The sequence below is a fragment of the Diabrotica undecimpunctata genome, chromosome 2 (genome assembly GCF_040954645.1).
Source record: "Diabrotica undecimpunctata isolate CICGRU chromosome 2, icDiaUnde3, whole genome shotgun sequence".
Taxonomy (NCBI): Eukaryota; Metazoa; Arthropoda; class Insecta; order Coleoptera; family Chrysomelidae; genus Diabrotica; species Diabrotica undecimpunctata.
Genome location: NC_092804.1, coordinates 111,597,488 through 111,669,576, shown reverse-complemented (window position 1 = coordinate 111,669,576; position 72,089 = coordinate 111,597,488). Strand labels below are relative to the sequence as shown.

At 33.4% G+C, this 72,089-nt stretch overlaps 1 pseudogene; it reads right to left on the bottom strand.

Annotated features, from left to right (window-relative positions):
* Window positions 1-36,106: 36,106 nt before the first annotated feature.
* On the bottom strand, window positions 36,107-71,640 carry LOC140433864 (uncharacterized; annotated as a pseudogene).
* Between the last annotated feature and the right edge of the window lie 449 nt (window positions 71,641-72,089).

Sequence of the window (72,089 nt, the reverse complement as noted above, 5' to 3'; positions counted from 1 at the left end):
AACTGCTTAGATGGGGAGAGTGCTTTCTCCCCTTCTGTGGTTACTTCTGGTGGATAACAATCTCAGTCCTTGACGCACAAAGGGTAGAGGTGCAGACCTACTTGGATGATCTAGTAATTAAAGCAAGAGGAAAGTATAGTAACGTTCCATCGAGCACACTCCAAAGAACATTAAATATACATTGTAGACAATGCAACAATTATAAATTGTTGTTTATTTTCAATAACATAGTGGATAATGTCAACATTTAAATCAGATTAAAGCCTTTTACTTGATAGCACATGTGAAAAAGGTATCTAGCGGAGAAGAAATAACTAAAAAATACAATTTTAAAAACGGATGATATATCCTTAATATAAAATATTAAGAAAAAAAGGATGATATTTTATATCTCTCTGTGAATGTAAAGTGAGTATGACCGAGTGGAAGCTAATGACCACTGAACTTTGATTATCAGATGATATTCAGGTTTAATTAACGTTTTCGGTATGCAGAACTTTGCTGGGGGTAAATACCTATTCTCTAATTTCTTGGAAATAAATGCAATAAATAAACTCAACAAAACAGCTTGTGTCTTCTAGAAATCATGGAACTGAATTAAGATGAAAAGGAATTTTTTAACGGAGTCATAAAAACAGTAAAATAATAGAGGAAAGACTTTAACGCCTATCAAGTGATGATGACTGATGAGTGACTTATTATTATCGTTACTTCTAATTAATCATGCATCATTAAAGAATAATATTATTAAACATATTTTATTAACACTTTTTCCTCAAAATTATGCCAATCTTTGCCAATGTTTTGTTAAATGAGACCGTAATTTGCAAACTTCCTCTCTGCTATTTAATTTACTTTTCAGGAGCAACAAAGGAAGAACATTGCATGTAAATTTTATTTTCGAATTATTACATTTTTTACCCAATACAATATATTCATTAATAATAAGTAATGCTGATCATAAATTTAAATCTCTTATAGTCTTTGAAAAATAAGTATTTTTCGCAAAGAGAGAGTTTTGCAAATAAATTTGGGACTAAAACTCATTGACGTTTTTTTTTTAAAGTCTAAGTGTCTGAAGGGCTCATAAATGGGGCCTGCCCCGACCCACCATAACAATAACCATGTTAACTAAACAACAAATAACATGTTACAAACATTAAAAAAAAGTTTTCAAATAACAAAATCCAATTTCATGTAAATTTTATTCAAAAAACTAAGAAATAACAGGTAAAAAATTAAATGATTTTAGTGTCGTTTTTATTTTAACACAAATATTAATCACTTTCACTTCTTATTGTACTTACAGCAGTTTGCTTCAGAATATAATTGTAGAAGTCTAGTTCTGGTAGTTTTCTCCAGTCTTCCCATAATGCTTATCCAGCAAACTAATAATTGAAGCTGTATCGCCTTTAGGTGTGTTGCTTAACGGTACTTCACCTGGTTGAATGGATGAAAACGAACATTTTTTTACAAGTTTTACGAATTTTTTTGCTTCACTTTTGCAGTCTTGTATTGTCCAATCAATATCTGTTTTTTTAATGTAGCTTGTATTCTTATTATGGTACCGTAATGACTTCTACGATAATGAGACTTTTTATTTCCTTTTCTATTAATCCATTACTCAAGATGGCGATAGTCAAGTCGCAGTTTTAACAGCGGAACTAAATAAGCTAAAAAAGCAGGAATTAATTGATATGTTAGTGAATTTAAAATTACCACTGTCCGTTTCTAATCCTCAGTTGTCAGATTACGTTAATAAATTAACACAAACAGTGCAAAGAGGTATTAAAGCATTCAATGTCGAACACAACCTAGACATTATTGTGTGTGAACAGTGTATAAAGACTAACAAGGAACTTACTAAAATAAAAAGTGAACTTGCAGCAGTACTTAAACTATCATTCCATCTAGAAAAACATACGGAGAAGCAACAAGATTTAATTTCTTTATTAAAAAATAAATATAATAAAAATTCAACCATGCCCATTCCAACGTCATCTAGCGAAAAAACTGTAAATAAAGCAGGCCCGATCATATCTCAGTTTCTACCAGTCAAGAACCCATTAGAATGTCATTAAACAAAAACACAAGTCTATCTCATTCATACATGAGTGATAAACAAAAAGAAAATAAAAACAATCTAAAAACAGGACACTCATACACGTAAACACCATTCCTAGACAACTCATGTACATGTGTCCCGCATTGGTGTTGATATAAAAGCCGATGATCCTCTCAAATTTTTGGGTGAGACGGTACCCGATATTACTTTTAACTGCGTTGAATGGCATAGAACTGATAAATACTCCACATATAAGGTATCTTTCCCTTTCGATAAAATTGACGAAGTCTACAGTCCTAATATTTGGCCCAAAGGAACTGCCGTTAAGAGATTTAACTTCAACAGAAATGTTCAGCACAAAAAGAAGACGAAGGAAGAAACCTAGAAGCTTCTACAAGCTTTTATCAAAATAAACTAATTCTAAAAGTTACGGTAAGCATGTTTCATGTTAATTTGCAGTGGATTTCAAATAAAGTCGATATGATCAACGGTTTTCTTGCGGATTTTCTCTCCGCATCTCCGTCTTTTCATTAGCTAATTTCTTTTGTAGGGTAAAAAAGAAACAACGCGGAGTTGCAATTTATGTAAAAGAAAATCTTATGTATTCTTCTCTTAATCTAAATAAATATAATGTAGAGCAAAGTTCTGAGTTTTGTGTAATTTATGTACCTTCAATAAAAACCAATATCTTAACTGTATATAAATCGGGTAAGGGTGACTTTCACTTATCTTTGGTGAATTTTGAAAATGTCATAACATCCTTACTTAGTAAAGCAGACAAACTTATAATACTTGGTGATTTTAATGTAAATTTTAAAATTGAATCTGACCCTTTTTTGATATTTAAAACCTATTAACATCTTTTGGTCTAAAAGGAATTATAAACTATTATACTAGAATCACATCCCAGTCGAATAGTTGCATCGACAACATTATGAGAAATTTTCCTGAAAATATCTACAGAATGGGCGTATTTGAACCATGTTTTTCTGACCATCGAGCTCAATTTTTATTTATTAACTCTGAGCATAAATTTGTTGACACTAATCAAACAGTTCAACGGTTTATTACTTCTTCTCGTTTACAGAAGCTTAAACGTGCGCTAGCTAGTACAAATAGGGACTTTTTCTACGATATTAATAATGATCCTGATTTTTTAACAGTTTTTTTTACCGAAACTTATAACAATTTTATATTAAACCATTTTCCACTAAAAAAAAGTACGACAAATGGATGAAAAAACACCTATGCAATGGTTTAATAATGAACTAAGGTCTTACAGATCTAATCTTTCTCTTACTAATCACATTGCGGATGCCACTAAGGATCCTGATTTATTTAAAGTATATAAACAACAAAAAGTTAAATATAATCGGCAATTAAACATTTCTAAAAAGTCAGCTTATTGTAATTTTATTACTAATTCCAATAATAAACCTAGAGAATGCTGGAAAATAGAAAATTTCGAAAGAAACTACACAACATCCAGTTCGGTACAACCTGATCTACCTCCAGACGAAATGAATTAATCAATCTTTTACTACAATTGCAGAGAATATAATTACATCTCTTCCCACTATTAACGTCGATGTCCTATGTTGAGTCAAATAATTACTTTAGCAACTCACAATATGGATTCAGAAGTGCTCGTTCTACTACGAACGCGGTATTTAATGTTGTGAGCGAGGTGATTGAGGGCGCTTGAACGCGGCAATCACATAGCAATTTCTCTTTGCGACTTGTCGAAGGCTTTTGATTGCGTTTCACACGAAATTTTGCTCCACAAATTAAATAACTAAGAAATCAGAGACATCCCTCTTAAGCTTTTAACTTCTTATCTATGTGGCAGACACCAGGCAGTAGTGTCTAAAGGTCATCTCTCCGATTATGTATCCCTAAAACATGGAGTCCCACAAGGTTTGGTCTTAGGACCTCTTTTGTTTATTATTTATGTTAACGATCTGCCTCATATCTCCTTACAAACCCATACAATTCGCAGATGATACGACATATGTTATATTAGGAAAAAATAATGATAATTTAAAAATGTCTCATGAGGAAGTTTCTACTAAATCTAGCTGATGGTTTGCTGCAAACAAACTAAAACTTAACTCTGATAAAACGCAAAATTTGGGTATATCTGCAAGTAATTTACACAATGATCTAGTTAATAAAGAGACTGTTAAACTATTGGGAATAACCGTAGATAATCGACTCAACTGGTCGGCTCATATCTCACAACTTAAGAAAAAGCTATCAAGTTCAATATTTGTTATTCGCCAACTAGAAAGGGTTGTCTCTCACCTAAACTATGGTGTAATTATATGGGACATTTCAACAAATGCACTTAAGTTTTTAGAATGCAAAAGAAAGCTGTCAGGATTTTAGCAGGTGTTAGTTATCTAGAACATTGCCGACCATTCTTTATTAAATTCAAAATTATGCCGCTACCTACTCTGTTGATATTTCAAGTTCTCAGTAAAATTCACAGAAAACGTGCCCATTTAATACAGCAGTCTGATGTTCATGCTCACAATACGCGAAACTGTCACTATCTACGAACAAATCGCTGTAGATTAAGTCTTTCAGAAAAAAATTGTCCTAATTATAACTACCTATTACAATATTTTACCAAAAAGTATAAAACAGCTAAGCTGTAATAGTTTCGATAAAGTTATAAAAAAATATCTTCTAAAACATTGTTTTTACTGTTCATAAAAATATATGACTCATTGCAGAACATCCGCTAAACTGCTTACCGTAACTTTGCCATAAATGTTTTTCTGTTTAATATTTGTTCTTGCTCGTATATATTTAAGTTACGTTTTATAATTCTTTTTTTAATAATATGTATGTTTTTTTTTTTGACTTGCTACAAACAATATTTGTATCTGTTATGTAGTTAAATAAATACTCTACTCTGAAAACCCTATCTGGGGGTGACAGGAGGCTTGTGTTGTTTAGTGCATGCCTAACTGCCGAGACTATTGTGTGCTATTGTGTTCGCATTTTTTTTAGTATCAATTTCCGTTCATAAATACGCGTTTACATTTGTACGTGTTAACTTAGTGTTAGACGTTCCAGAAAATATAGTAAAAAGTTGTCAAAGTTGATGTAACTTATGTGCTGACTGAAATATGCAGCTAGGTCTGGTAATCAAGGCAGGGCCAAGTTTTTTCTGGTAGTCAAAGGAAATTGACACTGTGTTTGGTTTTTTCTTTCTTTTTCTTATTTCTCTTTTTGTGTATTTTATGTGTATATATGTATCGTGTCGTATAGGGTAAACTACATTTTTTTGTTTATATGTATATAAGTATTTACAAGGTATTATATATTTTACGTATAAAGGTATTTGTTATAAAATTAATTTGTGGATTTTTTGTTAATTCTCTTATTTTACTCAGTTAAATTAATGAGTAAAGATTTTTGAAACGAAGCGCCTATGGTCCCGATTTCTCAGTCTATCGCTGCAGCTGCATCGCTGCGCGCCATAAGACCAACACTACATTCTAATTGTGGCTTCTACTAAATAGGTATAAAAATGTTTTAAATAATTTTTACAATTATATTTCACAATCCTGTATATTATGTATTACACATTGTTTTGTAATTTTTTTTCTTAAGTCATATTATGGTTTTAAGACAAGTGACTGATTTTGTTTCAGAAAAGAATTAAAAAAATTATTTTCTTTTGAAATTTGATTGGTCTTTATCAAATGTCAAACAAAGTAACAGCACTAATCAACATTAATTGCATTAGTGGTAGGCCACTTCACAATCTCTTTAAAAATGATCTTTTTCTTCTGGTATGTAGTCCATGAGCTTATGTATATCTTAATTTTTTTTATTAATTGGTACTTTACCATTCGGATAGCCCAGGACTGTTGGTAAAAATGGAATTCTATCACTTGTTTTAAGTTTAATGTTATTAGTGACAAAACCATTTACTGATACAGTACGATACTGTTTCATTCCCTGGTTGGTTTGAAGAATAAAAAAATGGTAGCAGTTTGAAATCTATAAAGTGATTTTTTTTATTCCTTTCTTGTTTTGCCCATTGAGTCGGTAGACCAACATATTTTTTTCTAATTTTTATTCCAGCACTTTTTAAATTCAAAAATATTCAACGCTTCCATCATTTTAACAAGAAATTTTTGTGTTTCGGTATTCGGTATACTGTTATTAAAAACGGTCAGTTTTTAATAACAGTTTTAATTGCAGCAAAGTTTGAGTTGTTCGGCAAAAAGGAATGGCCACGTTGTGGAGAGTACTGGTTTGTGGTCTCAAAACTTTCAGTTTCTACTAACGAAAGTAGAAATCTTACTACTGTATGATTTCGGTTTTGACTGACTGTGTTAGATTTCAAAGACGTGTTAGGTTAGTTGACGTAAATAAAAAGTCTCGTACACAGAAATAAGTGAAAGTTGAAGATTTTGCTTGTAGTCAAACGTCAGGCCACATATACTGGCATATATCTTGCATATCTTCCAAATTTCTACTATTTTACTCTTTTTATATACAAAAAATTTCCCAACAGCCACGCGTTTTGCTGTCTCGTTTAAGGATGGACTTTTAATTTTATTTCTAGTTGTTTACATTCACAGCAGGTGTCTGCCTTCGAAATTCAAAAAGATGGAGAAAATTGTTCCTGGAAAATTTTAAATAAAATTTATACTTCTCTGAATTATTATTATTAGGAAATTTGGCACAAAATAAATTATACATAATTCTCACATTTAATTTTTTCTCTAAGTAATGCTGCTATTTTCCTGTGTATCTTAAATTTTTAGACTTAGCATTCCAAGACATATTTCTTCCACGTTTATCTAGTGGTGCTTCCTCTTGCACAAAAAGCATAGAAAGTCTTTAAATTTGTTTATAAATTACAGTGTGAATTTCCATGAAAACTTTTTTACAAACAATAGTTTTACCACCCGAGCCTGTCACGGAGTGACTAATGATATATCCTCTATTCTTTAAATTTTCATTTCGAGGTCGTCTCTGTTTTACTTCATACTTTTGCATCATCAATCAGCCCTGAGTTGTCCATTGTTGAACATAGGCCTCCTCTAGACTTTTCCATCTGCTTCTGTTCTGCGCCTCTGCTATCCAATTGGTCACGATTCTTTTGAGGTCGTCGGTCCATTGCGTTGGGGGTCTTCCTCGGCTTCGCTTGTCAGCCCGTGGTCTCCACTCAAGCAATTTTTTTGTCCAACTGTCGTCTTTCATTCTTGCAACATGTCCTGCCCATCTCCATTTTTGCCTTGTAATATGTTTGATAATGTCTTCCACTCCGGTTCGTCTACGAACTTCCTCGTTTCTTATTCTATTTCTTAAGTTTATTCCAAGCATTGATCTCTCCATCTTTCGTTGTGTCCTTCTCAATTTTTCGGCTGATGGTTTTGTGAGAGTTAAGGTTTCTGCTCCGTATGTGAGGACTGGTAGAACTCACTGGTTAAAAGCTTTTTTTTTAAATATATATGTATATTTGTTTTAAATACGTTTCTCATTTTTCCGAATGCAGCTCAACCCAGACCAGAACTTTTTCATAAGCTCTTGTAAATATGAATCTTGTGCATTCTTGGTAAGCATGTCTCTGAATTTGCCAAGTATTTGAGCCCTTACATCCGCATTTAATTTTTTAAACCACTTAGGGCGACGACTAATAATTTTAATTTTTAAAACGAACGTAATCCTAAAACTTACCGACAGTTTCCTGTTGGTTTTTTTGAAAGTACATTATCTTTATAATTTTCATATTTTTCCCCGCACGCACCCGCTTTCTTAATAATTTCTTACTTATAATTGAGTTTGTACCCTTTCATTTTTTTACTTTTTTCCGTATTCTGATCACTGTTCATGACATTAATTGCAGTCATCCTGAACGTTTTGTTTACAAATGACAATTCCGCACAGAAACAACATAAGCTGCAGTTTATTACAGCAAGTCGAGACTTATGTTATTTCTGCTTGGAAGGGTGCGTTGACATAAAATAAACGAAATTATAAAGAAATTTCAATATTGCCAAAAATTAACTCATTTTGTTTCTAAAATGACCGATTCATTTATGTATTTAGTTCATGGTCGGCTGTCGAACGTAAAGATCATGTATCGTGCCCAGGTATACTAAAAATCCGAATTATACATTTTATCAGCGAAATGCGGTAAAGTAATTAGTATAAATAATGTTATTATGGACTTAGTTTCGTATTAGTTTTAGAAAACGGAGAAATATAAGTGAGCTAATTAAACAAGGCTAATAAACTGAAGTGATAACTGGATAAACTGATAAGGAAATACACAACTCGTTACTTAACCATCAAGAAATATTTAAAAGACGGGAGGAGGCTAAAAAATTATAAAAATATTACAGAAAAGACTTAAATGTGAGAATAAAGGCAGGAGAAAAAAGATTTAAAAGGGAATTAGGCTTTTATTAGAAACAAAAGCAGTAAAAACTTTTAAAAAAGATGAAAGTAATGAATTATTGGTCCTTGATGTAAAAAAATATAAAAAAAGAGTACATGTAAAAGAGCTACAATAATTAAGCAAACACCAGAAAGAAGAAAATGAAAATATTAAAAACTTCCTATTATTGCCTTATAAATCTCTTACTTTAAGCTATTTTATTATTAACTTCTTCAACAGAGGCTCCTTTGTTAGAGAATATGACCTAGATATTTAAAATTCTCACAATTTTGATGATCGCCTGTGATCACTGATCACCTTATACTCTGTTTACGCTAGATTAATTTTCTGGCCATATTAAACCACCTGTTGTAATTTACAAGTCATAAAGCATGTGTCGTCCAGATCGTCTGCTATAATAACCTGATTGTCAGCAAATAGAAGAGTATACAGTGCCATCTTTCTTATTAGTACTCAGATTTCAACGCATTTTTTTCCAGTCTGTGAAGGGTTCATTTATATATATTTTGAACACAGTAGGAGCAATACAACACCCTTGTCTTAGTGCTTTTGAGACTGAAAAAGATGAAGTTAATTCTGTAAATGCAATGTTTTTGCAATTCTAGCCACATTCGCTTGAGTGGTACACTATTATATGCCTTTTGAAGGTGTAGGAAAGTTAGGTGAACGAGTCTGCTCTTTGTTTGTTGGATGAACTTTTTGTTATATTTTCTTCTATTCGAGTTATAGTAATTCTTTCATATATATGTCTAATCTAGTACAAAACACTAATATCTCGGTAATTTATATACTCCGACCTGCAGCCTTTTTAATTATCGACGAAATAAATGCTTGCTTCCGTTCATTTAGGACATTTTTTTCTTTTAGACATCGCACAAATCTAGTTGCTAGTGTTTTAAATACTTTTTCGGGAGCAGCCTTAATTATCTCTATCATTTATCTGCTTCAGTTAATACTTCAATGTTCCTTATTGTCTGTTCTAAGGGCCTTTAATAGTTTCCTTGCTTTACTTTCTTCCCTTATCTTCTTCTTCTTAAAGTGCCTATCCGTTCCGGATGTTGGCGATCATCACGGCTATCTTTACTTTGTTTATTGCAGCGCGGAACAATTCAGTGGTAGTCGTGTTATACCACTTTCCTCCTCTCTTACCATTTACCTTCCCTTGGAGAATCAGCTGGAGAAGGCGGTAACGTTCTTGATTTCTCATTACATGTCCTAGATATTCCAACTTTTTAGTTTTGACGGTCATGAGAATTTCACATTCTTTCCCCATTCTACGCAGGACCTCCACATTATTAACTCTGTCAACCCAGGATATACGTAAGATGCGCTTATAACAGCACATTTCGAAAACTTCGAGCCGATTCCCTTATAGTTATTGATATCAAAGCATTTCTTATCACATATAATTTTTTGCTGTTTGTAGCTTTTCGCATAAAAAGACCGACAATGAACTAACAGGCTGAGTAACTAATAAAAAAAAGCAAAAAGGATATTTGAATGTCCTAATTGAAAAAAATTTAACACGTTATGGGATAGAACAATTAACAACTATAATAAAAAGGGAATATATGATACCAGAGTAAAGACCGAGATAATGTACGGCTAAAAGTATCGCCATATATAAAACGAATAAAACAAATACTAACAGAAGGAGAGATGGATTAAGAACAGTGGAAAAATTAAGACGAGTAACCAAAGATACCCTTGTACCGACAAGAGATACTCTTGTCTCCAGATCAATACGCCTTTGAGATGATACAAGTAGACTTTAAAACGACAACCACATGCAATGATGATACTGAGCTCAAGCTTCAGCCTGTACTTCAGCCTAGTCGAACTTACGTCAAAGTCATGCTTAAGTTTCTATTCTGGTTTATACGATACTTCAGCTATTCTCGTATAAGTTTGATATCAAGCACGAAAACTTAGTGATTTTCAGTAAATCTGATGGATAACATCAAATAAAAAAAAAGATTTTGTCAATTAAAAAATTTTGAATAAAATCCTTTATAAAAAGGTATATAAAAAACCCAGTTGGGCTATGTTGCATTGACAAAACGTTTTCGGAATAAATATTCCATCATCAGTGTCTAGTTAATACATGGATGTAGCCACTAAATATGTGGGTAAAAACCCTTTAAAAATTATTATAATTGGTTTCAAATGAGTGTAGAGTAATAAATCATGAAGTGTCATAAAATTTGCCTGAATTTCGGTGTCGTCATGGGCGTAGGCAAATGGACGGATGTCAACTTCGTCGTCAAAAATTGATGTACCTCAAAATATCATATTTTGGATATTTTGTGATAACCAATTTTATTTAATTTTTCGATTAACTTATTCTTCAAACTCGTATTCCATTATATGGTCATTAAAGCTAATTACATTTTTATTTATAAAAACAAATTCACTTCCTTACTGAACGAATAAAAGCATTAGAAGAAACTGATAAGGGTATGACGCACCTCCTAATATTACTAAGAACTAAAATAAATCAACATGAAGACTAATAACGCGTAATGAGGTTTTACTTACACTTTCATTATAATCCCTCTTTTATTTTATTATTATCATTCGACATTCGACATTCGAGTTAGTAATTGTTACTACACCAATTAAACGTACAGTAATATTGTGATATAGAAATAGTGAAAAAGTTATAAAATGGCGACATTTACTCCAAAGAAAAGAGGTGTAAAAAATTCTCCGCTATCTGTTAGTGAAAAAGTTATAATTTTAAATGTATATGATTGCATAAAACACGATCACCCTAGTTTGTCTGTGCAAGAAAGTGTTGAGCGATGTGCCCGAATGACTGGAATTGGACAGTCCACGATTTTTACATTATTGCGAGAAAGAAAGATATCAGGCCAGTTAAGTCCATGCAAGAGAAAATCAGGAAGACCAATAAAAATCTTAGGTGAAGACACCAAACGTGACATTCGAAGAAAAGTTCATTCGTTTTATTTTAAAAAAGAAATACCCACCCTTGACAAAATACTAATGGAGATAAGCCAAGATAACGATATTCCTTTGATATCCAGAAAACTTTTATGGAAAACTTTAAAAAGTATGAATTTTTCCTGGGAAAAGCACAATCGAAAGGCACTATTACTGGAAAGTGATGAAATCATTTGCTGGAGACGAAAATATTTGAGAACTATAAAACAGTACCGCAGAGAGCACAAGAAAATTTTTTATCTTGATGAGACGTGGATAAACGAAGGTTATATAGTCCAAAAAATGTGGCAAGATAAAAATGTAACAAGTGCTCGCCAAGCTTTCATAGAAGGCCTTTCGACGGGTATTAAAGTGCCTTCGGGAAAAGGGAAGAGGCTTATAATTGCTCACATTGGAAGCGAAGAAGGATTTTTAAAAGAAGGTTTGTTAAGCTTTGAGTCATGTCGGACGGGAGATTATCATGAGGACATGAATTCGGATGTCTTCGAAGACTACTTCGGGGAAATGTTAAAATTTCTTCCAGCTGATTCGGTCGTGGTAATGGATAATGCAAGCTACCATTCAAGGCGCATAGAGAAGGTACCAACTTCAGCTTGGAGAAAGCAAGAAATTATTAACTGGCTGTCAAATAAAGGTATTCAGTTTGAGACGAATTCAATAAAGAAGGAACTACTAGCCGTAGTAAAACAACATAAATCTCGCTTCATAAAATATGCCGTAGAAGATGTAGCAGAAAAGTATAAAGTAACTGTGCTACGCCTACCGCCATATCATTGCGAATTAAATCCCATAGAACTTATATGGGCACAAGTTAAAGGATATGTTGCAAGGCACAATACCACATTTAAAATGAAAGATGTCAAGGTATTGTTTGATCAAGCCATTATGGAAATCACATCAGAAAACTGGCAAAAAGCAATCCAGCATGTTTTAAAAGAGGAAGATAAAATGTGGGAACTGGACAACTTGGTCGATCAGGTGGTTGACCCTATAATTATAACACCAGGGGATGATGACAGTTCTTCGGATGAAGACTATAGTGATGTAGAATTGTAATAACCTATCCAGTAAAGTTTTTGTAGTTTTTGTGAATAAATTGATTTAAACTCCCCACAAGTGTTTCAATATGTAAAGTTCATTCGTGTGTGTTTGTGAGTATTTCCCGATTTCGGTTCGTATATATTTTATTGTTACATTTTATATTTTTTTATAAATAAGATTTGATTTACATTATGTCTAATTTACAGTTAAGATGTTAAAGTTACCGTTGGATTGGTAACATGGCGACATATGACTCTACATTAGTTGCGAGTCCTGAGACGGTATGTCTACGAGGACTTTGTCAAAGCAACTGATGTTACTTTGACAAAGTTGATGTAACTTTGACGAGTTGCTTTGACAAAGTCCTCGTAGACATACCGTCTCAGGACTCGCAACTAATGTAGAGTCATATGTCGCCATGTTACCAATCCAACGGTAACTTTAACATCTTAACTGTAAATTAGACATAATGTAAATCAAATCTTATTTAATAATTTTTAAAGGGTTTTTACCCACATATTTAGTGGCTACATCCATGTATTAACTAGACACTGATGATGGAATATTTATTCCGAAAACGTTTTGTCAATGCAACATAGCCCAACTGGGTTTTTTATATACCTTTTTATAAAGGATTTTATTCAAAATTTTTTAATATATGGTATACAGCCAAATACAGGAACTTTGTTTCCTTGTGGATTTTGTCAATTATTATAATTGTCATTATACTTTAAACGCTAAATTTAAGTTTTTACGCATTTGGATATTAGAAAAATAATTATTTATTTTTAATTATTTTAAGGTATGTAATATAAATACTCGTAAAAAGTATTTATTTTAGAGAATAAATGTCCAGTATGTGCATTTTTAGATGAACGGAAATTGTAATAAATATGCAGTATATTTTACAAAGAAAAGAGTGCTTTAAATTTAGTTCGTAAAGGAAAATAATATTATTAATAGAAGAGAACTATAGGACAAACGGTACTTCTTTAATGGAAAAGAAAAACGCTTGGAAGTATAGTGCAAGCATACATAACTTCCAGCCTGAAGTAATAAGGACATCAGAATAAGAACGGCTACGAAAAATGTGGAAGAATTTAAAACAAAGGTAGAATACTTTTATTTGTTTAGGCAAATGATTAAAACTATAATTTTTTATTGCAGAAACAACAGCACTGCGTGGCAGCATGCTAGATATAGATGGTAGACCTTTGAACAAGCCAAAGCCTGATGTAGTTCTAGAGTTTGTCGAAGATGCAATTCCCCACATGAATGTAAATATCGACTGTTCTCATAACAGACCGGAAGTATTTGAAAAAGGTAAATCCACTATGTTATTCATGAAAGAATTAATTTAAATTTATAGTATAATTGTAGGAGAAAAAGAGGCCCACCAGCTAAGAGCAACTTCAAATTTAATTTCTTTAACATCAGAGTATTTGATCCGCCCATTTTATTTCCAGTGCAACATTAGATAATAAGGAGTTGTTATGGAAGTACAACTTGAGGAATTTTACTTACATTTACATACATTTAATAATAGTTTAGGGTAATCTTAACTCAATTGATCCCACGATTTTTTTTATAATACATTTTTTTGGCCGTCTTTTTTAAACCTGCATTTAATAGCAAAAAATAAAAAACTTGAATTTTTAGCAAAACGTATATGTATTCATACGAGTACAATGGGCTGATAGGGAGTTAAAAATATAAAACATTGTACAACATAGGTACATACTTGGATATATCCTGCTTTATAATCTAACGAGTATAAAATTGTACAAAACAATCACGTTTCAAACATAGAGTAACTTCACACTATATACAACGTTCTTTTTGATGGTATAAGCGTCATCGAAATTGTTTGTCTATTTTCTTTGGAAAATGACCTCTTTTATCCATTTTTAGACTAATTGGTATTGATCCTTCTAGTCGTTTTCTACAATAAGTAGAATTCCCGATAGTTCTTAAATATTAACGTACTGCATCTCGATAAAAGCTGAAAGATCCATTTTCTTATTTTCATTTAATATTTGTAAGCCTCACGAGTTAACAAGAGCCGAGTTGAGCATGTGGGTAAAAATGGGCCATCACCATTGCTTACCTTGTATACTGACTCGGTAATTATTAACTCATTGGTTAAAGAGATTAACACCGCCCATTGAAGAATTGTATGCTGAAAAAAGTTTTGGTTAGGGTACATCAATTTTTTCTTTGGCAGCAGCACACCAGCGTTTCATTTTTGAAAATCGTTCAATACCGTAATTTGATGCCTTTGTGACCACATCGGTGTCCTTCCATTTTACAATAATTATTAAACTTGTTTTGTCAAAGCGATATTAGAAATATCCACAATTCTTCTTTTTCATTACAGTGGAAGGTGGCAAAGGGCATATTTTATACGATTTTCTCTTGCTGTGCCTATTGCTCTTAAGCCCTTCTCTTTTAAAGTTTTCATCAAATTGTAACTCGTAAAATAATTGTCAGAAAATACTTCATGGTCAGTAGGCATGTCAACATCAACCTTTTTTAAAACAACTTGTGATCCTAAAGGCAACGCCAACACTTTGACACTAACGCTTCACAATATGTGTCAAAATTGTAGCAATAACCAGTTAAACTACAAAGTATTCAGTCCTTATATGCAAATCTTACTGGGTTTTCCCTTATAAACTGTTTAGAGGAGAAATGTAAACAAAACTTTATCATCGCTTCATCAATTTATAAGTCTCTGTGGAATATGCCTTGTATCGATTTGCGAATTATCTGCCACATGTAGGTATTTTTGAATTTCTTGGAAATGTTTCCCTGAAATTGTATTAGTCACAAGGGGAAATATATATATATATATATATATATATATATATATATATATTAAACCTAGAGCTAAGAATAATACTATTACATAGCTGATTGCCATCGCGCCGAGCTATATATATATATATATATATATATATATATATATATATATATATATATATATATATATATATATATAGATATATATATATATATATATATTTATGTATATATTAAACCTAGAGCTAAGAATAATACTATTACATCGTCAATTATCATTGCGCCGAGCTTTCGACATCCTCTTCGATGTCTTCTACAGAGCTTTCGCGGTCTCAGTCTCCCGAGTCCCCAGACGCTACTACACTGATCACTTATCAAAGCATTACTGGTGCTGGGAGTAGAGGACGGGTCATTTATACCGTCGATGGTGACGTGACTTGGGTGGAGGTTGGCGTGGGGCTAGCGTAGGGATTGGCGCGAGGATTAGCGCGGGAGTTGCGCGAACATTTCTGACAGTCGGATTTTGGTTGACACACACAATAGGAGCATCCACAGACATTAATCTCCTACTCCATCCCAACCCAAAGACTCAGACTCTCATCATACGAAAGCGTAGTTCATGAAATTCCTTGTGCAGACTGCCCCCGACCCTATATAGGCCAAACAAATCGTAGAATCTAAAATAGGATTTATGAGCATTCCAATTCTGTTCGCAATTCCGACTCAATTTCAGATATAGGTTAACACCATCTTCATACAGGTCACAAAATTGATTTTGAAAACTCAAGAACAATAGCCCCCATCCGCTTCAATAAACCGAGAAGCCATATAAATTGAAAAAAGGCCAAATTGTCTCAATAATAGAGATGACGGCATACGGTTACCTTCGACTTAAAAACCTCTCATAAAAAGTATCATCCGCTCCACCCCACAACCCAAATCCGACTGTCAGAAATATTCGCGCCAACACCCGCGCTAATCCCTGTGCTAATCCCCACGCCAATCCCCACGTGGGGGCCAGCCTGGGGATGTTCAGCCAGCAACCAACTGTTCAGTTGGTCTGTGTTGTTTTAACTGACAAGAACCAAGTCTTCAAGTCGAGTAAGGAAGCATGTTGCTCTTTAAGGATTAACATTTATAACCATTGTCATCGACCTAGGGTCGCATTATAATTTAAATTTAAATATGTAAACCATATATTGGTGAAATATTGGTGAACACTGAAATTTTAGTGTTAACTACAAGTACCAAAAGAAGGCACTGAGGATGATCTGAGCTAGATCGAAAACGTTATGCATCTATAATTTTTGGACGACACTTTTAAGAAGTTTTAATTAAATGTTTTTTTACCAATATACAAATTTTGAAGTTTTTTGCTTCTGTATTTATTATATTTTTAAAATTTTGACCAGCTTTCGTTACGGCATTATTCTCACATTGTAAGAATAAACATAATAAATAATTTTAATTGCTCATGTAACTAAATTCTCTGATGATGTTGGTGACTACCAACGAAATATTGGAATTAAGAATAAAGACTACATAGTCTATATTCTTTCAGCTGTTTTTCCAAAAAAGTCCGATTTTATATTACAGTTATATTATATTACATATTATATACATTACAATATTAAACTCTTTAGGTATAAAAACTCACTCAATATTTTTATTTTCATGTGACTCCTTGTTAGGCCTTTAGAAACTCCCAGAGAATGCCCAATAAGTTGTTAAATTGATCAGTTCTCTCATTACATTCCGCAACAAAGGTGTGAGCACCCCTCTTTGTGAACATTCTCCGACAACTCGTGCTGACATAATGTTACTAAGTAGAATTCAATGTATCACGAGACTGTTAAACTTATATTTTACCGAAATTAGTTTTTAGTATTTTTACACCTCTTATATTTTTTCATTGGATTTAAGAATTTTCCATTTTCTCATAGTTAATACGAATGAAATATATTGAGATTTGTTACGAAATCTACTGCGCCTATTACGATAATAATAAAGAGTATATTTATTAGAAATTTATATAATGTACTTCAAAACCTATTTTTTTAAACATGGGTGTCATAGACACATTACTTGTGTGTTATAAACTCGTGACTCGTGACTCTATTTATTAGGTAAATGTTAAATATCAAAATCAGCCCTAAATAAGAAATTTACAGGTCTCAGTATATTTTGTAAAGCTTTCTCAGTTCTGAGAAAGTGTTCCACCATTATTTTAGTTTAAATTAACTGGATATCGGTCTATATACTAATAGCGTTTTATTAACAGTAAGAATAAATTGTTGAATTGATAGATGTAGTTTAAACAGTACATAGAACCGTGCTAAGATACATATTTCTAAGTGAGTGCTTTTTACATAATCGTTTACAGTATAGTATGTATATTGCAAACAGTTCTTCCTTATGTACTGTGTAAAATTTTGAAATTTTAAAAGACGCAATAGAGTCATTGTTCAACAAACCAGAGCTTACACCATCTGCTGATTTGGGGGACAGTATACAGTGGTAGTAATTTTAAACGTCAAAATACAAAACGTCATTTTACAGTAAAATAGCTAAATCCTAAAAGAGTCGTTAAATAATGTAGTTTTTTATTAGTTTGGACTGGGTTGACTATTCTAACTAAAACTCCTCGATTAAACTTATTTTATATTAATTTAAATGTAAACAATTCACATAACAAGGCATGTAAATACACATAGATATGATTTTTGAACCCTACTTCCCCGAAGATTACTAGTCTTGGTTTCAAAAGGTCCTGCATAATCCACACCACAGTTAAGAAATGGACTTCTAGGTGTTACCCTATGGTTCGGGAGTTGACCCATGATATATTTTTGTGCTGTAGGTTTAACCTTAAAACAAATAACGCAATTATGTAAAAATTTTCGTACCGTGCGTCTTCCGGCTATGGGCCAGTAAGTTAATCGAAGAGTAGCCAACAATAGTAGGGGGCTAGCATGTTGATTCCTTATATGCTCTTGCATAATGATCAATTTAGTCAGATTGTGATTTCTAAGAAGTATAATAGGATGTTTTTGATTAAAACTTAAGTCTGAATGTTTCAGCCTACCTGAAAGTCTCAATAATCCATTGTCATTAATAAAAGGTGCTAAACTTAAAAGCTCACTACGCTTTGGCAAATCTTGACGTAACTTCAATGCCTCAATGTCAGATGGAAAAGACTGCGCTTACATTTCCTTTATCAGCCAAACAAGTGCCACTTCTCTTTCTGCTATACTTAAACAACCAGCCACCCTATTTTCCTTAGATATCCTTCAGTTTGAAACAAATCTCGTACAATATGCTACTACCCGTTGCAATTTATGTAAGTTAGAATACCTGTCAAAGATGTCCACATCTTTGTAAGCCACAAATATTTGACGCTTGACCTTTCTTTCTGGTAAGCCAACATCGTCAAGTTTGAAAGCTTTGGGCCAAGTTTCCTCTTCCATTTTTAGCTTCAATGGTCCGATCCACCAAGGCTCATAAGAAATGAGTTGATCCGCATTTACGCCTCTTGAGATAATATCCGCAAGATTGCTCTTAGTTTCAACATGCCGCTATGTCCAGGTTTTAGAAGCCTCTTGCATTTCTGATATACGATTTGATACAAAAGTTTTATTAAAGGAGTCCTGAGCTATCCACGATAAGACTATAGTTAAATCAGTCCACATGTATATCCTATCAAATTCAATACCCAATGCTGAAATAACTTCACCTACGAATCTGGTACCTAACAAAGTTAGGCCACAAAGTTAACCACACAGTTCAAGTCGTGGCAATGAAAGTACCTCAAGAGGAGCCACTCTTGACTTGACACGCTCACAATAAGCCTACGTTTGTACTGGGTTGACTATTCTAACTAAAACTCCTCGATTAAACTCAGTTTATATTAATTTAAATGTAAAAAATTCACCCCGATATGCCGTTCGTTATATGGCTGACAGTGATCTCTTTTTTTCAAATGCGTCGAGAGCAGCGCAATCGACGACGGCCGAAGGCACAGTGCCGTAACATATGTATTAAGACTTTTGTAGATGTTATCTTGTAACGTATTAGATATATTTTGTTATTATCTTCTAACGATATATGGCTTAGAAACGAGTAGTATGATTTCTAACTGGATTTTGCTAGTAACTAAAAAGATCTGAACTGTTGTTAATGCTTTTTCAGCATTGTATTTAGCGTATACCAACCACCAAACCAGTGTTCTCATTACACTACTAGATGATAAACCAACAGTTATTACTGATGACTTTAATAGCCGCAGCACATCCTGGCCATGCAATCCTGTCCTAATCTTTGCTAGTAATGATAATAGTATTTTGTGCGTCAAAAGTATCCATAACCCAATCCCAAATTCTCAACACAGACCCATCGTGATCCAAATTAAAGCAGCTGTTTAACCTAAAATAATTCTATTTAGAAAAGGTTTCAATTGGAAGAAAGCCAACTATCAGAAATTTTCAGGGAAACTAGATAAATACCTAGTGTTCATGGGGTCAGACCCTACAAACTAAGATGCATTTTTGAAAGCAATCAAACTGGCGTCAAGGAAGGGGATTCCGAGGAAATCACTGGAAATAAAACCAACTATAACACTGGAATGATCCATAATGTGAAAAGAGCAGCAAACAAGAAATATCACAAATACTTTAGAAGTACTCCCAACAGATACACAAACATTAAACCAAATACTTTAGTAGTAACAGGGCTTAGAATAGAGACAAGCGCTGAGACAAATTTCTAAAGTAAGCAATGAGTAACTTAATTTATTAAGAACCAAATAGAGGGGAAATGTAAAAATTATGAAATCTGTAAAAATTGGTGATAAAAATTGCTTACTAAAGATGGCGAATTCATATTAAGGTTGTACGAAAGAAGAGTGATTTTTTACTTTCCAGACACGTAAAATATTCATAAATCATAATTTAATTTAACCGAAAGATCTCTACAAAATATTCAAAGAATTTAGGGAGAATTGTTAAAATGTGAAAAGATGATTTAGTGGTCTTACACTGGAAGGGGAAAGTTGGGAAACGATACATATCATAAAGGTACTTGGAATCTAAGAAATTTACTTTACTCCATACTTCCTTAATACGAGTGTTTTGATTTAGACTTTCACAATGCTCCTTCCAGTTTTTAAAGTTTTTTTTTTATTTCCACTAAGTAAATAAATGTATGGTTTTACCTATATTTCATTATATAATTAAACTTTGCCCATAAGTTAATTTTCTGTGTCGAGTTTTTTCCTGACAAGTTTGTAGCATTTGTAAATTCCTTGGTATATATTGAAATCCCCTCGTATATGTATTAAAACACCGAAGAATAATTTCAGTGTATTTCTGTTTCCTTTTGTAGAAATTAAAAAACCGAAAAAGTATTTCATTTCTTTTTGCGTCGCCGAGGTCGATAATAAACCATTTTAAAGTTTGTTTAGATTTCACAGATAGGTATTTCCTTGGTATTCTTTGATTAGAGCCGCTTTGGGATATTCTGCGTTTCAAATAAATATTCCCGTTTATATGTTGTGTTTATACAGTTGGGCGAATGAATTTCAAAGAGAATTACATCACTCTCGGTAAGGCCGGTCGCTGTTAAAGGTGTATTTAGTTTTATTAAAGTACGAATTTCTTTTCAAATTCGTAATCTTTTCGTTTTCCTTTTTTTGTCATGGAAATGTAGTATAAAGTGACAGTGGTAGTTGAATGTGTAGTATTGAGAAGTTAATGGTTACAGTTTAAGTGAGGTTTGCATGGTTGGTCATTGAGAACAGACGTCGGTGTATAGTTTGAAGAAGCCGGAAAAATTTGTTAGAAAAAGTGATTTATACTTAAAGCAATGTGTCAGTTTCGATAAGAGTAATCACTGTTTTTTATTTGTAAGTCGTCTCTCATCTAAGATATTTGTAAAACGGCGTTTACAACAATTTTGAAAGATAACCACATGTTGCCATTGTGTTCAGTTGTACCTGTTCCAGTTTTTTCAGAAGCCGAGTCCAAAGTTTGCGTTCCAGTGCCCCAACTTTCAACCTCATTTTGTTTTGTCCTATCGCAGTTTGGAGATAAATTTGTTCCTGTTGCAGAGAGTTTAATTTCAGTTCCTAACTCCAGAAAATTTAAAGTAACAGTAAGTGAAACCCAGGTAACTTTTTTTTTGTTTGAACTTTTAAAGTAAAAAATAAACATTTTTTTATTATTGTATTTGTCCTTTTTATCCTTTGTCTTTTATATGAATTACTGTTTATTTCATTGATGCTATTTTTATGTAACAAATATGTATTAATTGTAGCTAGAGTAGAAAAGTAGCACCTGCGTGTCAAGTCGTGAGGGATGGATGGGCACTGGTCCAACTGGAGATGTTGACATTGCGATGTCTCGTCCCGATCTGTGTTTGTGTTCCCTGTTCCCTTGGTATTGGCATAAAAACCACTCCTCTTGTGTAGTGCGTCGGTTAGTGAGGCAAGTGCATCCCTATAAATCAAGTTATTGTATTGCTCTTTTGAAAGGCGATAATTTAAATAAATGGTTCAAAGAAATTTGATATTTTGGGGTATTTAATGTGCTTTCGAGGCAAGTAACAAGTGTATTTCTTTGAACATGAAAGCAGATTACCATGTGTTAGTTTGAAAATGAAAATTTACTGATTAGAAGAAGAAGAATATATTGTAATATTTTAAAGTAAATAAATAATTAGAATATATAATTAAATAGGATCATATTACAATACAGTAGTAAAAATATTAAACGTAAAATATGTAAATAAATACTTTCCCAAACAATTGATATATATCGAGGCAATACCTGGGATTCAAATTAATATAAACGATTTAGTGGCGATCTAATTTTTTAATCATTTTTAATTATTTCCTCTTTACGTTTAATTCGCTGAAGATTTACAACTTCAAAGTTACAATGTCTATATATTGTTTAATTTTTGATTTTATATAATCTTCAGAAAATTATCAAGAGTGGTGATCAAAAGTGGTGTAAGTCAAAAAATCAAGTTCTGAGAAAACTAGTGCTTTACTAGAAACTCTGTACAGACTGAATGTACAATATAATGATCATGCTCATAGTATGTATTTTTACCTAATAATCTTCGTAATGGAGATTTTATTAGCCTCTCAAATGACTGACACCACTTTTGCAGTAAACTTACCTAATGGTAATGACTTACGGCACTTTTATAACAAACGTGTTTAATTATTATTTGCCGTTTATGATTTGCATTGAAGTGATGTCAGACTAAATTTAGGTGAAAAAAATTATACATAAAACTTGAAATTCTTTATTAGAAGATGTGAAGTAATACAATATAATTTTTACTGCTAGAAGAATAAAAAATATATAAGAGAAACCATTATAAAGGAAAAACAATATTAAAGTTCAGAACTGGTGCCTCCGTTCTCATCATCGAATGCATGTTCTAATGGTCCCAGGTCATCCAAGTTCTCTGTTGACGTTTTTAAGGTGTTATAAAATGCATGGTAAATCGGAGGAATATAGGGTAATAAATCTTTCATACCATTTTTCTTTGCTTGTGCAACAGGCCTAGGGCAATTAAATAAATGGCATTGTTGAATTTCATAAAAAGGTTGTGATGAGCCTTTCGTTTTTGACAACTGCTATTCAGAAAAGTTTTCTATGTCACTTAATATTTTCTTATAAAACATTGCATGAAGACAGTTTTTTGTAAAGCGTATCCATTGAGTTTATAGCCAGTTAATTGACTTTTCGTTCGTATTTAGTTTGTTTCTTCGTACCGATTTTTCCAATTGTAATGTACCTTTAAAATCTTCTTGTTTCATTACGTAAACGTTAAACTTATTTTTTCTCCTAGCATTACGGATGGTTTTATACCAGTCATGTGGAGTATAATGTTATTAATTTTTTCGCGGCAGATTCGATGTTTTCAAAATCAGAATCGTTTATCATAAATGAGTGACCACATACTAGAAATTTGTGATCTATCACTTCAAAAGTGTTATTAGGATCCATTACCGTTTTAAGCAAAGTTAATGCAACTTTACAATTACGGTTTTGTCGCTATTACGTGTTTTTTGGCGTCTGCCTCACATCTCAAATGTTTTGTTAAGCAGCATGCAATTTCCTGGGATCCTTTGGAGGCCGTAGTTTCGTCCAATATGCACGCTTTATGGGTATGCAAGTCATGCACACCTAAATTGTTGCAATATAAATCTCGTTTGTAGTAGCCAATTGATGTTGTCAATCTGGGAAAAGGCAATGCTTTCTGTAAGTCAAACGAAATTATATGATATATATTATCTAAACTATATTATTATATATGTAGTTAATGATTGGCCCTAAGGTTTTTTTTTGTTATTTAATTAATGGCTTTGGATAACTTGATCCATTCAGCCACGATAATGTATTTGACTACTTGAATTTGTTAATGATGTATTGACCTATTGCATTTGCTAACAAAGTAGTACTTCGCATAGAGGTAAATTAAAAATATATTGTAAACATCAGTATCACAAAGAATTAGTAGATTGATAAAAAACCATACATTCATTCGTTCCATTCAATGCCCTAACCAACTTAAAGTGAATATTTAGAAACAACAAGGGATTACATAATATAGGTATACTTTTCACGCTAAGGTGTCTTTCATAGCGACTTTATTACATCACAAGACAGGCAACGACAAGGAGGTAACTATATAACATAAGGATAGACAGAGGGAACAAAGCTAGATTTATACATTCACATTACACATTCCATCCTAAATTTTTCTTTTAGTCATTTTTAAATATTCCCAAAAAATTTGGTTAAACCTAATATTATGACGAGAAATATATAAAATGGAAGATTGACACAGGATAATAGCAGCATCATTATATATGCACCCGAACATCCAATGATTGATATTGTTACGATAATAAATATCATGGCCTGTAAATATATTATGACTAATTCTGTTTTTGTTGTAGTCATTTCGGCGTTTGTTTACCAGAAGCCTCTAGACCCGAATTATAATGAGTCATCCATCTCGAGGGTTCCAAGCAGTTGAAAAACTAGTTTTAGCCGTTGACTGTCTAGTTTATTCGATGGCGTTCCCGTTATTCTTGTCAACACCACCAACAATGTTCGAATAAATTTATGTCTGCTATAGTGAACTCCGAAACTAACGGAGTTTTATATAAAAAGAGAAATTTTGTTGAGAAGAGAACAGTTAATTTTGAAGAAGCTCGCTCCCGCGATTTAATTGTTACGTTCGTCTAGATAAATTATGTATTATTAGTCAAATAAATTGTTGAACAGTGGTTTAAATAAATTTATATAAATTACCGTGTGTTTTAATAAATTAAAATATGAACAATAAATTAGAATTAAATAAAAACATTACAATATCGTCAGTGTAACCATTACAATCGCAAAGTTCGGTTTCACTTAAATTAAATCTATGAAGATAGGCTTTCACAGTAGCATGATTAACAAGGCATCTAACAAACATTGAATATACTCTTCTATTGGGATGACTTCTTGCAGCAAAAGGCGCAATAGGTAAAACAGGGTGAATTTTTGTATAAAGGTTGTTACTTCTGTTACAAAAAGCATTTCATTCAATTTTCCAGTTTTCTTTTAATTCTTGTTTACGCAGCGAGACTAAATCACTTCTATTGAGCCAGCTAATTTCTAATCCTTTTTAAGCCGCTTCTTGAGCAAAATAATCTGCTTTGGTGTTACCCAAGATACCAGCATATCCTTTTACCCAAATAAAAGATTCTGAATTATTTCTTTCAACTAGCTTTAGTTGGTTTTCTAAAATTTTGACGATAATACTGTTTTTGTATAAATGCTTATGCGAATTATCTAAAGTAGACAACGCAGATTTTTAATACGACATGATTACTATTTGTTGATCAGACATTTTTTTCTCAATAGTCCATTGAGAGCCTGATGGTTTGCAAACAGTTCTGCGGAATATATGGAACATTGTTGGTTTAATTTAAACATAATGTGTTCTTGATTGTTTTGGATATATACCGCACAACCAACTCCTAAAATGGATTTTGACCCATCTGTGAAAATCCTATATATGGCTTATCAAATTTGGCAAGTTGTTTCTGAAGTTGAATGGCGTTGTTATCATCAAAAGTAGGGAAATAAACTTTGGTTTTGGGAATAAAGAATATTGAAATTAGATTAAAAGAAATTAGTTTTAGCTGAGATTTCTAAATAGGAAGAAACATTAGGAAATGCTATAGCTAAAGTTGGAGAATTGTTGTTATGCCACCATTTGTCAACTAAGTTAGACACAGATATGTCGGATATTTTTTGCAATAGGTAGGATTGGTTATTACTTTGACATTTAAGGATAAACTTTTCATATAAAAAAAGACATCTTAAATGTAATGGAGGTACCATACATTCGGCTAATAGATTTTCAGTAGGTGTAGATTTAAGTGCACCTAAAACTAACGTAGAGCTTTGTACTGTATTCGGTATAGTTTTTAAGTCTAGTATTTGTAGCAGACCCATATAAAAAGCAACCATAGTCAAGAACTGACCTGGTATATGCCCTATAAAACATTAGATTTACCTTAAGATCAGCGCCCCATTGGTGACGGTTAACTACTTTTAAAACATTTAGGCTTTTTTCGCATTTAATTAAACAGTTATTAATATGTTCTTCCCATGTTAATTTAGTATTAAGTCAAGCCAAGATAAGTATAGTGTTTTTGGACAGGTATACTTAGATTATCAATTCTAATGCTGGATATATTCGGTAAGCGATGACGAGTAAACAACACCACAGCGGATTTATTCGAAATAAGTTCCAACCCTTGGTTAAGAAAGTATTCTCTTGCACTGTACATAATTCGTTTTATTGAATCAATACATTCCTGATAATAATTTTTAGAATTGTAAATACAGAAATCATCGGCTTATTGTAAGATATTACAATTAATTCCCATACCATGTAGATCCATAGTATATAGATTAAACAAGAGAGGACTAAGCACAGATCCTTGCGGCAAACCTTGATAAACTAACCTTGGACCAATCCATTTATTACTGCACCGACTGAATACTTCTCTATTAACAAATACATTAACCAATACCTGTGCACATCTAGTTGGGACTCCTATATGTCTTAGTTTCTCGAAAAGTAAGTTTAAAATAACATTATCATATGCTCCCGAAATATCTAGAAAAAGTGCTGCTAAATAATTATTATTTGAGTAAGACAATTGGATATCAGTAGTTAATTGTAACAGGCAGTCAATGGTTTCTTTATTTCTCCGAAAGCCTAACTGAGCTACCGGAAATATGCCTTCTTTTTCACACCACCATTCCAATCTAGTTTTAAGGATCCGTTCAAGTGTTTTTAATAGACATGACATCAGAGAAATGGGTCTTAAAGAAGTACGATCATTTATTTTAATTATAGGAATGACCAGACATTGCTTAAGAGAATCACAATTATATCCTTTTAGTAAAATGTTGTTAAATATCTTGCATAGATAATCTATATCAATTTCGGGAAGATTTATTAACATGAGGTAGTTTATACCGTCCATACCTGGAGATGTAATTTTTGAAATTTTAATATTTGCTGTAAGTTCCCTCGGAGTGATAGGAGTGATTAAAAAGTGGGCATCGATATGGTTCTCTGGTATATTTATTGGAAGATGAACAGAGTCGGCAGCAATTTTAGATAAAAGTTGTTTAACTGCTGATTCATCGTTAATGATAATTTTTTTCTGATACTGAATTTTATTTACTCTTTTCCAAATGTCTGATGAAGGAGTTTGCCTATTAAGAGAAGAGCAATACTGTATCCAGCTAGATTTAGCTTTTAAGCGAAAAGTACGTTTACACATAGCCTCGTTTCTTTTATATTCATTAAAATTTAAAAGAGTTAGATTAGATTTAAACTTTTTAAAAGAATTTTTCCTTAAAATTGAAGCAGCTAGACACTCCTCATTCCACCACGGAGGAACTTTTACAGGTTTAGTTGAATGTTGAATGTTTGTTCGCTACAATTGTAATAGAATTTAATAAGAATAAAATCATCTCTTTAGTATTAATAATAACTGGCTTCACTATGAGTGCTTCCTCTATGGTAAGCCTGAATTGCTCCCAGTTAGCATTAGTCATCGACCACTTAACTGTAGATATAAACCTCGTATTTTCTATTTTAATATTATTGATAGATATTCGAATAGGAAAGTGATCGGATCCATATGTATCTTGTATAACAGTCCAGTCAAAAGTTGAGCATACATTGGAAGATAAAATAGTGAGATCTACAACAGATTTGGCATGACCTGGAGGAGTAACCCTAGTAGCTGATCCATCGTTTACGATTTTTAAATGAGGAAAAGAATCCAAGGCTTCCACTAATATATTACCCTCTGAAGAACATGCATTTGATCCCCATAAACCGTGGTGCGCATTAAAATCCCCAAAAATAATACAGTCATTGTTAATTTGTGAAAAAAGGTTGACATAATCTTGCACTGATACTTTTGCTTCTACTGGTCGGTATAAACTTAAAATCGTATACTTTTTCTTGTCAATACTGGCCCTAAGGTTGTTTTATCAAATTTGTCAGCTGCGAGTTATAGTATAGTATATATATATTTTACAATGACAGCTAGAATCCAGTATATTCGACCACGCGAATTCAATAAAAAGTTACCGCTTATCAGCACCGACTATTCCGGAGCCTTGCGACACCAATTGTGACTTACTAAAACAGCAAATCCAGCAAGTGTAATGATTATAAATAAAGCATTGTAAAACCACCTTTTTTTGGTCTGACATTAATGTGATAATAATCTGTTATATTTGTATTTGAAGTTTGAATAATATATTTTGAGTTGTAACTAAAATCTTTGCTAGTGTAAATAAAAGTTTATTTTGAGTGTTCGTGCTTTTTAAAACAGTGTTTTTCAGAAGAACATTCATAATTTGCGTCTAGCGTAACCCAAATTTATTACACTATTGATAAGTGTCCTTTCTAGGATGGTGAAAAAGTAGGTTTTGCTCAGAAAATATATTTCTATACATGTTTTCACTAACTGGTTCCAATCCATTTTCGAGGCATTTTTCTTTGTATAAAGCAAACATCTTTCTAACATTAAGACAGGGATCTAAGTATCTTCTGTTTGGGTTATGATTTCTCGTATAATGGCTGGTGTAAGGAGGAAAACTGTTGATATGATTTGTTACAAACCCAACACGCGCCTTATCAGTTTTATTGGAATTTGCACTTATTTCTCTTAAATCTTCTCCTACTTTACCAGACTTTTCTTTCTGCAAGGGTCATTCTACCATCAGAAACTTGAAATGTTTACAAAAAATACTGCTTACAAACAATGTAACTGAAGTTCTCAATATTCTTCATTCCTCTATTTCCATTGGGCAACATATATTACAATTTTGTCTTTTATAGTCACCCATAGCCCAAAACGAGTCGAAGAGAATTTTCCGACTTGTCTCACTAACCTTCTCGTAACATTTTTTATTGCAGTTGCCGTTTTTATTTTCAAATATTTTATTCTTACCAGCATTTCTTTCTGCACTTTTTCATATCTTCATCCTTTTTACATACAGAAGATTGTACATTGGGTAAAACACTGCAGCATTACCTTCCAAGTTGGCCTCGTTACCATCTGGAACACAAAAAGTAATACTTAATTTACCAGAAATTATACACATTTATATTACTAAGTTATCAATTTATGTATGCCCGAGTATCTACTAATATAACCGGCGCAACAAGTAAAAAGTTATTATTTAAACAATGACAAATACTTACCGTCACTACTTTTTGATTCGTTTGGTGGAACATAATCCAAGTCTGTTATGTCATTATCCAAATCAAAGTGGAAATTTGATGACATAATTGCTATAAAATCAAATTTAAACTAATATTTAAAACTTATTTGTAACAGGAAATACAAGAAAAATGCTTTAAAAAATAATGCAGTTGTTAACAATCTAACCGTGTTCTTAAATGACTTAGGGGAGTGGTAGGAACACTGAGACGAAAAAATTTCAATGCCAATAACTTTTTTATTAAATGCTACTTTAAACTTATATTGTACAATGATATTTGGTATATAAATAAGAACTGAAAAATCATGTCGTTTTCTCATAAAAATTAATGTTAAAACCTCAAAAATATAAAAATTAAAAATTAGTAAATGTCTCACTGTTCCTTTCAATGTGGGAACACTGAGACGTAACAAATAACATTATTTGACGTTAAGACTATCAAAGTTTAATTCAAATTTTAAAAGCGAACTTTGGCGCTTGGTTAACCCTTGCGTTAAAGGGGGCGGCAAAATCATTTTAATGTCTCTTTTTAATACATGTGAGACATCTGGGACAACTGGAAAGAAGAACCTATTTTCACATTTAGCGCTTTTTCGCAAAAACGATATTTTAAAATCATTTTCTTTTATTTGAGACAAGACTTTGCCTACATAATATGTCTTTTGCTTAGAGTTGAATTCAACGAGCACATAATTCCCATCATTTGGACAGCGATCAAGATCTTCGAAAATAATTGGTTCTGGATCTTCACCAATAAAATCCTCCCCTCCGCTGAAATCTTGTAGTTCCATCTCATTTTCGTCTTGCTCGTCAGAATCACTATCTAATACGCGCCGTGCTACTTTTTTCTGTTTTGGTGTTTTTTCTTTTGATTTAATCAGCTCCATTTTTTCCGGGGTATCCGTAGCTATCATCGTCCTTCCTTTGCGTCTTTTGTTGCCCTCTACAGATTTTCTTGTCGGAGCTTTAGGATAACCCTTAAAAACTGTTGGACTAACAAAGGTTTTAGTAGTAGTAGCAGTATGACTTGGACCTGGATTTTCTACATCTGGAGATTCACATATCTTTTTAGCAGCAGCTTCAACTGCAACAAGCGGCCTATCTGTCACAAAACTTGACAAAAAATCTTCTTCAGCGAAGACATGCCGATCGAATGGAAATATTCCAGATTTTCGAAAAGCGCTTGCGATGTTAACTGGCGTCATTGCTCGTGGATATGCTGTGCCCACACAGGCTGCTACGTTGTAAATTGTAAATGCATTGTACTGCAGCATTGTAGAAAGTCTGAAATGGCTTAAATAAACCTACGTCCATCGGCTGTAATCTGTTCGTGCAGTGTGGCGGTATAGTCAGGATTGTAACGCCATTATTTTTACATAAATCGATTGCCTCAATCGATAAATGACTTTGATGATTATCCATTAGCAATAAAGAAGGGTTTTCTCTAGTACTACCAGTGTGCTTAATAAAATGCCTAACAACTTGCACAAAGCACTCTGTATTCATCCAACCTGTTTTTGAAGCTAGTCCTAAAGTTCCAGGAGGCGACCCATTTATCATAAAATCTTTAAAGTGTACTCTTGGGAATACCAGAGCAGGAGGAATAGCTACTCCAGATGCTCCAACAATACAGCATATTGTAACGAGTGTTCCACCTTGTGGCTTTACTAACCTGTCGTATACCTCTTTCTGCAAATACTTTTTGGGACTTTTGAACGGTAACGGTTCCTGTCTCATCTAAATTAAAGATGCGACTACCATCTCCAAACACAGGGAAACGCTGTAAAACGGTTTCAAGTTTACTGAAAAACATTTCAACATTAAATTTATTGAAACCGGTTGCCCTTGCAAGACTACAACCTTCTGGGGTCCGGAGGGATAAATTATTGGAATGACGTTTCTGAAATCCTTTCATCCAGGCAAGTAAAGCGATTTTTGAAGTATGCCAGTTTGCTAGAACCACTATGTTATTGTAGACTGCGGCTTCATATGACAGTTTTCGGGTATCTTCTCTTGATAGGCCATAAAACATTTTAGAACATTTAATTATATATTCGCACAAGTCGTTCTCCTGTTCGATAGTAAAAATTTGTTTTACTTTGTAATTAGGACATAAACGGACGTTCTCATCTTGTTGATATTTTTTAACATATCTGTGGACTGTTTGGAAAGATACTCCTTTTATTCGTGCTGCTTGCCGTATAGAAGTGCCACCTTGTACTAATTCAACAGCCTGTCTCATCATATATTCAGAGAATCTTCCTATTTTCCGATCTGTTTTATTTTTTCTTGGCATCTTCGTTCTGTAAGAGAAATTATTTTGCAAATGACCTGGCTTATACAACTATAACGGAACAGTGAGACAGTAAAGGAACAGTGAGACGCGTCTCACTGTTCCATCTGCTGTGTTGTCTCACTGTTCCTTAAAAAATCGTTAATTAAAATATATGAAAAAAACTAATAAAATATGTACAAAAATCGTTTGTTTTAATTTAAATGTAATGTTCGTAAAATGGTTTACTTTGTAGTTAGAATAACCTACCTTGTCTAAGAAACTTCAATTTTCGTGAAAACAGCGGCCACGTGGATACGGTATATTTACTACGATGCACTCACTTCAAATGACCAGCGATAACTAAAACATTTCTTGTTGAATCTTAATGGTTTCTTGTTTGCTTCACTTTGAGGTGGTAATAGGCATGTTGGTTTAGTTCTACCTTATAATACCGAACGTGGTAAGCTCTACCGCGTTTGTCTCAGTGTTCCGACCGTCTCACTGTACCTACCTCTCCCCTACTTACACCATGTTTGCACACAACACTATAAACATTTTATACATAAGTTCAGTACCTTTCTGCCATCTAGTAGCAATTATTGGAAGTTAGACGTACACCACTTTAACAGGTAATCGTATGAGGTTAAAGCTATTGCATAGTGATGTAAGTACAAATTAGAAAAAAAACATAACCTACACCACTTTCAATTATTAAATAATTTACATTTTTGTAATCAATTAATTTAATTCTAATCCTATTACGATCTATAGATCCCATATTTATAATTTTTGAGTCCAATTCAGCAAATAGCGAAGAATATTTTTTGCGTATTGACTTTCCCATTATCATTAGTAAAATTTTCGTTTTTTCCTAAAGAATTAAACATTAAATTTGCAATGGTTTATGTGAAATTAAATCCATATTTGAGAATTCCATAATACGAACCTGGTTTTTATCTTTATTATAAGGAGGTGGATCGGGAGGCGCCTCATCTAAATTACTCGTTTTATAAAAGTCGCCTATTGACAGCGCGTCAATATTTTGAATTTACAAATTGATTGTTTATCGCAAAACAACAAAGCAAGTGGGAAAGAATTATCAATACTATTAAGACTGATAATTTTAAATGCCTTCGTATAGCTTGAAACTATTTAAAACTATCATTTTTATCATTTAACTTTGACAGTTATTTGAATAATGACATGATAACATGGTTTTTTCTAATAAAGAAATATTTTACATGTTTTAAGATACATCTGCCATGTTTGATAATAATATTATACTTACCTATTTTTAAAATTTACAAAATATAAAAATATTTAACTTAGGTACTCAATACTTTATCAGAATCTGTGTTATATGTTTAATACAAAGTGCGGAACTAATTACAATTAATAAAATAACCTTTTGTTTTAATTACAAAGAATAATCTACTATTAAAAATTTCAGAACAGTCGCCCTAATCGGGAAAAGTTTTGAGAGTAGTAAATCCAGACCCAAAGAAATGTTATTTATTTCCCTAATACATACCTATATCCTTGTTTTATGCCATGAAAGTTAAATATGCTACCAAACGATTGAAAGAAATGTACATTGTTTTTATTATTTCTCCCCTTATGTGTTTTGATGTTCAGTTTGTTTCAAAATCTATTTATATCCACCAACAATCTCTCCACGACGGACGTCCTGCATATTTACGGTTCAGAAATATCTTAAAATAACTTTTAGTTGTGGTTTACAAATTCAATGGTGTGCATTAAATTATATTCAAGCTAAATAAAAGCTATTTAAATAATAAACAAAACTAATCGATCTATAAAAATAAAAATTTATAGTCTAATAAATTTTTATTGAATCTTTAACTGAGAGAATTAAATTAGAAGTAAATTGAAATTATTATTGTTGAGAAAACATATATGTTCACAGGTCTTGCATAAGTGTAAACAACTTTTGATTGAACATTCAACAATTTTATTTTGTTTATTTTTGTCATAGATGTGATATTTTCGAAGATATTAAGGATGTAATGTTGAAAATGAGAGTCTGTAATGTCGATTTTTCATTCTAAAATTATTTCTGAATTTTTCATAACTTTTTCAGTTGTAACTAAAGATTAGACCCGTACAAGTTTGTATAAGGTTTCAGGATTCTGATATTGCTAGAGATATTACGATACAAATCAAAAAAATTTAATGTTTCTGGGCTCCAAGAAGATATCACAGAAATTCTAGGTGAGGTATCTTATAAAGATATTACTTGCGCTTCAGGAAAAGGCTTAGCCAACTTGTTTGAGAAATGTTTTTTACAAGATTATATTATATTTGATATCTATACTAATTATTACGGCTGGACGCATCTAAAGATCCTAAAGGCGCGTTCTTACGAGTCAAGTTTTGTTAATCAACTTTATTTGATCAACAAAATTTGAATTCAACTTGAATAAGATTTTGTTCACATACTTCAATAAAAAAAACAGAATCAGCGGTTCAATGTAAAAATGGCGTCGAATGAGGTTGTGCGTGAATGTGTACAAAGTATTGCTCTTTTGTTAAAAGAAGAACTAAAAAAATTGATAATAATATGAACAAAAGTCATAAGAAACGTCGTTTTAGGGTAATAACACCGGATTCTAAGAAGTAATAGTTTGGGAGCATCAAAAATGTTGTTGAAGGAGCTAATGTAGTCGTTATGCTAGAATTTTTCCAAATTGTTACCAGTTTCATCATAGCTGTTCTAGCAATAGTCAACCTTCTACGTATCTCTCTGTCACACCCTCCGTCATTTGTTATTAGGGACACCAGGTATATGAAACTATTTACTACTTCAAAGCCCCCGATTTCTTTAATGTGTTGAAGATTATTCCGAGCTCTGTCTACTATCATGATCTTTGTCTTACTCCTATTTAGCTTTAGTCTATATGTGTTGCTTTTCTCCTCCAGACATGTCATTATGTCTTCCATTTCTTCTTGATTTGTCGCGATTATTAAAGTGTCATCAACATATCTCAAGTTACTGATTTTTTGATCCCCTACTGATATTCCCATCCGTCTAGTACCTTTCGCATAATGTGTTCACTGTAGATATTAAACAGAGTTGGCGAGATTATGCATCCCTGCCTGACACCTGCCTCTGTTCTGAAATGATCGGAAAGGGTGTTGTTTATTTTTAATGTGCACTTATTATTTTCATATAGACTTCTAATTAGTTGAACTAAATGGTGGGGTGTTCCCATTTCGGCTAGTATGGACCATATCTGCTGCTATTTGACTTTATCGAAGACCTTTGTGTAATCCACAAAGCACATAAGCACAGGAGTATTGAATTCGCGAGTTTTTTCGATTAGCTGTCTGACATTAAGGATGTGTTCTCTTGTGCCTTATCCTGGGACAAATTCCGCTTGTTCTTCTGATATCTGAGGCAATAGAAAAGCTTTTAGTCTTTCATGTATTACATGAAGTAGAACCTTGCTTGCATGGGATATTAGGGTTACCGTTCTGTAGTTGCTGCAATCTAGCGGAGTTCCTTTTTTGAATATAGGGATGAAAGTGGATGTTGTCCCGTTGTTGGGCCACTCTCTAGTTTCATAAATCTTTTTGCAGACCATATGAATAACATTTACTCCAACATCTACAGTCTCTTTTAAAACTTTTGCGGTGATCTGGTCTGCGCCAGGAGATTTTCTATTTTTTAACTTTTTGATTGCTTTTTCTACCTCTGACTTTAGAATGTTTGTTTCTCTCTCTGCAGTGAACTCGTCGTGATTTGCATTCTGGGTATCATCTGCAGATAGACTTTGACAATATTTTCTCCATACCTCCGCAATCCCTTTCTCGTCATTTATAATATGTTGATTTGGATCCAGTATTGTTTGTGTAATTGGTTTAAATTCCCTTTGCATTCTTCATTTATATGTTTATTTTTATCATCCCTACATGCTCTTTTAATTTCTCTATTTAACCTTGCTAATTCGTTTTTGTTGCTGTCGTTTTGATATATGAGAGATTTAATTCTCCTTCGCTCTTCGAGAAGTTGCCGCGTTCTGTCTGTCATCCAGTGTTTTCTCTTGATGATTTTTTTTTATTCTGGTTCTTCCTACAGAAGTTTCTATTGCATTTCTGAAACCTTTCCACATTTCTTCTGGGTTGTCTTGTGTGTTCAACATACTAGTTTCCTTTAATGCATCTCTAAATGTTTTCAGATTTTAAATCTCCAGCCTGTTTTGATTTTGGTGCGGCATTGTTCTTTTTACCTTTATCTTGAAGCAAGCCCATAACAATTTATGATCGGATCCACATTTAGCTCTTGGTCTAGTTTTTATGTTTGTAAAACATGTCTTCCATCTGTTTCTAATCAATATGTAGTCGATTTGGTGCTTGTATTCTCCATTTGGGCTGGTCTACGTCGATAAACGACGGGCATGATGTTTGAACATTGTGTTTACAATGACCAAACTGTTTAAGCTTGCAAAATCTATTAAACGTTCGCCAAGCAATCTCACCAAGCTGCAAATTACTTTAAGATATTTAGCTATGGGTGATTCGTTCGCAACGCTTGCTTCCATATACCGAGTAGGTACCTAAAAATACCATTTCAAAATTTCTGGGAGAAGTATGTACAGGAATATACGATTCATTACAAGATTTTTTTAAAGTAAGTATAAAACAATTGGTAACAAAAGTAGGTAATATAAAATTTAGGTGTCGAAGACACCTGTTAGAGCTGCAGTAAGTACATCAGATGACTCCTGAGAATTCGCTTCGCATTATTGTCTATTGCATGATTCATATGAAAATGAACACGAGGAATGTTCTGGGTCCATGTTGTTTAATATTACTGTTGATTGAGATGAATGATACTCAGAAGATGAAAACGGTGGTGATGAAATTGTCTGGTAATAAGATGTAGAAGATGGACACAATCGAAATGGGCTTATATGATATTTGAATTATCTCACTGATAAGAGCTGCAATACCTTTTGTTGTACTATAGTTTTAATTTGTTCCTGATAAATGAGAGCATCGTAAACAGGCACATGTCTTAGCTGGACAGCAATATATTTGACAAATGTGTCGAATTCATCATCAAAATTACATGTATTTTTTGCACTACTTTATCAAGTTTATCAAATGCTGCGCTTATATTTGAAATATTTTCATTTTCTAATATTGTTCTCTTGCGATTTTGGAGAACAGAAAAGACATTTGTTGTCTTTGATTGCTTTGTAGTAGGCGATTTGGCAGTTTTTGTGTTTTCTAAATGGATCGCTTCTTTCTGGGTATTACCATTGCCACTAGTAATAGATGCAGGAAACATATTTTCTGTTTCTGTTTCTCCTGTATTTTCGATGGTTTTGCTTTAAACTTCATCATGTGTTGAATTCTAAAAGAGAAATAGAACTTTATTAAAATATTTCATATTAGTACAAAGTGAATTAAATATGCAGCAAATTGTAATAAATATTTTTTACAGATACCACAAAATGAAGAACAATGGAAGACAATTCAAATAGAATATTATTAGCGATGAAATTCTCCAAACTGTCGTGGCGCGTTAAATGGAAAACATATTATAATACGAAATGCGCGTTACAGTGGATCAGAGTATTTAAAATAAAAAGGCGCGTTACAGTGGATCAGAGTATTTAAAATAAAAAGGCAGTTACAGCGTAATCTTGTTTAAGTGCTTTAACGCAAACTATTGCTTTCGCTATTTGGACGTAGGCACAAATGAATGGGCAAATAATGCTGCTGTTTTTTCAAAATCTTCGTTGAATACAGCATTAGAAGATGTTATAAATATTTGTAAGGAAAGGAGGAGTATTTGTAGCTGACGATGCTTTCCCCTTTAGACCCTATATTTTAAACCCCTTTGGAAGAAGTACTCGTTTTTCTGGGAAACGGAAAATCTTCAACTATCACTTATCAAGAGCTCGGCGCATTGTTGAAAATGCGTTAGGAATTTTGGTTTCTAGATTCAGAGTATTTGAACGACCTATAGCGATTTCAATTAATAAGGTGGACAAAATTATTAAAACCAAACAAACTCTCGTGCGCCCCAGTCTTTTTCAAAAAATATACTAAACGCAGTCAACCAATGTTGGCCGCCTAGTTCACACGTTTTAAGACAAGTTGAAAACAAGTTAAAAACAATACGTTTAAATTTTGAAATAAAAGTTTAAATGAATAAAACTTCCTTAAACAACTAAATAGTTGATCAACTTTTATTGAAACAGAGGTTCTCACTACACTTTTTTTTTCAATTTTTGTTGGTCAACTAAAGTTTAGCAACAAAACTTGAATCGTGAGAATGCGCCTTTAGCCAGGCAAAATAACTCTTAACTTTTTTACACATTGCAATGTTCTCTTGTCATGTGCAATCTTTATAATAACTAAACACTTTCTTTAATTTCATGTGTCTTTACAACCACATTGGAAGACAAGGTACAGAAATCTGGTGTTAGATCTATAATTACAAACTAATTATCTTTTCTAAGTACTGTTACGTAAAAATATGAGTCATAGTTTTAACCTGTAAACATGTTTTTATTCTAATATGTTTTAGAATTTACGAGAGACTTCGATTTACCTGAGCGACCTTCCAGAACCGATGCGAGGGAAATCCAGTTTGCCTTTACCGTTTCGCCATCGAAGGTTTTAGAGTTTTCGAGATAACGGCACTGGTATATAATAACGGAACTTTATTTGGAAGGGACAGTTAATTCTCAAGACCCGCGCTCGCGAATTTGTTACGTACGGATATAATAAATTATTGTCAGATAAGTTAATATAAATAAAGAAATAAATTAAATCCGTAAGTGTTATAAATATTGAACCTTTTAATAAATTCACAACAAATGGTGTCAGAAGTGGGATCGAACATAAATTAGACTTATAATAATAATACAAGTGAATATAAAATAAATTGTGAAAATGGCTACGATTTATGAGCTGACAGTGACTAATTTAAGAAGACATCTTGAAGACAGAGAATTAGCTTCTACCGGAAAAAAGGCTGAGTTAGTCCAACGACTAAAGAACGCTTTGCTAGAAGAAGGACTAGATCCAGAGACTTATATATTTGAAGACAAACATGATGCTGTCCTCTCGTCGATTTCGAAAATTTCTGGTGACATCGCATCATTAGAGAACAAAGTTTCTGACGATATTTCGAAAGTTTCTTCTAATGTAGCCAAAGTTTCCGGCGACATCGCTTCGTTGGAAGACAAAGTTTCTAACGAGATTTCTTCGCTGGAAAGCAAAGTCTCTGCTAACATCTCTTCGGAAATCTCTAAAGTCACTTCTGAGATGTCTGCCCTGGACGATAGAATATCTTCATTAAAAAACCAAGTTGCTGCCGATATGTTAGCCTTCGAAGAAAAGATATGGAAAGAGATGGAAAAGAAGATGGAGGAAACAGGGACAGCAGAGAGAGGAAACAATCCAATTACAGTGGAGATAAAAGAAGACCAGACGAAATTTAAGTTGGAGACACGGCCGAAATTTGAAGGAAGTGGAGGTTCTATTCATGTTAAAGTCCCAACTTTCGACGGAAAATCATCATGGAACAACTACATGAAACAGTTCGAATCAGCCGCAAGAGCAAATGGATGGTCTGAAAAAGAAAAGGCTGTAAACCTGACTATCGCCCTTCGAGGAGATGCCTTAGATGTGCTTCAGACCATAGCCGTAGAGGAGACCGATGATTTCGAACAACTGAAGAAGAGGTTAAATATGCGATATGGCCACGAACATTTGGAGCATGTATATCAGTCACAGCTTAAAAATCGTAGACAGAAGAAAGATGAGGCTCTTCAAGAATATGAGGTAGATATTGCCAGATTAGTACGATATGCTTATCCAACAGCTCCCGAAGACATGATGGAAAAATTGGCCGTTCAAACGTTTATTGATGGTCTTCGTGATCATGAAATGCAGAGAACACTGCGATTAGCTCGTCACAAAACGCTGGTTGATGTCTTATCCGCCGCCCTCGAGTACGAGTCAGCTACGCAGGCCTCTGGCGGGTACAGTAAAGTTAGAACTGTAAAAGAGGAAGGAGATGAAGATAAACTTGACCAGCTCGTTAATATGATAAAAAGCATGACATGCAAGAAAACGAAGACCATAAAATCAAGAAACTCACCATCGGAAAAACCAGAACGAGTCGGCTTTAGGGGAGCAGCTTCGACCCGGAACTTTTCCAAAGACCCTCTTATACTAATAGCTTCTTTGAAATGTCGTGAAGATAGTGTATATGTAGATGGAGACATAAATGGTAAAAAGCATACGTTGTTGGTGGATACCGGAGCGACCAGAACCATTATACGCCCGACAGTTATAAACAGCCGAAAGAAACTGTTACCAACGAGGTTACGACTTCGGACCGCTACAGGTGAAAATGCCAACATTCATGGAGAAATCCAGGTACAATTGGGAATTGGAGCAGAAAAGTTCGTCCATACAGTTATAGTTGCTGACATCGAAGAGGATGTTATATTAGGAATGGACGTAATGAATATGCATAGATTCCAATTGGATTTTAAGAATAAGGTAATCAAAGTTGGCAACGAGGAGGTATTTCTCCATCCACATAATGACAACACTGTGCAAGCAGCCATTACAGAAGATACAGTCGTGCCTGCGAGAAGCGAAACGATCATAGTAGCGCGACTACAGGGAATTGTAGACGAAGGGAGACCTGTTATGATGGAGCCTTGGAACCACGACGATGAGGTTGGCCGTGGAATCATAATTGGAAAGGAATTGGTGACTTCGGCTAAAGAAATTCCTGTGAGACTTATCAATGTCAACGACTACCCAGTGACCATAAAGGAAGAGACAAAAGTAGGAACTTGTGTACCTGTGACATCCATAATTCGTCAGGCGACAACATCTGATAATTCCAACGACAAATTCGACCAAATGGTTGCAGTTGCAGGACAGTCTTTAAATCAGATGGAGAAAACGAAATTAAGGGAATTTCTTCGGCAGTCTCGTAATATTTTCGTACCGAAAGGAGGAAAGACGGGAAGAACTACCGTTGTTAAGCATAAAATTGATACTGGTAATGCTAAGCCAATTCGTCAAACAGCTCGACGATTACCACAGGCGAAGAGAGAGGAAGCTGAAACGATTGTTCAGGAAATGAAGAAAGACGGGGTGATAGAACCTTCTACGAGTCCATGGGTCTCTCCGGTGGTCCTGGTTAAGAAGAAAGACGGAACGACGAGGTTCTGTGTGGACTACCGTTTGCTGAACAACGTTACCAAGAAAGATAGTTATCCTCTGCCTCGGATCGATGACACATTGGACACATTGGCTGGAAGTAAATTGTTTTCTACTTTAGATTTGAAGTCTGGATACTGGCAGGTAGAAATGGACCCAGTCGATAAAGAAAAGACAGCCTTCACCACAGGATCTGGATTGTGGCAATTCAACGTTATGCCATTTGGACTTTGTAATGCTCCTGCGACATTTGAGAGGCTTATGGAAAATGTGTTGAGAGGGTTATCTTGGAAAACATGCCTGGTTTATTTAGATGACATAATCGTCTTGGGGGAGACATTCGAAGATCATTTGAGGAATTTAGAAAACGTTTTTAATCGACTTAAAGCTGCCCAATTGATGCTAAACCCCAAGAAGTGCCAGCTATTTCAAGCAATTATCTGGGTCATATAGTCAGTAAAGAAGGAGTGGCCGTGGATTAGGGAAAAATCGATTCCATTAAGGAATGGCCAAAACCAACTGACAAACATCAAGTGAGAAGTTTTCTTGGACTATGTACTTACTACCGGAGGTTTATTAAGAAGTTTGCAGATATCGCTAAGCCATTAACGCGACTTACAGAGGAAGCAAGAGAATACCGCTGGGATATAGACTGCCAAAATGCCTTTGAAACGTTGAAAAAGCATTTAATAACAGCACCAATTTTGGGGTATCCACTGCCAGAAGGAGAGTTCATCTTAGATACGGATGCAAGTAATGTGGGAATTGGAGGAGTGCTGTCTCAGATTCAAGGAGGACAGGAACGAGTCCTCGGATATTTTAGTAAAGTTCTTTCAAAACCTGAGCGGAATTATTGCGTCACGAGACGAGAACTTCTAGCAGTAGTTAAATCAGTAGAGCACTTCTATCAATACATCTATGGCAGAAAGTTTCTAATCCGAACCGACCATGCCGCCCTTAAGTGGTTGATGCAGTTTAAGAATCCAGAGGGTCAGATAGCCAGGTGGATCGAACGACTCCAAGAATACGATTTTAAGATTGAGCACCGGGCCGGAGTTAGCCACAGAAACGCTGATTCTCTTTCCAGAAGGCCATGCTCAGCAGAGTGTTCCCACTGCAACAAAACGGAATCCAAGGAAGCAGCAGTGCTAAGAACGACGATTGTCAACAACGACTGGACGCCTACTAAGATCAGGGAAGAACAAGAGAGAGATCCAGTTATACAAAAAATCCGAAAATGGAAAGAGGAAAACCGTCGACCACCTTGGCAGGAAATATCAAACCTATGCTCAGTAGTTAAGACGTATTGGGCCCAGTGGGACTCATTTATCATCGAAGATGGCTTGCTTAAACGAGTCCTGGAAAATGATGACGGTTCAGAGAAGAGAAGACAGTTGGTGATCCCAAAGAGCAGAATGGCCGAAGTACTTCGTCAGTTACACGACAGTCCATCGGGAGGGCATTTTGGTGTAAGGAAAACCCTTCAGCGAATTCGGGAACGGTTTTATTGGATGAACAGTTCCGACAACGTAAAAGACTGGTGTAAGAAATGTACTATTTGTGCTACGAGTAACGGGCCTCACCGAAAAAGGAGAGCTCCTATGAGACAATATAATGTTGGAAGCCCGTTTGAAAGAATAGCTTTGGACATCGCTGGGCCATTTCCAGAAAGTGAAAATGGAGGCAAGTACATGCTGGTAGTAATGGATTACTTTACTAAGTGGGTCGAGATTTACGCACTTCCCGACCAGAAGGCCGCCACCGTTGCAGGTAAGTTGATCCAAGAATATATCAGCCGATTTGGAGTGCCTTTGGAGATACATAGTGACCAAGGCAGGAACTTCGAAAGCGATCTATTCCAAGGAATATGTGATAGACTAGGCATGAAGAAAACAAGAACTACCGCGTATCATCCGCAATCGGATGGTATGGTAGAACGAATGAATAGGACAGTTGGCAAGTATTTGACAAGAATGGTGTCCGATCATCAGCGAGACTGGGACCAATACCTTCCGTTCTTCACAATGGCCTACAGATCTGCTGTTAACGAATCAACAGGCCAGACACTAGCCAAAGTCCTATTCAGACGCGAAATGCGACTACCTTGTGATCTCGAGTTTGGATGTAAACCTGGAGAAGATGTAGCAGGTGAAGATTATGTGATCGAATTACGAAGAAGAATGGACGATGTACATGAGTTGGTCCGTTCCCACCTTCAGATCGCTAGCGACAGAATGAAGAAACGGTACGATACACAAGCCAAAAAGGGTTGCTTTAAGAAGAACGACAAAGTATGGCTGTATAATCCCAAGAAGCGAAAAGGTTGTTCTCCCAAATTGCAGCAGTTTTGGGAAGGTCCATACCTCATTATGGAGAAGATCAACGATGTCATCTACCGAATAAGCAAGATTCCGAGGGGAAAGCCGATGATAGTACACCATAACCGGTTGGCGTCTTTCGAAGGTGACCACGACGTAGATGAAGAAGTGGAAGTAAACCAAGTCCAAGACGTGTCTGACCTCACGTTTGAGGAATTCATGGGTGCCTATGGAGGTACCGGTAAAGCAAGACATGGTGTTACCACTGAAGAAAAGCAAGATCTACTCGCGCTCCCCGATGACTACTCGCTGGCCCTTACCATCCCGGCCAGTATCAAAGACGCACCAGGGTTGGCATCCGTCTTTCGAAGGAAGTTTGGTCGAGTTGCAGAACTTCAATGCCAGGTGCCAGCTCCCGGTAAAACCTTGAAACTCCAAGATGCATCACGTTACCTTTTCTACCTGGTAACAAAAGACACTGCCCGTGACCAACCTACCTACCGAGATGTGTGGGAAGCCTTACTTCAATTGAGAGAGCACGTACTAGAGTCCGACGTGCAAAAGTTAGCCATGCCAAAGTTGGAGTGCCGCCAATTAGATTGGAGGGTTATCCGAAATATGGTGGAGGAGATCTTTAAAGACACCGAAGTCCAGGTGTTAGTCTGTTGCAATCCGCATAGTTACTGGTGCGGAGAGAAAACCGTCCCTTGTCATTTTTATACAACTGGAAGTTGTAAAAGAGGGTCCAGTTGCCGATACCAGCATACCGTTCCAGTTCTAGTCCCGACAAGGTTCCAGGAGGAACCATCTTTTGAGAGGGGGGCAATGTTACGTAAAAATATGAGTCATAGTTTTAACCTGTAAACATGTTTTTATTCTAATATGTTTTAGAATTTACGAGAGACTTCGATTTACCTGAGCGACCTTCCAGAACCGATGCGAGGGAAATCCAGTTTGCCTTTACCGTTTCGCCATCGAAGGTTTTAGAGTTTTCGAGATAACGGCACTGGTATATAATAACGGAACTTTATTTGGAAGGGACAGTTAATTCTCAAGACCCGCGCTCGCGAATTTGTTACGTACGGATATAATAAATTATTGTCAGATAAGTTAATATAAATAAAGAAATAAATTAAATCCGTAAGTGTTATAAATATTGAACCTTTTAATAAATTCACAACAGTACTAATCCCAAAATTTTTCAAAGATTGATTTTAGATTTTCTATAATGCTATACGCCAGTTTATAGATAAGCAGTTTAATTTTATTGCTGACCGCTTCATAGAATTAAATATTTTCACATTATTTCACATTATTACTCTATATACTTACAGTAATACAAGTAAAAACTAAATATCCAAAATTAAAATTTGAAACAGAAAATAGAGGGGGTTAAATAATGTTAATTTTGTTTCTACACAGTCAGCACAACACGCTTTTATATGTTCCATACATAACCAGTTTTTACACAATTGGCAAAAATATCTAGTTTTTCTTTTTTTACAATACTTACACATCCCCGTTTTCCTGTGGCTGGGTCATCCCTCGTCGTTTGCTCAATTCGCATATCGGGTGCTCGTATTTTCCGAAGTCCGAAATTCTGCATTCGTATTATTGAGGTAGCGATTGAACGGATTCGTACAATTTCACCAAATTATGCTAAAGTGTACTATTCATTGCCACTAAAAGGTACACCGAGTGTAGGAAAAAAATACAAAAAAAAATTGAAAAACTTAAGCAATTTCATTTATAGTTGTACTGATGGACCCCACCCGTGGGAAGGAGGCTTAGTGACCTTGGTTTAGACCAATTGGCCAGCTCAAAATTTTATTAAAATAATCATTTCCATAGATACAATCTCCTAGCTTTAGCTGAGATGCATTATATTTTTAATAAATAATAATAATAACTAATACGAAATGCTAAAACTAAATACTTATACTAACTATATTATGTAAATATATTTTTTTCCACAGCGCTTAAACCCGATTCAACACCACGGAGGTTTAGGCCCTCTTTGTGTTTTGTTTTTCATATGTATTTTTTTAATATTTTTTTTATTTATTTTTTTTTGTTTTTTTTTTTTAAATATCAATTTTCATATTTTTTAGATGATTATAAACAATTTTGTAGAAATTTATATTACGTGTACATAGAATGGCATTTAAATTGGTGGGGAGAGTTGCTTCTGCTGTTTGTAGACTTTTGTATAACGTTTGATTTAGCATCTGGAAGTTTGCATAATCGAAAATCACATGTTCTAATATACCCAACTCTCCGCAAGTGCAGTTTTGAGAATTGACCAACACTAGTTTATTTTTGTGGGATGGATATAAATCATGTTTGTTCCTCAAGCTTCAAATTTGTTTCTGGCTAGACTTTTAACTGCATTTTAACTTCAAGAATCGTTGATGGTTCCTCTTCCATCTCGTCTGTTCCCCTTACCTCATCTCTTACGCCTTTCATGTTTTCTTCTTCTTTCTTTAGATTAAGTGCCTGGTTGTTATTATAGAGGTATATTTAAAAATGTGTGTTATTGATTTACTTATTTGAAAATTTTTTTGTTCCATTAATGTAATATAATGTAAATAAGTGAGTAGAACTACTCCAAATATATATGTTATCGAAGGTGATCTTATATGAAAAAATTAAGTGGAACCTGCAAATTGGATTCTTTGGTTAATATCTAAAATTGTTGTGAGGTCATTGGATAAACAAGAACAGGACAAAACACAGGAACAATTCACACACATCAAGACACTAAACAAATTAAAATGGTTTGAAAAATTCACTACATTGGGAATTTTTGTAATTGGGAAAAGAAAATTTATGTGATTTTTATATCACATAATTTAAGAAGCAAAAAATCAATTTTTTAATTTTAATAACACCATCTTGGATAACATAAATATCTGGAGTAGTTATACTCAGCCATGCACAGTACATTACTTTCATGGAAGAAAAAAAATTTCCATTAAATAATTAAATATTATTAAATACATTTCTATAATAAATTAAAATAACTTCAATAAATTCATCACTTATAGTTTGAACAATATCATTACTTTTCTTATATCTTTGTTTGTTTCCTATCTTTCCTCAAAAAATATTCCACAAGTTTCGATGTGCAATAAAGCTGATAACCATCAGACAATAGCCTAGGATAATTGATATATATATATATATATATATATATATATATATATATATATATATATATATATATATATATATATATATATATATACGCCACTTAAAAGTTTACAAAGAAAGAATAAATTGTTTGGAATAATATAATGATTTATATTTCTTGAAAAGGTTTCCTATGACGGAAGATACAAATATGTCTTCATTTGAACAAATCGAACCTTTAATAAAACTTTATAATAAATAGGTTAGTAATATCATTAAGATATATTAAAATTTGTCATCACATTAACATTGGTGGATTAAAAATCATTAAAAAGTCAAACCAAACAACATTATTGTTTTAATGTATATAGAGAAAATACTAATCAGCACATATTTTTAGGGGAGAAGCTGTTACACCAGTCCGACAGTTATTTTTAACAATAATATTTTTTGCTTCTGGAAAAATGCAAGTATCAGTGGCTGACTATATGGATATATCGATGGTAACAGCTTTAATAATTGAAAATATACCAAACAAATGATGGAATTGTCCAAGTTAAAAAAGATTTTGTACCCTCTTTAATGACAGAGTTGAGGTTACCCAGGGAACGGCACTAGGCTCGGGCTTCAGTCTGGTAGAGGTATCTTGGACGGGGTTCTTAGCAGCTCAAATGCAAAGAATTAGTTAGTGGAGTACTGAAGATAAAGAGAAGAGAAGTTAGAAAATAAAGAGAAGGGAAATAATTGGGCACCACCCTAATTTTAAAGGAACAGGGAAACCTACGACATATGAAATAAGATAACGAGAAAGGTAAGGTACGGTTAAGATAATCACGCGTGAATAAAATAAACCGTGGGGCAAAAGTTATTATGGTTACGCGGTACACACTTAATCAAATCGTAATATCAATCAATAACAATGTCTGAAAGAGATACATCATGCATATGAAATAAATATATACATAATAAAAAAAAATAAAAGGCAATAGTTCATCAACAGGGTTATATTAAGGTATAGTTAAAGTAAATGCTCTCTATAAAAATTTTCTTGAACAGTTTAATGGCACGAGATAAGTTACTGCACGATTTATTATTGAATACAATGAGTAACATGTTCTGAAAAATAATTATGAGTAATTTAGTATCCTCAGTAATAAGAAAATGGTAAGGAATATTATAGTTATTCCTTCTATATTATAGTTATTATAGGATAGGATATATATGGGATATTATAGTTATAGTATCTACGTCAATGTTCGATATAATTTGAAATAAAACAAATAATTGATTTTTACGCCTTGAGAATAAGTAAACATGAAGTTACTGAAATGTTTGATTGTGATCACCTCAAATATGTGTATAAAATCTATCATAAATATAAACTACATATAAAACAAATCTGATCACACCTCGTATGTATATTGATATCGTGGATTTATGCTATTAATAGTAAAGGTACTGAACTTGAGTCATCAATAATTCCTGTACGAAAACGATTTATGTAGCACCGGAGAAAAGATGATCGTTGAATCACAAATCTTGGTAAATCACAATTAAAGAATCGGTATTGTACTTACAGTCGGCGGCAGGTAGTCACAGGTAATGACATTCTTTCATAGAACGATCGTCGATAAAGGCACTGGACAGGTTGCACCCGCAACAGGTACATTGTGACGTTTCAAGCTGCTTAGATGATTTAAGTAAGATAACGAATTACGGTGGATTCAATCAGCACATCAATCATCTAATTAATGTAGGTACAGGTAATACATCAGGTCAATCCTCCACTAGACCAGACTAGAATAGAATAGACTGAACTAAATGGATGGAGGAAACGGCAAGCAGAATTGACTCAGTGTCATCGAACTGGAAGACGTCTACGACAAAAGAGAAAATTTACTGTAAGAAGCACTGTATGAAGATAGATGGATAATGGTGAATTGAAATTACACTCACCGCCGTTTGATGAAGACAACCGCATGCAACAGGATCCGCAACGAAAATGAACTCGATTTTCGATATTTAGACCAGCTAGGGATAAAAAAAAGAGTTGGAATATTGGCCGAAGAGTGCCACGCGAAAATGGTACTTAATTGACAAGTCCGGTGTGGTCTTATTTCTATCTTTTCTACTTTCTCTCGACAGAAAACTAACTAACTAACGAAAGATAATAACGACAAGAAACATATTGTGAGCTATTTCGTTGTTGTGAACAGACATGGCAAATCGCTCGTTGCTTATGGGTTATTTTTAAAGCAAAATATGTAGACATAGGTGGCGTGAAAAATAATTTTCTAAGAGGAATAATTAAAGAAATTTTAAACATGCTTAAAGTTTTATGCCATTCTATGATTTCCAAGATACATAGCTGCAGTTATTTGTACTTTAATACGAACTGGTTCTTATGAAGGTACAAATACAAAAATATATCTTTCAAACTTTTTTTGAAACTACAAATCTTTAGCTACAAATTCCACACAAAGCCGTCTTCGCGGAAGGACATCCCGTAAAGTGAAATCATTTGTATTGCGAAAGTTTAAATTAAGCGTTGTTAGGCATATTCCAAATGATTTATATTTGTTGCCAAAACTCAAAATCGAAATTTTATTCATAGGTTTTAAAGATTAGGCTCTAGCAATGGAAATTTCGTAGTGACCGATCAATGGAAGTGATGAATTTTATTGACCTCATGTCTATGGTAAAAAATGGCAAAAATGGCGCAGCGTTTATTTATAGTCGGACAATTTTCAATTAAAGGTGACTAATCTACAAATTGAACTAAGCGGTAGCGGCAACCATTTAAAATGTCAGCAGTAAATTCTTACCGGGGTCATTTTTATTGTGTATGCTTTGTCCATGTAAATAAGTAAAAAAGTAAGATAGTCTCATAAAATTTGCCCCCGTAACAATATAAATTGGTGCGATTCGCGAGTGTATAGTGAGACAAATTCATTGAATAGTTTAAAACATCGGTAAACTTATCAATATTTTGCTGGTCCATATATATTTACGTTCTTAGAAACAATGGGAATGAGAGAAATTTGATATTTTAGTTTATTCGTTTGACATTAAATATGTGCATAGGCGTAGAGTGCTCTATTTCTTGGGAATATATTTATTAAATTAATAGACTTTATTATTAACTTTAAAATAGTTTTGAGGTACGTAAAGTAAATTTGAGGCAAGTTTATTCTTTATATAGTATTAACACATTAACGGCCGCTCAATATATAAAGAGAAATTTGACAATTAATTTATTAGATTGGAACAAAAACGCATAAATTAAGACTAATTTACAACCCAAAAGATTTTTTTTCTCATTTTCAATGAAAACAGTACAATTTTTAATTAGGGAACATATTGTATCTTAAATGTAAATTAAATTTTAAGGTGAAAATGTTCAAAACTTTCGGGGTGTAGTTGCATTCTACACCTTTTACATAAAAAAAAAATAGTATTACTTTTGCATATGCTACATTCTTGAACTATCGTCTCTTTTTGTAATGTGGCCAATATTGTCGAATCTGATTTCATCTGGTAAAGCAAATTTAGATTGACGTTCATGTACTTAGTTTGACACTGATGTAGCGGTTTCTTCACTATTATAAATTATAAAAAATATAAATCTATGTCGGCCCATACTTTCTCTTATAATGCGCACTTCTTTATCCTCATCCTTTTACCAATGCATATCAACTTGAAGGAGAGTGTGAACGAGATAATATACATATGCTAATAATTTTTTTTTATTATTTATGTTATTCATTTCAAAATCGTGACGGTTATTCTGCGATGCATAAATATTTGTAAAATATAGAATGCTCCCAATTACTTTTTTCTCAAAAAAGAGTGAAAAAACTTCAATATATGACTTGCCATCATGGTTGGCTTTTATATTGTCTAAATATCAATCAAACTGATGTTGAATTACTACTGAGCACGAAGGAGTATCTGTTGTTACAACTTGAGACAAATTTGGATTTACTATTTTTGCCTGGTGTTTTCTTTGGGCGTTTTATCTGTGGTTCAGAGAAATATCATAATCAGAATCGTCAGAATTCCCAATCACTTGTATTTCATATGTACCTGCAATATCCGATTTTATTGATTCTTCACAAATAATATTATCATTAATGTCTTCTACATCAGAAACTTTCTAATCTAATCTCGGCGGCAAATAAACCACATTAAGTGAGTCAGCATTTTCACAATCTAAGTCTTCTTCTAACAAAGCTATTAACTCTTTAGTAGTTAATGCCATCTTCATTTTATATTTCGAGAATTTACTGAATTAAACAAATGCACTACTATATACACGTATTCACATGACCATAGTTTAGCTTACTTTATTTTAATTTATATGAACTTCATAATATATTTTTATATTTATATAAACAAATAAACCCAAGGAAACTTTCAAATTAAGAAAAACAAATATAACATTTACAGCACACAGCAATTCTATAACTATAACTAACAATTCTTCTAGATAATGATGTGTAATGACGAGATCGTATGATAAAATTTCAGATTGTTTCGTCTAATGAAAAAGAATAAGTATTTTGCAAAGATTTCTGTTTTTTTTTTAAGTACTGTATTAAGTACTCTATAATACCAATAAAATTTTACTTTATTTTGTTAGACAACTATAAGATACCGGTTAAAAGACACATGATAATTTAATAATTATATCGGTCTTAGATTTAATTTTTACGTAATTACTTGTATGCGTTTAAATAAATAATTAAATTTTTTTTGGTACGCCTCTGCAAAATTGATAGTGGAATGGTAAAGTGGAATATGATTTCGTTGAAAAGTTATCGTTAAGGGCTTCGTTAAGTGTGATGTTGCCAAGTAATCACCTTCAATTAAAAATTGTTTTAGTATAGTTTACAGCATTATTTAGAAACTGCCTTTTAATTTTGTCAAAATGCAAAAATTGCATGTGAAAGCAGCACTCTTTACGTTTAAAAGGCATTTTAACTTTTGTCGATGGGGCACTATGATATAAAGATATTTTATCGTCGATTTAATTCATATTTTATTTAAAACTACAAATTTTGTTTAACGCGCGTAACCGGCATATAAAATCGCCGGTCGCTTCAAGCGCTGTTTCTGAGAGAACGATATATTCTACATAAAAAGTGATAATCAATATTTTTGCTCAAAGTTATCTCAGCTATATTTCTTACTTAAAACATTTTATTCTATGGCCCTCCCTTTCCCCCATACGAGTGGGGGTTTTGGGGAAATCCGAGAGTTGGAGTTTCAAACTTTTTTGCATCTTTTTGATGTCCCAAAATTGACATTTTGAACAAGTCTCGTTTTTAGAAATCAAATCTCTGACGACTGGACTACAAGAAATTATAATAAAAATAATTTTTAAATCGTTAAATTTACTGATTGTCATATAATTATTAATGGATAAAAAATAAAAAAAAATTAACAATACAAACTAACGACATAATATTAGTAATGATAGTACAATAATTAATCAAACTCGTTAACACGTTAATGTATATAAGGCATGAGTTTTTAGATACTTAATAATTTTCTTACTTCGGCAGTGTATTTCAATCAATTACCCTTATGTTTAGTACATAAAACATCACAAAATAAATAAAGGATTCAATAATTTAATATTATCTTCCTCCCTTTCAGATCCGTAACATTAAATTGGGTTATTTAATTAGTGAGGGAAACATGATTTTGTGTCAATAAAGCTCATATATCGGTTAAATAAACATATTTACCATTAGAACTGCTATTCGATTATCAATACATCAATCCGTATCCTGAGTGAAACAACCCTAAATTTTTATTTCATTTACTAAAAAAATGGTTCGCTAGTTCATTTTAATTTATTTTTTATAAAGCTGAACAATACTGTAGTAACTAAAATATGCATTACCGATATAAAAATTGTGAGTGTTGTTTATTTGTGTAATGCATATATGAAAATATGTATTGCGGCAACATAAACAAGTTTCTCGATTGGGCAAACAGTGAATAATTTTGCCAACAAAAATAAGTACTCATTGTTACTGTTCTCTTAACATTTTCCGGTAGTTTTTTTGAAAAAGAATTTATTTTTCCTAATCAACCTATAAATAAGTATGAAATGGCATTAAGTAGAACATTCTGATGACATATTTTTTTATTATTTTAGAGCGATATTTCTCGATATTTGTTTTATATATATTCTTTTAATTGTAGGCAGATAAGAAAATTAAATAAATAACTAACTCACAAATAGTTATATTGTTGACTTTAGACAACCGGTTTCAAAATTTACAATTTTTAGCTCATCGTCTGGTACCCGATAAGATTATTCTTCTTCAGTTAAAGTCCTACCAGAGATCTAGAGAGTCATATTAGTATTTATTATCGATAAGTGTCTACCGCAAGGCAGCGGGGGATCGCCTCTGGACATGATCGTACTTTTATTTTCGATTTGCATTACTTATTCGATTGTTTGGCGTGTTTAAAAGCCGGTCTTTATCATTGACTACTAAAGTTAAAATAGTTGCAAAAATATTTATATACACTGCATTCACATATTTACAAAACTTTATCATTTCTAAATAGAGTACAAAAAGAACAGAGGCAGAAATATTTTAGAAAATTATTTTCAAAATCGAGGTGTGTCTAAAAGCTGGTTTTATACCGTTATCAACTGAATTTAAAAATATTTACATAAATTACGTATACATAGAAAGTTTACCATTTATAAATCCAATTCAAAAAGTACTTATATTTAAAAAAAAATTACATGGACAAGTCAGTTTCACTATCACTGTCGTTATCTAGATCTATAATAATTGTTTCTATGAGCAACCTATCTGTATTTATACAGGGTGAGTCATGAGGAACTTTACATACTTCTACCATATGTAGAGTCCCTCAGGGAGCATATCATGTGGCCACTAAAAAATGTCAACTCCTCTTCTTTATTAATTAACAAGGTGATTTGTGTAATTGACCATTTATTTCATTTTACTGTAGTGTTTATACGGCTCATTTGTTTTTTTTTAATTTTTGCATGATACAGTACACTACTATCAAGCATTCGACTGGTATTAGCTAAACTAAAAAATTCCAGGAGTGGCTTTGGAAAAATTAATTTAGGGATTCGTATTAAATATTACACCCTGTATATATTTTTTTTAAAATGCAATAAGTGATTTTCAAACTACATAAATAGCCAATGAAAACGACATATGCGACAATGTTGTCGCACTTTTATTAAATTTTTAGTGAACGATCAAATCTTACCAAAAATAGAACAACCATAATGAAGTATCAAATTATAAGGTAATTAATTTAAACAAATGATATAAATTTCAAACATTTTAATTGAAATGATAAACTGAGTCACTGCACAACAAAAAACAGTAACTACTAACAATAACGAAGAACAATTTAAAAAAAAAACTAAAAATATGTACATAGTTATGATAAACCCATAAATTAGAACTGGAAAAGATACAATAATGGTAACAAAATAAAAATAATTCACAATAGATTTTCGAAATGGAACCCTGCAGCCTGTACACATTTTTGTTGCCGAATTGTTAATTGACGTATTGAATTACGGATACTCTGGGGATCGTTTCTAATAGTATTACAACAATGTATAATTCTATCAATTAATTGTTGTCGGTTATTAATATTCACTGCGTAAACTAGTTGCTTCAATCGTCCCCAAATATGGTAATCAACGGGATTGAATTCAGGGGATCTTGAAGGCCACGAAATAGGACCTGCACGTCCTATCCACCTGTTGCCATAAACATTATTGAGATGTTGTATCACTGCCAGTAAAAAGTGTGGGGGTGCCCCATCATGCTGAAAATACATCCCTCGGATAGCAATGTTCGCGTTGGCAAGCAAATTTGGCAAAATATTTTGTAGAAAGTTCAAATAGACCTGCCCTGTTAAAGGACCATCAAAAAAGTGAGGACCTACTAATTGGTTATTTATGACACCAATCCACACATTAACCGAAAACCTTAACTGAGAACGACGTTCTCGAATAGCATGGGGATTTTCTTCTGCCCACACATGTGAATTTCGTGAATTATTTATCCCGTCTCTGGTAAATTGGGCTTCATCTGTAAATAGTGTCCTGTATAGCGTTGGTCGATTATTGTTAATCCATCTACAAAATTCCAACTTATCGATCTCATCTCCAGCATGTAGTCGCTGAACCATTTGAATGTGATATGGGTATAGATTATTTTTTTGTAAGACTCTACTTACTTTTGATTGAGTAACATTGAGTTCTCGACTTACTTGTCTAGTGCTTATTGTAGGGTTCATAGTAACGGCGTCCATAATGTCATCTTCCTGCGCTTCATCTACATCTCGCTCTGTTGTTCCACTAGGAAAAGTGCCATTTTCTCGCAAATAATTAAAAACTGACCCAAATGTTGGATGACTGGGAGTTCGACGATTAGGAAATCTCCTGCGATATTCTCTACTAGCAGCCCTACCATTCCCATTACAGAATCCATAAACAAATATTATGTCTGCATATTCTGTGGTCGAAAACTGATGTGGCATTTTGAACGAAAGTAACAAAAGCTCTACCAAAACTAACACAATGTACTTAACGTAGATATGACAGAAGAAATAGGTATTCTTGTACACATAAATAACAATTGATAATGACAATAATGACAACGGGTATAAAATATCAAGAAACGTCAAATGGTCAACGCCAACCTTCATTTTAAACTTTTTTAGAGTTATTTTTATTTAGTACAGTTGATGCAATGTATTATTATTTGACATAAAATTTTAATCATTTACAATCAACAAAAACTAACACATACAAGAGGTTTGACTTTTTAATCAATTTAATTTATTATTTATCGAAGATAATGCCCCAATACGATCTATGAGTAAAAATTTAAAATTGAAAAACAATTGATTCTATCGTAGAGATAATACAAAGTGACAGTAAAGATGTTAATTTTCTACGTATTAGATTATGTTGTAGGAACTCATTTTAATTAAAATGTTTGAAATTTATAACATTTGTTTAAATTAATACCTTATAATTTGATACTTCATTATGGTTGTTCTATTTTTGGTAAGATTTGATCGTTCACTAAAAATTTAATAAAAGTGCGACAACATTGTCGCATATGTCGTTTTCATTGGCTATTTATGTAGTTTGAAAATCACTTATTGAATTTTAAAAAAAATTTATACAGGGTGTAATATTTAATACGAATCCCTAAATTAATTTTTCCAAAGCCACTCCTGGAATTTTTTAGTTTAGCTAATACCAGTCGAATGCTTGATAGTAGTGTACTGTATCATGCAAAAATTAAAAAAATCAAATGAGCCGTATAAACACTACAGTAAAATGAAATAAATGGTCAATTACACAAATCACCCTGTTAATTAATAAAGAAGAGGAGTTGACATTTTTTAGTGGACACATGATATGCTCCCTGAGGGACTCTACATATGGTAGAAGTATGTACAGTTCCTCATGACTCACCCTGTATAAGATCTTTCCATCTTTAGAACATGGGCAACACTATTTTTCCAGCTGTCGTTGGCTATTTTCTCCATTGCTAATTCAATTAGACGAACCACAGATGAATTTAGGGTGGGCGAAACATTACTTCTCCTTACCGATGCTTTTAGCTCATGTCATATGTGTTCAATCGTATTGAACATGCAGTGAACATTGAACAGGAGGAAGTCTTAATACTGTATGACCCATTTCTTCCGCCAAACTGTCGCAATAATATTGTTTTCTGTTGGAAAATGGTTTTAAAGTTTAAAGTAATTGTTTTTTAGAATAATTATCTTCGTAATATATATCATTTTTAGTGGTATATTTGGCAATAACTTTATTAAAAACCAGTTTTCAAATAATTCTGACATGGTGCCATCATGATAGTCGACACGGGAGTCCTTAATGTTTTTGCATGACAAGGCTAAAGCATTAGGTATAAAACCATTTTTTGTTCCTGCATAGATTATTGTAATACTTTTCCTTTATTTGATGGAGCTTATCTGCCCAACCATATTTTGGAACGTCATGGGTGTCAAACCACGTCTAATCCAGATAAACAATTTACCTTCCACTTTCTCCCTATTTATGAATTTAAATTAAAAATTTTGTCCGATTTCATAGAGATTCCATAATCCATAATCCATAATCTCATAATCCAGATTCCATAATCGCTTGGCGTTTATCGATCGTTTTTATTTTAAGGCCGTTGTTTAAACGACATTGCCTTCCTGTCTCACTGCAGCACTTGATTGCTGTGTCTTTCTGCAATTTTTGCATGATGGTTTTTAACGTGGGGGCCCTTTGTTCTTCATACATGTTATAAATTTTTCTTCTAATAATCACTCCGGTCTAGTTTTCTAAACATACCAGCGTCTTTTCTTTTTCTTCTACGTACTATCGGTTGTTTTGTTATGGACCACACTGTGTTCATTGGTATTCGTGTTAAGTTGGGAATTTGGAAAGTCTCCGTTCAAGGAGGGTAGTGTTAACGTCAAATATCACTTTTTTTGTGTCAAATGACAAAACACTGCTCTTTACGGGTTTGCTAACACTGACGTCTATTCTTTTGGCATTATTATTATCAATAACTTCACGAGAAGTACTAGGCTCTGTCCACGGACGAAACATTTTTAAATAATATTGTATTATACACAAATTGTCTTCCTTTATGAACAAAGTCAAACAAATAACTAACGAAATTGTCATAATATATCTTAGTCTACCTGTTCCTCAAGTTAGAAAATATAATGACGATTTTAAATATATCGTGACTGGTGCTTTAGGTAATATCCTAAATAAAATCATTCCAAGAAATTATTTCAATTGACTTTCACTGATAAGACGTAATGAGGTTATAATGTCGGGTTATTTAAATTCCTCTTTTAAAAAGCTAGTTTATTATAAGAATCGAAAAAATACACCTGATTTGTTACCGTTTTGGAGGTTTAAAAAATATTTTCTTTTCATAAATTCCATTTCAGGCGTTAAATTTTATGTATTACAATATATTTTTTTATCTCACAGTTCAATCCAAAAAACAAATTTCAGAACCTGTAAATGATTTAATGAGGTAAAGGAAGCGGCAGTCTTAACATAAAGACCAATGAAGACAGTGTGGTCAATAACAAAACGACCGATAGTAAGTAGAAGAAAAAGAAAATACGCTGGCAGGTTTAGGAAACTAGAACGGAGTGATATGGACCTCACTAGAACAAAAATTTATAACATGTATAAATAATAGATGATCCCCACGTTAAAAACCATTATGCATATGTTACAAAAAGTTGACACATGAATTACGTGCTGTAGTGAGACAGTAAGGCAGTGTCTTCTAAAAAACCGCTTTAAAATAAAAACGACCGATAAACGCTAAGTGATTACAGAATCTGTTTGTCCACAAATATAAAGGACGAAATTTGACGTCCAAATGACAATCCAAATGACGTTCCAAAATGTGGTTGGGCAGATTCTTGTAGCTGTACAACAAAAGCTCCATCAAATAAAGGAAAACGTATTACAATAATCCATGCAGGAAAAAATGGTTTTATATCTAATGCTTTAGCCTTGTCATGCAAAAGTATTAAGGACTCCCGTGTCAACTATCATGATGACACCACATCGAAATTATTTAAGAACTGGTCTTCAACGAAGTTATTCCCAAATAGAGCACCAAAATGTGTAATTGTGATGGACAATGCCAGCTACCACACTCGTAGGCTGAATAAAGTTCCATGTTCTAATGACACCAAACTTAGAATCCAGGAATATATGCTGGAAAATGATATATATATATATATATATATATATATATATATATATATATATATATATATATATATATTATGAAGATAATTATTCTAAAAAACAATTACTTGAAAATCCGTAAACTAATTTTTCGAAACCATTTATTATCAGATGCCGCTATTTGCGTCCATACGAAGCCATGTTGGAGTTGCTTCCCAAGACAGGAAAGATTTATTTTCACGTTCAGAGCGTCTGCGAATAGCCGTCTCTGATGATCCCTTTTAGGGTGAAATACGTATAAGCGGATATACAGATGCACTATACGTATCAAATATTAGCTGTCTTTTTCCAATTGCTTGAAACTTTAAAACTATTTTCCAACAGAAAACAATATTATTGCGACAGTTTGGTGGAAGAAATGGGTCATACAGTATTAAGACGTCCTCTTTACTATTGCATGTTAAATGCTATTAAACACATATGGCATGAGCTAAAAGCATCGATAAGGAGAAGTAATGTTTCAGTTAAATGTCGATAGCAAATAAAGTAAACTGTATACCCAAGCTTAATCAAGCCATTCAGAGCGATGCTGGGAATATTTATATTCCACTATGCATCAACAATTTACCCATATAAATTACCATCCTTTTTGTACTCATTTCGTCGAGTAAGGACGATAACAAAATAAATATACTTTCCTCACTAGAGGTCTCTAGTAGCATACTCTGGTAATTATTTTTCCTATAATTGCCATAGCAGTCGGTGCATTTTGATTTGGTTTAAGTCTTCTTACAAACTTTCTCTGATGACGGGTAGACCCACAAACACGTGTTAGAGAATGGTAAGAGACTCAAATGAAATCGAAATGCAACCGTGTACGTATATTTATTAAGTAATGTTTCGTTTACCCTAAATTCATCTGTGGTTCATCTAATTGAATTAGAAATGAAAAAAATAACCAATGGCAGCTGGAAAAATACAGAAAGGTTACTCAAAGAAACAATTATTATAGTTCTAGATAACAACAGTGATAGTGAAACTAATTTGTCCATGTATTTTTTTTAATGTAAGTATTTTTTGAATTATATTTATAAATGGTAAACTTTCTATGTATACATAGTTTATGTAAATATTTTTAAATGCAGTTGATAACGGTATAAAACCAGCTTTTAGAGACACCTCAATTTCGAAAATAATTTGCTAAAATATTTTTGCCTCTTTTCTTTTTGTACTCTATTTAGAAACGATAAAGTTTTGTAAATATGTGAATGTAGTGTATCTAAATATTTTTGCAACTATTATAACTTTAGTAGACAATGATAAAGACCGACTTTTAAACACACCTAATAATCGAATAAGTAATGCAAATCGAAAATAAAAGTACGATCTTGTCCATAGGCCATCCCCCGCTGCCTTGCGGTAGACACTTATCGGTAATAAATATTAATAGCTCTCTTAGATCTCTGGTAGGATTATACCTACTATCTTCGCTGTGAAGATTGTGCCGGGTAGCTCTTTTAGACAGCAGACTTAGTAAAATTTAGGTTTAATTAAAATAAAAGTATTTTCGAAACAAATAAATACCAAAATGAAATTATATCCGAGACAATATGTACAAAATTTAAATGCTAATCCTACGGGGAAGGTATCGACACACGGCTCGATGGTCCACTGTTTAATACTTGCGAAAAATAAAATATAATTAATGTTATAAAATTTGAAACGACAATTCAGATATGTTAATGCACACACAGAGAAGAAAACGAAGGACAAGTAGAAGTGGACGGATCGAACAACACTCGATACGGCAGGAAGCGAAAAAAGACTAATCAACACTTAGACACGAAACAGGTCTGTCTCAGATCAACACTCTAAGACCAGTAGGGAACTACCACTAGATCAACACTCTAGCAAAACAATCAACACCCTAGGGCCAGTGGAGTTGTACCCAAATCAACACTCTGATAGAACTTGATTCTCTCATGTGGCGGCTCTTCTTTTGTATGGTTATCGGTCTTTCATCTCCTCTAGTGCGCATCGATATAAGTGAAACTCAGAGTGGGAGTGCGTGCATACGGAGAGCGTTGACGATACGGTGACGGTGTACATCGTTACAAGATTACCTATTATCATGGCTATTTTAACTTGAAACAGCCGCTCTGAAGAGTTAATCGGAACTGCATTCAAACGACTCCCTGAAATTATTGAGACAGCATATATGTCTTCCCCCGATACTTCTTTTGTCCAGTATTTTTCTTTGTACGATTAGTCGTAGGATACTGTATCTTTCACCATGCATTATGTACCTCAGGTATTGCAGCTTTCTTGCTTTAACCTTCCCCTTAGAAACTCTGTCAACCCATAATAGTAGAATTCGTCTGTATACCGTCACTCTTTGTATTGATTATACGTCGAGGTCGTTAAGTCAAAGATTCGACACCGTAGTTAAGTACACTGAACACACAATATTTAATTAAACGAGTCTTTGGGTTTAGTGATGTCTCCACTACATAAAGCTGCCTTTAATCATAGAACACTTGCTAGTGCTTTATCTATTCTTGCTGTGATGTGTGGAGAGTAGACGTTATTTTCAGTTATTGGTGTTCCCAGATAACCATACTCTTTCTACGTTTTGTTTCGTTAAAAACGTAAACGGCTTAAAGTTTCGTTATAATTTTTATTTTTTATATTTCCCATGAACTTTGTCTTTTTAATGGTAAATGACAAGCCGTACCCCCACTATATTCTGATATTTTGCCTATCAATCTCTCCAGGTTATTACTGCAGTCTGCGTATCGAATATTCTTGATCGGGACCCTGTTGAGTTGAATCCCGACGTTTTATTTTTCAAAGCTCTTTTTATAATTTTCTTCGAATATTTATTTTATCCTAATTTACATATTAGTAGACATTCTTACTTTTTTTATTATTTAATCCATGACCAGGTTGAACAATATTCTAAACATCCCATTGTTTGAACTGTTCGTTCTTTTTCTACTTTTACTTTTATTGTGTTGTTAAGTTACATAATTTCGATCGTTTTGATTATTCCTAGAGGTATCTTCCTGGTGTACAATAAGTGGATAACGTCCTTTAATTTGATTCTGTTGAATACCTTCTTTTACTACTTCCACCAAAACGTTTGTATATTTGGATCTCTCCGCAAGATTAACCAGGAAACACAATACGGAATCAAATTGATTACATGATGATGAACAATAGATTCCGTAATGGATGCCTATCAGTTAAAACTTAGCCAGATGCTGATATACCGCCATATCATGTTCCTGTTTTTGGTAAATTTAGGTTTAGATTTTAAAAGGTTACAAAAAAAATAGTAACAAAAAATGTGATATGAGAAGAGTAAAAGATAAGGAAACAAAAACGATAGTTGCACGGATTCTTTAGAAAAGCTAAGTAGCATGGAGCAAACATATTATGCAGAAGAATCACTCTAGAATATATTTGAAACCTTTAACAAGATCAAAGAAGAACATCTAATAGAAAAGAAAGAGAAGACTGGAAGAAAGACGAAAATCGGAAAAAAGAAGAATGACAAATAATATAAAAAAATATTCAGAAACCAATAGGAACCGACATACGAAAGGCCGAAAGAAATTGGTTAAAAACAAAGTGTGAAGAAATACAGTTGTTGGAACAAAAACACGATACACTTAATATGCATAAAAAGGTAAAACAAGCAGCTGGTCTTTAAAAATCAAACACAGCTAGCAAACTGCAAGAGGGACAGGGAAACATTATCACAGATAAAAATCATGAAATATGCATATGGACCAAACATATACAAGAACTCTTTGAAGATAATAGGCCGAACAACCTCCATCATACATATGTAATGTCCACTTACCAATAACATCAGATGAAGTGGAAAAAGCAATATCGCAACTAAAAAATGGCAAAGCTCTTGTACCTGACAATGCATATGCGTAACCAATAAAGCTATTTAACACCGATGGTACTTAAAGACTAACAAAAATATTCAATGACATATTTAAAGAGAGTAGTACCAAGATCATGGCTGAAGTCTACGTTTATTGCACTACGAAAGAAAACAAAATTAAGGTTTTGTTAGCTATTCTATTAATACGTTGGATTTTATTATGGCAGAATATTCAATTTTCAATTTTTAGACGGAAAAAAAATATTTCAAAGTCTGAGCCAAGAAATTCAATAAGTAAAGATTGTGGTATACATATAGAACTATCTTCACCTAAAGTTGAGATTGTTAGGAAAAAGCACTAACTTTACAAATAATAAAAAATTCGACGTTCGAAAAACTAACTATTTGTAAACACCTGTATCTTCGAATCCACTAAATAGATTTTAATTTCCCGATGTTCGTAACACTTTATTTAAAATCACAAAATTTTTTAAGATATCTTTTTGTTCTTCTTAACCTATAAAATAAAACTTATCTTTTGCGGTTTTGTAAATTTTTTCATAAAAAATTTGACAATATAACAAAAAACATAAGATACTAAGTTAAAATCGCTCTACTGGGCTCAAAAATAGAGCTCTTTAATATATAGAGTTAAAACAGAGCCAAGAAATTGTGTTAACTTTTTAAAATATGCCTTGCTGTTCTGTCATATTTTGACCTCATGGCCACTGTATTTTCTCGTGCGGCGTGGTACCTAAATGCTGGTCGCATTTCACCGACAGCGACTGAGAAGCTTAAGAGTGGTAACTCCATTATATATATATTTTTTTAAATATCTATAATTCAATTTTAATAATGTTACCTAAAGTTAAAATCAAATTTAAATAATAATATACTGTTGAAAGTGCATCATATGATCTTTTTGGTTCTCTGTAAATTAATGTTTTTTACTTAACTTTTTTTTCCCATATTTTTTATATACATGTACCATTACCACATGTCTTTTGCTGTGCTAAGTTGAGTTAATTTGTAAACTGTATTCAGTTTAGTGTATAGCCATTGTCTATACAACATAATATTATAATGTCCATTATCATAAGCTTCTTTACATATTTTATATCTTTGACTGCTACATATCTTTTTAAGGTAACACACTTATAATAACTTTTCCATGGATGTTTGGTTTTTCATATTGTTCTTTTTAGATGATCTAATGATGCTTCCTGATTAGGAAGCGAAACGTCTTCAATAAATAGATGAAGTAGCCACCTTTCTTTTATTTCTCCACTTTGACCGAAAAACCTACCACTCTTCGAGTGTTCCTTAGTTTATGTAAATATATATATATATATTATATGCAACATGGCGACCGCTGCTTCAGCGAACCCCGCCCCAACCGATCCCGCTCAGACTGGTTCCGCGACTACTGAGAGTATAAAAGCAGCTACACAGGGTACGACCGGTCTCGAACAAGGGGAGTTTGGTTTTTTGCGGTTTCAATTCAATAACATGAATTTTAGAGCAATTAACTAGTTCTGAAGTTGGTCGCATACATATAAACGGCTTGCAGGAACAATGGTCACTAAAGAACACAAGTTTCGTCTTTGCTGGTTCAGACTCACACACATTCACACTCAAAAAAACTCACACACACAACACTCACACCGAATATTAACATGAATTTTAGTGCAATACATCCTCTAAGGAGGTTGGTAATCATCACAGCTATTTTCACTTTTGAGATTGCAGCTCTGAACAAGTGGACGGAACTGCAATTATACCACTTTCTCAGATTGTTGGGCCAGGAGATGCGTCTTCTCCCAATATTTCGTTTTCCCTGTATTTTTCCCTGTATTATGGTTTGTAGCAACACATATTTATCCTCTCTCATAACGTGGCCGAGGTATTGTAACTTTCTTATCTTAATCGTATTCATGATTTCCATTTCATTTGTCATCTTTCTGAGGACCTCAACATTTGTTATTCGGTCTACCCAACTTATTTTTAATATTCTTCGATAGGTCCACATCTCGAATGCTTCAAGTCAATCGCTCACCTCTTTCTATAAGGTCTAGGCCTCCACCCCATACAGCAGCACCGAAAACACATATGAACGTAATATTCTTATTTTGAGTTGCAAACTAAGGTCTCTACTGCATAATACTTTTCTCATCTTATTAAATGTTGCTCTAGCTTGTCCAATTCTCATTTTTATTTCTTCTGTACACTGGTTATTTTCATTAATTGTACCAAGATATCTGTATTTTTTTACTTTTTCTATTGGAATTCCTCTTATGTTTAAAATGTCTTGTTGTTGTGCTTTGGAAATGGTCATAAATTTTGTTTTATTAGCATTAAGCGTTAGTCCGCTTTCCTCACTAGCATTTACTACATTATCTAAAAGTGCCTGTAGATCTTGTATATTTTCTGCAATTAGTATAGTATTATTGGCATATCTGATATTGTTGATGGGTCTGCCATTGACTTGTATTCCAATTGTTACATTTTCGAGTGATTGTTTAATTATTTCTTCCGAATATAGATTGAACAATAAGGGCTAGAGTATGCAACCTTGTCTTACGCATCTTTTTATCTCTACTTCCTCCGAAAGTTCTTTGCCTACTCTGACTTTTGCTGTTTGGTTAAAGTAGAGATGAGCAGTCACATGTTTTTATACAATTTGGTTTTTTTTTTAGAGTTTATGAGTTTCTTTAAACCATTTTATTTTTTAGTCATATTTTCGTGCTTCGAAATCTCCGACCAACAACATTATAAAGTGCTCTTTGTGTCGAACCGAATCGTATGTTTCTGAGAGGAGTATATTACTATCTAAAATTCTTTCGTTATCAGATATTACTTTGTCTTGTTTTGACACATTCTCTTATAACGAAAACATTCTTTCTCGTTGCTTTCTCATACAGTATCTTCATTACGGGAGTCTTGACTCAACTGATCCAAATATATAGTTTTCATTTAAAAGTCGTTTATGTTACACTTTAACAAAAAGCATTACAAGAAGAATGAAAAACGTTAGACAATTTATAAACGTTAAAACATTGTTTATTCTATCTATTTATTTTTCTAGAGATGTATTGGTAAATGATAAACTATCAGTGATAAAATAAAATAATCACTTGTCTTAGTCTGGAAGGTACATTTGAGTAAATTTCGACACATACTTAATAACGTTGATAAAAGATTGGATGTTTCGTTATATTTTTGTACGTTCGGACCATCATCGCCTGTGTACGTCAACAAGTACAGATAAGCTCTGATTGAGATCGAAAGCCGAGCCAAGATTAATGGATCTAAGTATATTATTCGAAATTCTCATTAACACATAATTAGGAAATAATTGCAAGTTGTATTTATTTTGATATAAAATGGTTTACTGAAACTTGATGTCTAAGAAAAGGTTTTGAAAAAAATGCCTGTTATTCGCGTAACGTGTTATCACTTTTAAAATAATTATGTCCACCTTATTTCCCAATTATTTTACTATTCAGAAACCTTAGCTATGTTATTTCGTTACTTTTACTTTGAAGGAAAATTACTTGGAATACGAAAGGTATTCCAAATTTATTATTTCGATAAATACTTCTAATAAATTATGAAAGTATATATTAATAAAATATTTTACTTAAAATTACAATATGAAATATAAAAATAAAGCATCTAGTTAATCAAAATCAAAAAATGAAAAATAAACGTAGATAGTGACATGAAAAAAGATCGTTTGAAGATTTTTTTAAAGAATATGTGTTCTTGCAGTTTGTGTAAAGATTGCCTAGTTAAATAATAAATCGAAATTGTTGTTACGTCGTACCGACAACCACATCTTATTGCGGGTAGTACGAATTAAATTAGCAGAACTCATCAAAATTACTTAAGAAAAGCTATATTGGTGCTCCCAACTATATTTTCAGCGCTATATTTCCACCTGGATTTCCGGTGTGCAATCATCCGGAAACGATCTATTGACAATATCAACACTTCAGTTTTGTTCCTGGTTGAGTAAACACATTATTTGTTGTAAACTTACATTGTTGCCGTTGTATTTCAAGTATTATTCACTTGTATTCTTGTCACCATATTCTTGTAGCATTTTCGTTTCACCCCGTATATCGTATAAACCGAAAAAGATTCTTAATCTTCTTGCGTTTTTCAGATTGATAATCTAAACATTTTGGAGTCGGTTTATAATGAACAAATTGCTCTCTTGTTTGATCTTAGCTCCACCTAGATAATTACGCAGGAAATAAATAAGAATCTTTCCGCTTATGCTGTCAAGATAATGATTTTTGGTGATGATTTCACTTCTCGGGGGACCGGCTGTGAGAAACGGTCGCTTTCATTGTGGAGGTCCGAATTTTGTCATCGGGGACTTCAATTTTAACAGCCGTCGGGATACGATAGAGTACGTGGAGTTCCGCTAGGTTGTTTATCCTTCTTACACCAATCTTCTCTTAGATCAAGTTTTGAGGCGTCCTTTATTTTTCCTCTTTCGTTAAGTACCAAATTCTCTCATTTTCATTGGTATATTTCAATTCCCCCAAATCTTTTAAATATACATCCATCTCAAATCTATTGACCCACGTCCCAAAGCTCACTGTTGTGTCCTTCAAAATACAGGACACCGTTGAGACCTCTTACGCTTTAATGATCTAGATTCTAGATAATTTATTGCAATAAAATATTCCCAAACTTCCTTCATCGCTGTTTGTTTTGTTTGATGTTATTTTTCTTTATTTGTATTTTTCGCCTTGTTGTGTATTTCTTTTATATTATATACCTAATAATATAATAATGTAACACCTACCAGTATAAGTTTAGTTTTGCACATTTCTTAGACATAATATGAGTACTAACAATTAAGTAATTTGATGAAAAATCGAATCTAAAATGTACTTCCATTTTATTATTGTATTAATTCGCTTAGCAGTGTCGACATACAGATAGTAAATATGCAACCTAATAATGTTATTTTCCGTTGCAACCCAGCAACGGAAATGATCGATTATGTTTCAGTTTATTTTGATTCTTTTACTTTCCAAAATTAACGTATTGAAAGCATGTTCAAGGACGATTATAAATAATTTAGGTTCTGTAGCACACCACATTCCATAGCTTTTGATTCGTGAATTCATGTATTTTTAAACTTTTTGTTGCATTATGATAAATTGCAGAGATCGCACAAATTTTTTCACAACTACTCAGCGAGGGTTAAGTGCACATGCATATGCATTTGCATATTTTTGTATTTTCTTTTGAATTTTGCCTATACTCTTACACTTAAAAAAGTGAATATATTAGATTTTCAAAACGAATTTATTTGTTGATTTATGGTTCAAATACCTTCATATCTACCTAATATTTCCAAAAATAATAATATTCTTATCTTAATCAATTAACAATTCCTAAATAGGTACCTGATAATATAAAGTAAAAATTCCCAAGAATTAACCTATTGGTACCTCTTATTGTGTTTGGGTTAAGCAAAATTTCAATGTAGTTTATGTTTTGAATTTGAAAAGTTACTTTTGGAGTCTTCAAAGTGGTTCAAAATTTTTATTTAGTGTAGGTAAAATGTTGAATGAAGCGAATTTCTGAGTTCTCGGGAAGAACCGCGTTGAGAATTTAAAGCTCGACGTTTTGGCACCCATTTTGGAGCCATTTTCAAGAAAGATACGGTTCCGTTCGAGTTCGGCGTCTCAATCTGCCTACTCCCCTCACTCGTGACGTTCCAGTATCCTGTTCTGTAATTAGGACGAGGCGTTTTCGGCTACCTTTGTCAAAAACTCTTTTTTCATTAATCTTCTGAAAAACTTTTCTATTGCACCCTCAGATATACTAGTTAATTTTGACATTGTTTCTTTATTCACCAACATTCCCATCGATGAAACCATTTCCATCTTGGACTCTAAACATCAAATTTCTCAAGACCCATTATCTCTTATAAAACACTGCATGTCTAAGACATATTTTTCATTCCAAAATCATTTTTATCTTCAAATCAAAGGTGCCCCAATGGGATCGCCCCTCTCTCCCGTAATAGCAGATTTCTACATGGAACATTTCGAAACAGCAGCCTTGTTCTCATCAAATCTCAAACCCACCTGCTGGTTACGGTACGCTGATGACACCTTTGTCATTTGGCCCCATGGTAAAGACACATTAGATCTCTTCCTCTCCCACCTGAATGGAATATATCCCAGCATTCAATTCACGATGGAAGTTGAGTCTGAAGCGTCCCTGCCATTTGTTGATGTTCTTATTCAGAAAAATCCACCTCACAGTTTTTCCTATTCCGTGTACCGGAAACCCACTCATACAAACCGCTATTTCAATACCCAGACACATCATCACCCCGCCCAACTCAATTCAGTCATCAACACTCTTATTTCCCGTTCCATAAAACTTAGCGACAGCAATTACAGATCAGCCGAAATTAATTCAATAAGACAAACACTTTTACGCAACGGCTACCACAAAACCCAAATTAACAGAAGCATTCAAGAACTTCTAAACCCCATTCTATCCAAAAAAGAAACCTTGCCGCTGGATCAACCCAAAATCTTTCTATCTTTCATTAAAGGTGTCACTGACAAGATCAGTAGAACTCTTATCCCTCTATATATCGAAACCATCTTCACTACTTACTCCAAATTGTCCAATCTCGTCAGATCCGTAAAAGACCAAATCCCCAATGAAGACCATGGTGTCTACGAGATACCTTGTTCCAGTTGCACACGTACATACGTAGGACAGACAAACCGAAGAATGCATAACCGTATTTACGAACATTCTCTATCAGTCAAACATTCCGATACCACTCCAGCCCTAGCCCAACATCATATTAAGACAGGCCACAAAACAGTTTTCGAAAAAGCAAAAACCATCGCTCCCATCCGCTCCTTAAAATCGAGAATCATTCGTGAAGCCATAGTGATCGAAAAAGAGCCTAACAGTTTAAACACGCGCGATGACGCTAAACGACTGCCGGCAACGTGACGACCGTTGCTTCAGCGACCCCCCACCCCAACCCACACCGCTCAAGCCACGTCAGCTCAGACCACGTCAGCACATATCGTTCCGCGCTATAAAATATATATTTTCATTAATAAAAGCAACTAAATACATCGGTAAAAACCCTTTAAATGTTGTTGAATTAACTTTGAATTACATTATTTTTAACTTTATAAACTATAATATTTTAGTTACAACAGGAATGGATAACATGGCAGCGCAAGACTCCACTGGAGGTTGCTAGTCCTGAGACAAAGTGTCTTGTTGATTGCAACAAAAGACTCTTTTGTTGCTATCAACAAGTCCTCGTAGACAATTTGTCTCAGGACTAGCAACTTCCAACAAAAGAGGCTATACCGCCAGCTACAGGAATTTAGTTTTCTTGTGGATTTTAAAAATTATTTAGTTAACATACTGAAGGATTATTTTGCAGATATCAGACGAAAAAAATTCCAAATGGTTTCAACACTGCAAAACTGCTTTACAGACGGCCAAAAAAAAAATAAATTAGAATCGGAAGAGAAAAAGCAAGATTCGATATCAAGGTGTACAATCAACTAATCTGAAATCAAGTGAACAAGAGATATTTAACCATGATTTGTGCGAAGCATTGTTAAGCTCAAATATAAAATTGTCCAAATTATAAACGAAAATTTGCACGTTTCTTTGAAAATGCTAGAAATGGAATATTTTAAGTGACAGAAGCTTAAAAAAAAATGCTCTATATTCTGCGGTACTGAGTAAAGTAATTTTTTTATTTCGAATTAACGTGTCTTGACATCTTTAGTCATTTACACAGGAGCAAAGGTTTACACCAGTACCTATCGAGTTATTATTTTACAATAGTAAAGAATAACAATATTATGTAAATTATATTTTGTTAACCCTTAAGTAGTATACATATAAATAACTACGTGAGTGGTATACTCCGTCTGGTAGACGGGTTAACGCAATTTGGAGAATTATGTAGGATTAACTTTTGTATGGATGTATTCATTATAAATAAATACTTTTTTTATTTAATACATGTAATTTATACTAACAGTCGAACATTAAATTTGAAACAAAAGATAAAAAAATATAAATAAAGGATATTATTTTTAAGCATACATGACAATTTTGTTTGCTTTTTATTCTTCTTGTACGATTGTTTATTCTTGAATAAATTTATTGCAAATTTTTTTAAAGCATTGTAAACAAATAGGTTGACCACATTTGCAACAACAAAATTTTGTTTTTCTTTTCAGTTGCCAGCTACAAAATTTACAGGTGGCTCGTTTATCAAGTAGTACGTCGTTTCTCATATTGCGCATTGGTGTAGAAATTAGGCCTAACAATCTTGTTATAATCCTTCGAATATCATCTTGTAAATAAACGTTTGCAATTCTGGTTTGCATAAACGGTTCAGTCAAAGATTTTGCCAACATTTTCATGAAATTTAGTCTGGTTTCTGGACTTATAATTAAAATTGCGAAGAAAACAGCCATCGGCGAATGTCTTGTGCGCCGGTCACATGAGTAAGTAGCACATTTTTGATCTAAGCTTTTAACACCTCCTTTAGTTGTATTGTAATAAGCGATTATTTCAGGCTTACCCGTAGAGTTGTCGACTTCATCTGAATGATGCATCGAAGAAACCAGTATAACAGCTTTTGATGGTTTTGTGACATAAGAGAGCAAAGTTATTTTATTTGTAAATCCACATATACTAGATTTTTCTGGTCGTCTTCTGTTTGCCAAAAAGTCGCTAAGAATTTCTCTTTTATTTTTCTTCAATGTGCCCACATAGGTAAGGCCTCTTTACTTTAGCTCCTAAACTTAAGGTATGAAACTAAACCAGTTGTTCGCTGTCACATTACGGTGTGAACCTGCGATTGAGTTTGTAAGTCTCAGAATTGATTGTGTGGGTATGGAGTATTTTTTTTTTTCATTTTCGGAAGGCGTCATACCATCACTTCCATTTCTACAATATATGTATCCATCATAAAAATAATTACTTCTCGCCTCAGTCATGCATAAAATCTTTTAGCCATATTTTGATGGTTTTGTTGGCATGTACATTCTAAATTTACATCGACCTCTGAAAGCCACCAGCATCTCATCAATACACACAGAGGATCTAAGAGTGAACAGTTCTTGAGAATTTTCAACAAGCCTTTGAAACATGTCCGATACAGCAGCTGCTGCATTTTAAGGTTTTCGTTAATCTAGAACATCGGGGTTATCAAATCTCAAACAAGATAAGAGAAAAAGATAACGTTTCTGTGATATTGTGGCTCTAAATACATCTCGCCCTGTACCATCTGTAGCAAAGAAATTATCGGTACTTTCATTATTTGATTTAAAAATTTAAGTGTATATCAAAAGTCCCAGAAAAACGCGAATCTCTAAAGTAGTGGTTTCTTGAAGGTAGGTTGCTGAAGTTTTATTAGTATAATTTCTTTTTGCGTAGTGTATTTTGACGTTGGTCCACTGGACAATTTCTTCAATCATGTCCTCGGTAAATAGCAGTTCCCATACGTCTACTACTTCCAGATTGTCACCAAGTATTTTTATTTTTGACGTAAACCAAGTAATTGCAAAATAATGTTATGCTTTCTTGTGCGGACGTTTTTAGGTGGTTGGTTCTTGCGCCATTCAAATCCATTTTTTCCAACAAATGTTCCAGATGCAGGTATATTGTCTTCATTACCTATATCATTATCGGATCAAAATGTTCACTCTCACTCACGTGGTCTAAATCTTTATCGCTATCACTATCACATTCCTCCAGCCATTGCTCTGCAGCCGATTCAAAATTCTGATTATCAAAACGTATGCGTTTTCTTGACGGTCCAAATTCCATTATTCAGCAGATACTGTAAAAACAAACAGTTTACATATACAAATGTTTTTCGTTATAAAATAGAATAATTACCTATAAAAAATATGTAAAATCACTTTTTTGGAACAGTATCGTAAATGGTATACTCCGTCTGCGCGACGGCTTCGCCAGATTTGTAAGTTTACAGAAAGAACTGACGTGTCAGTATTATTATTTTATTTTTAGAATCTCGAAGAGTGAATTATAGAAAAGTAGGGCAAACGGTAAGAGGCGTAGACAACCGATAAGTAAATTATGATGTATTTTAAATTTAAACCCGTCTGTCAGACTGAGTATACCAGTTAAGGGTTAAACAGCTGTGTAGTCTGAAGTCTATTAGGCTCTTGAGTCGGTTTAAACAGTTCAGAAGTTCTTTTAAACTGTAGGTTATATTGTTCGCAACACGAGTGGCCTGGAAGTGTTGACATTAC